The sequence below is a fragment of the Helicoverpa armigera genome, chromosome 13 (genome assembly GCF_030705265.1).
Source record: "Helicoverpa armigera isolate CAAS_96S chromosome 13, ASM3070526v1, whole genome shotgun sequence".
Lineage (NCBI taxonomy): Eukaryota > Metazoa > Arthropoda > Insecta > Lepidoptera > Noctuidae > Helicoverpa > Helicoverpa armigera.
In genome coordinates this window covers 2,929,187-3,001,275 of record NC_087132.1, presented here as the reverse complement: position 1 = coordinate 3,001,275, position 72,089 = coordinate 2,929,187, and the positions used below count along the sequence as shown (strand labels likewise).

At 34.7% G+C, this 72,089-nt stretch overlaps 1 protein-coding gene across 7 annotated transcripts; it reads left to right on the top strand.

Annotated features, from left to right (window-relative positions):
* The first annotated feature begins 36,936 nt into the window (after positions 1 to 36,936).
* Positions 36,937 to 63,837, top strand: LOC110384350 (neuroendocrine protein 7B2). Of its 7 annotated transcripts, none has more exons than XM_021345599.3 (6): positions 36,937 to 36,984; positions 59,323 to 59,413; positions 59,736 to 59,959; positions 61,403 to 61,560; positions 62,037 to 62,221; positions 63,599 to 63,837. In XM_021345599.3, the coding sequence occupies exons 2-6, from the start codon at positions 59,330 to 59,332 to the stop codon at positions 63,671 to 63,673; spliced, it is 726 nt and encodes a 241-aa protein (XP_021201274.2). In that variant the 5' UTR covers positions 36,937 to 36,984; positions 59,323 to 59,329; the 3' UTR covers positions 63,674 to 63,837. The 7 variants fall into 7 exon arrangements, with proteins under 7 accessions (XP_021201274.2, XP_021201269.2, XP_021201273.2 ...); XM_021345594.3 differs by having other exon boundaries at positions 36,974 to 37,114; XM_021345598.3 differs by lacking the exon at positions 36,937 to 36,984 and adding an exon at positions 40,131 to 40,611.
* Positions 63,838 to 72,089: the final 8,252 nt, after the last annotated feature.

The following is a 72,089-nucleotide window of genomic DNA, read 5'->3' as shown; positions in this document are numbered from 1 at the left end:
GTTCCCGCACCTAATAAGAAAACAATCTATTGATCTATTTGTGGGTATCTCCAATCTCAAAAATCTCTATTCTGTTTAAGGTTTAAAAGCATTGTTATACTCTACTACTACTCTACTCTACCTAATTATACCTCACATTGGCTTTCCAATATTGTGCAACCATAATCTCAAAATAAGTCAGCAATTTTGGAGATGAAAAAAATACTGCACTGTTGCTTTAGACAGCTAGACTAAAAGCCATGGTAAACGCGTTAAACCTAGGTTCAAAGCTTTTCCTGTAAGTGGCCTGTCAGGCCAAAAGCTAGCGAACAGGTGGAAATAAAACGTAAGTTGCTTTTTGCTAGAATCTATGGAACCTGTACCTTTAGTTTTAAACATCATTCGTTCTTTGCTTACTGTTATTAAGAACTACTATGGGATTTGATGCCAAACAACTTTAAATCTCTCTCTCTCTCTTTCCTGCTATGTATCCTACATGGTGGTGGGGTCAGCTTTCCTAATTTTTCTTCTCCACTTAGCTCTATCTATGCATTCGTATGACATACAACTTTAAATCATAATAATATAACACGGGTTGCTTTTATTTAGTTTTCTCAATGATTTTGCAGCCAAGTCGTTAAAGAAAATATTTTACGACAACTACGCACGCAGAGTTTCATTCAATTTGAATATAATAAATGACCTGTCGTCTCTACATCAGCTCGATGTTGTATTCAAAATAATCTTCAAAAGTACTCCAGCAATTTGGAAGGGCAACCACCTAAAATTACTCTCTGAATAAATTTCAATATAAAAATCTGTTTTTCTCATAGCCTTAAGCCGTGTAATCTGCACAATCTGTTGAAAATGTCACCACTTTTAGATTAATGGTCTTGTTAATTATAATAAAATGAAGTCCAACCGAGTGGCAGCAGATAAATTGTTCACTTTACTAACAATTTAATAAGGCACGATGCAGATTTAGAAGCCGTGCTGGTACAGCGCCAGGAGAAAGGAAAATACTCGTTGAAGGGGCGAGTAGGCAAGGTATATACTCCATAATATGAAGTAAAATACTAAGTAGATTAACTAGTTTTTCTATTTATGCCATTGAATGTGTAACGATAATCTTACATAACTAATAAAGGTGAAAGATTTTATGTGTATATTTCTTACTTCACGCGCAAATGGCTAAACGGATTTCAGCAATACTTGGCAGTAGCAGCTTATAACATTATCTTTTTATCCCGGGGCGAAATATAGTGCCTCAGAAACCGCTATCGAAAGCTAGTTGTAACAAATAAATAATAATTATTCTCTGTTAATAAAGTCCAACGATTTGATATCTCTAGGGAAATATCACAGATTTTAAGGTAAATTTTCAACAGGTCGCGATATGTATGAACGGAATTAGGCACTCCTCTGGGGAGGTCCGTAATAGGTAGCATGGGATTTAACACCATTGGCCCCGTCCTTTTCAACAGGTCGCTGTCAGATTGGAGTTAATTAGAAGCTGCTGTTATTATTTTATACCGAAATACTGTATTTTAGTGCTTATATCTGTTTCTATATTGGTCTCATCATCTGCCTAGTCTTTTCCCAACTACATTGGGGTTGCTAGAAGTCAACCAAATGCCAGAGTACTAGTGTTTTACATGGAATAACTGGTAACCTATCTGACCTCCGCAATCCTACTGCGTTTCGTACTCCGGATAACATAGGTACATCTACCACATTATAATAGCAATTTTCAGATATCTTCAATCAGATTTTTACATGACATACTTACTAATTTGAGGATAGGTACGCTTATTTTAATCTACCCAAAATTAACTGACATAATATTTTCACAATTCAAGAGTTACTGTTATAAATATTATCATGAATACAATTATCTCAAATAAGCCAGAAAAGTGTTAATTACTTCCCTCATTTTATTGTTGTAATATAAACCTGTTATTGTTTTCTTTCGGACAGACTGAAACGGCATGTTTACTTCGCTTTCAGTTTATTTTTCTGACATTTAAACAATTTGCATTTCGCTATTTACTTTATCGACGCTGTTGTGAAGCTGTTAAGGTTGTTTGTTTGTTGTTGTTACAGTATTTCGGTATTATAACCGTCGATAATAAATTCATAACTCAATATTATTATTGGTAATAAGGGTTCCTTCAAATTGGACGTCGCTTCCCATCGCGTTTTGTATGAAAACAATTGAACGTCCGTGCGCCGGACGACAAACGCACTGTTTCCGCACGACAGCCTCACCGACATGACACGTACAATTCGAGGATATCTTTGGATTTAGTTTCACTTTTTAAACTGCCTGATTTTTTCATCACCATCGTCAAAATATTTGTTTAGAAAGAAAGCTTGATATACTTAGACCAAGCTCCGTATTTAGTTGCATTAAGAACAAGAACAGCAATAAATAACCAATTTGCTGAATTACGCTCCATATAAAACATGATTGAACAAACCTTAAACAGCAAACAATTATTTGAGCATTGAACACATCTGTAAAACGCATTAGCAAACAAGATTCTACCGACGACACGAAACAGACTTACAAATTACTACACAAGGCTTTGTTTACAACAACATTATCTACGATGTTGGAAATTTACAGTATAACGAGAAACAAGTATTTTATGAGGGTTCCCGTTTTATTTCACATACGTGAAAGGGTTTCAGTAAATTAATTGGCGATTACTGAGAACCAAACGAGGCAAACAGACGAGGTTATCAGAAAATTCTATACCTAATTGAATACAGTAGCTATTCAAGCAAGGTCTATTAAATCGGTGTTGTAAATAATCTGTTTAGGGTGCTCGTTTTATTTTTTATTTTTGTTGAATACGTTTTCAATTTGACTGCGTGAATAGGTTTATCGTTAACTTTATAGCTGACTCGCTGTTTTGGAATAACAAAAGGATTGTGTGAGTGTAAAATATTGTTTAGAAATCTCAGTTAAATAAAATTTGACTTTTGGATTTTTGTACATGAATCACTTTAAAACGAGTCATATAAAACAAGACGAGCGAACGAAAAAGTTGAATTGTATCTATTTTATTTTCATTATTTCTTACTCGGGAGTAGTAGGTAATCATTTATTCATCAGCTACATAATACCATATAGCAACAAGATCACAAAACAACCAGCACAGCCGACAAGCCACAGGTGCAAACCAAACTCCACCACAAAACAGATAGGTACAATGTTTGATCACTCGCAGAACTCTGGCTGGATTACAGTCTGACGGGTTTAATACCTACGGCATCGAGACCTCACCGAGGCCAAATCAGACGGTTGTAAATGGACTTCGAAGGGAAAACCTCCGTCGTTTCGGATTATATTTGAAGTCGGAACTATAGTCAAACTGTTATTAAGTTGGGTCACGATTTAATGAAGACAGGTAGATTTGCAATGATAGAATTTGATTTAGAGCTCTGTTTAAAATAACTTTATGATATTGATTCTAAATATTACGATAACTTTTTCTGTCGAGAAATCATTAAATCACAGCAGCGTGAGTACTGACTAACCCTCTACACCCACACTTCCATGTGCCTACCATTTCATAAAAACTTTCGGGTATCCTGGGGTAGGTATCTCGTTCAGAGAAAATAGGTATGACATCCACGATTATTTTATTTAAATACCACATAATGCTATTTTACTTAAAGAAATCAATTTCTAAAAGTAGGTACCCAAATAAAACCAAGATATAACAAACCACATACGTCAAAGGAGCATCTTCCCTTATACCGCAACATATTTATATCTCGAAGCCTATCGTAAAAGCTGTTTATAGCCAGCCAGGCGAACGAAATTATTTTAGTTGTAGCAGATAAGGCCGAAATGCTCCCGTGTTCCGGGAAAATATTCGACGTTTGTAATGTGAGAAATATTTGGAGATTCTAGTAAATACCGACCGCCGTAAAGTGTGGTTATTTTTTTTTTACTTTTATGGATTGGCAATCTTATTTTTTTCTTTTAAATGCTGTAATACACCTGGTTTTTAGTTTCGAAGCTTTAGTTTAAATTAATGAGATGATTTTCCATTCGCATTAAGTATCCGCACACTACGGACTTTTCGACGGTCGATAGTCTGTTTGGGCTCGTAAATCAGTATGAAGATGTACTTTCTTATGTGCTTACTAAAGCACATAACTAAGATCATGTATGTGGGGCCACTTGTTGACCGACTGTTTAATCTGCAGTATTTTACTGCAGATTAGTAGTATCGTATATAAAGTTAGTCCATCCTCGAGCCTTTTTTCCAACTATGTTGGGATCGGTTTCCAGTACAGGGAGCGACTGCCCTATCTGACCTCCTCAACCCAGTTACCCGGGCAACCCAATAAACCTTAGTTAGACTGGTGTCAGACTTACTGGCTTCTGACTACCCGTAACGACTGCCAAGGATGTTCAATAACAGCCTACAGTTTAACGTGCCACCCGAAACACAGTAATTGGTGTCTAAGATATACTTAGAAAATACATACAATTAGAACAGTTTCATAAAGTAAGTATCTTCCACTAAATCAACACATGCAGCATGATTTAAATGGTAATTAAACTTTTACTGCACAATTGGAATGCAAAGCCATTCATAATTTTAGAACCTCAATAGTTTATCGTTTATAACGTATTATAAACGGAAGGTTATTAGGCTATTAGTCACACTTAATGGTTAGTAAATTCAACAAATATGTCGTTAGATCGAGAATATATATTATATAAAATATGGTTAGGACATTTTATTATTGTATTCTGTAACGTTTAAACTGAATTAGAGCTTTTAAATAGCAATGATCAACTAGCGATAGGTCGTTATTAGTATTAGATATGTATAAGCTGGTATTTTATCGATTCTACTTTAAGAAGGACAAACAGAATGACTGATGCAGGTAGATAATTATAAATATTAAGAAGTGATGTGTAGTAGAAATGTTCCCGATCTCGTTGAAGAAAATCAAAGTCACTTGTAAATTGACTGGAACTATTGTGCTTGCCTGAAAAATCTAGTTTTACGACGAATTAAGGACTTAATTATACTAAACTTTTTGCTGTCCTTTTTACTTCATTAACTGTACAGGTCCTAATTTCGTCAATAGTAATGGAGCCTAAAATAAAGTCTAGGCAACTTTCTAGGGTTCCTAACAGTAAAAAGTGAGAACCTTCTTTGTTGAAGTCGATTAAAAAGGCACTTTTATACCTATGTAAGTTAATTATAAAGAATGACGCCTTTAAGTCAAATGTCATTAAGTTAGAATTACTTCAGTTCTTCGAATTTATATGGATTTTAGGCGAAGGAAGATAAAGTAAAAAAGTAATTTAAGTTTTGCAGTCAAGTAATTTGTTTGTTTTTTCAGAAGTGCCCCTCGTTTCTGAAATCTTCATTATTGGATTGCGAGAAAAATAATTTCAGCAAATATCTTGGACTTTGGACATTCTTGAATCTTGGGATATTTCCATTAATTAAAGCATCAACATAATCAGCTTATCGCTGCCAACCAGGAGTCCACCTGTAAAATGTCATCATGATCAAGAAGTGTGACAATGCTTAGCCTTTGGCCAATGCAAAAGCCTGCCTATGGGCCACGAAAGTGTGTATGCGAACTACATCGACAAAGTTTCAAGTTTTTAGTAGGCATTGCTACAATGTATGAAGATATAATTTTATATGCATGGCCGTCTAAAACCTGCGCCCACATCCAAACTACTTTTGACTTTTACGCTATTATACTTTTAGGAGTTTCAAAACTCTAGCTGCAAGTTAAAGTAGGTACTTTGGAACGCATTTGCACATTTTTCGTACAAACGGCCGGGCTCTCCAAAATTTAAAGAAGTTTTTTTCTTCGTAACAAAATTTTATATACCATCTATACTTTAAGTTTTTCACATGAATTTAGAAAAAAAATATATATTTTTAATCTGTATCGTTCATTCAAGCATTGAACTACGCAACCTTATTATAAAAAAATGGTCATAAAAGTACCGGATTCAGTACTAGGATTGGAGTATCAATTTTGTTCGAGACGATGGTTTATACCTAGTACCGAAGCCGATACTCAGGATCAAGTTAACCAAAGCTGTACTATCAGTTTTTATTCCTTTAAGATATCGTTAATGTAATCTATGGATAGGTTGTTTACTTACATTAGGGTACTTTCAGAAAGTAGTTCTCACGAGGCGGGAGAAACAGCTACTATATGTAGTTATCGGCACGAATCTTAAGCTCTGACCTACATTTGTGCTCATACCTGCAAATGTAAAATTGGTGTACCTAATAAAGTATATCTATCTATCTATCTATCTATCTATCTATCTATTTGCGCAGAATTGATTTATTAGCAAAGAATCAATCCAGAGTGAAGGCTATGACGTGATGCACTGCGGGCCAATCACCGCTTTAGTTAGCCCGCCCCCGCGCCTCACTTCATACCACAAAAGGGACCCAATAAACTACTTCTGCGCAGGTGAAGGTCAGAGCTCAAGATTCGTGCCGATCACTATAACAAATAAGAACATGAATATTCATTCCTAGCAGTAGAAAGTATTCTCAAAACCACAGCCAAAATCAACAAACAACCTAAACTAAAATCTAATGAGAAAATCGATTTCCACCGATCGAAGCTCCATCATTACCAATCTCTGTAACAAGTCCCATTATAAGACCATCTATTAACTGGTCATGTAGTTATAATTACACTTGCCTAATGTCTGGCGCCTATTATCATATTAAGTACGGAGCCATTAACCGAGCCAAGCTTCATCGGCTTTAATTAATTAATTATTGCCTCCGAGTAACGATCTTAGTTTTGTAAACTATCGTAGGTACGATCAAGTAACATATACTGCCAAAGCTATGAACTTCTAAGGCTAGGAATCTAAGCCTACGTAAGTTTGTACCCCGTTTTACGAAGAAACTACTGAATGATTTTGTAAAACTTGCCAGTTATATTGCTATAAATATTTTTATAACCATAAGGAAACTTTTGATCTGAGTGTGGGGAAATCTTTCCTCAGAAAGCGAATAAAACTGCGGGCAAGAAAATAGCTGAGATTTTTTTTTCACAATGACATTAGTATTTAACAAAACGTCTTAGGGAACAAATCCTACTTCCTACTTATATTCCTACTTATATTATAAATGTGAAAGTTTGTGAGAATGTATGGATGTATGTTTGTTATTCAATCACGCAAAAACGGCTGGACCGATTTGATTGAAATTTGGTATGTAGATAGGTGATACTCTGGATTAACACATAGGCTACTTTTTATCAATACACCCCGCGGCGAAGCCGCGGAAGCTAGTCGTTTATATTTAGCAACGTAATTATTATGCCATAAATAAATAAAACTGACGAAAAATCATTTTATTTATCCTCTCCCTGAATCCAAATATCCACCGGAGCAGGCTGGGTTTCGGAGCGGATACGGCACCATAGACCACATCCACACAGTGCGGCAGATTATACAGAAGACCGAGGAGTATAATCAGCCCCTGTGTCTAGCATTTGTGGACTATGAGAAGGCCTTTGACTCGGTTGAAATCTGGTCTGTTCTGGAGTCCCTGCAGCGTTGTCAAGTAGATTGGCGATACATCCAAGTGATGAGATGTCTCTACAAAGCCGCTACAATGTCCGTCCAAGTACAGAATCAGCAAACAAGGCCCATACCGTTGCATCGAGGAGTGAGACAAGGGGATGTTATTTCCCCGAAACTGTTCACTAATGCAATGGAGGATATGTTCAAGACGCTGAACTGGAAAGGACGCGGCATCAACATCAATGGCGAACACATCTCTCACTTGAGATTTGCTGACGATATCGTCATCATGGCGGAAACGCTGCAGGACCTACAACAGATGCTTAACGACCTGGCTGAATCTTCTCTACGCATCGGCCTACGGATGAACTTGGACAAAACCAAGGTCATGTTCAATGAACATGTTCTACCGGAACCGATTGCGATACACGGCGCCGTTCTCGAAGTTGTTCGGAAATATGTATACCTCGGGCAGACATTGCAGTTAGGTAGAAACAACTTTGAGGACGAGGTGAATAGGAGAATTCAGTTGGGTTGGGCTGCATTTGGGAAGCTACGTCGAGTCCTAACATCGTCGATTCCACAGTGCCTAAAGACAAAAGTCTTCAATCAGTGCGTCCTACCTGTCATGACTTACGGAGCCGAAACGTGGACACTGACGGTACGGCTGGTCCACAAGTTTAAAGTCGCTCAGCGAGCTATGGAAAGAGCTATGCTCGGCGTTTCTCTGAGGGATCGCATCAGAAATGAGGTAATCCGTCAGAGAACCAAGGTCATCGACATAGCCTACCGAATCAGCAAGCTGAAGTGGCAGTGGGCTGGCCATATTAGCCGAAGAACCGATAACCGTTGGGGTAAACGAGTTCTAGAGTGGAGACCGCGCCTCGGCAAACGTAGTGTAGGACGTCCTCAGGCACGGTGGAGTGATGACTTGCGCAAGACGGCTGGCAGGAGCTGGATGCGAGAAGCCGAAAATCGATCTCAGTGGCGTGCACTTGGAGAGGCCTATGTCCAGCAGTGGACTGCGATAGGCTGATGATGATGATGATGAATCCAAATAATAATAACATGGCGAAAAGAGGTTTACAGCCAAAATACTACTTTATTTGGAAATGTACAAAAATAAAAATAATTGACGCGTAAGAATTGTGTAAAAAATATACAGACAATTTCAAGCCTTACTCGCAACAAATAATTTCGATGTACAAATTGTATTTTTTTATTTCACCAAAGAATAAAATAACGATAGAATGCAGTGAAAATTTTTGACAACGCAACAATGCCATAAAGTAACTTTTGAAACAAATGAAGCAATCACGGAGGAAGGAAATATGAGCAGAGATGCTATTAGGCAGTTAGGTCAGGCGCCTTCTTCTAGGTCAAGAACGTACAGTGGGTGGGACCGTTACGAGTAAACTAGCGAGGCGTTCGGGTTACTTGACGCATCTGTAAAAAATCAGTCTTTATTGATTTGAGGCGGGTTCCAAAGAAGGCATATGAGGTTGGAGCCAGTAACTTTCCTCGTCCCCTATGAGCACACGCTAAGTATTTTGTAAGGAGTTTTTCCATTACCACCTCTCTTCACATTTTGTTCTCCGTGTAAGCAATGCATTTTATTGTTTGGTTAAATGGCATTTCAAATGGTCCTTGTTGCATTGTTACCGCATTCAAGTATTCTCAATACATTTATTGTATTTGTATTCCACAATGTACGCGCACTTATTGCTCTACAGATTTTTGTGAAGATTACAATGTAGTAGGATAGATTTTAGAGAGCTTTCGTTCTGAGTATAAATGTTATTATTTGAAACAAAATAAGAACATAGTTTGATATTTATTATACGTTTAAGGCATAATTCTATAAAAAAGGTTTTTTTCTGATATAATCCAACTAATATTACAAACGCAAAAGTTTGGAAGAATGTATGAACGTGTGAATCCTGATGAGAAGTAGTTCTCTTATGAAATGGGTGCAACTACTAATCATTAACATACATATATGTAATTTGTATCTGTAACTACTGGCGGATTCAATAGCATATAATATGTAACTATGAGGTTTTTCCCTGAACAGAATAATTGTTTGCATTAAAGATATCCTTAAAGTGACAATATACATCAATTTATCTCCCACCATCCACAGCCATTTTCTCACAATGTTTACAAGGAAAGTGGGTAACACGCGTCGCCTCAAGCTCGGCTCAAAATTTACTCCAACGTTTATAAGGGTCATTCTACATTTGGGGTAAAAAAATAAAATAAAAAAAAAACTTCGATTTTCATATGTTTATTAGATTGAATGTGTTTAGTAACAAAAATAATCAACAAAATAATTAGTCACAGAGGTAATCTATGTTTCAATTACGACATAATTGGCATAAAATAAAAAAGGACGATGACAGATGTGACGCCATACGTAACAGAAATGATGATATTCTAAATAATTCTGGTTTACAAATAACCAAGAATTTGATATAAACGATAATTTTAAACATACATTGATATCGATTAAACCAAAATAATAATTATTCTTGAACACAACAAGAAGACACAGAAAAAAATACTTGAAATAAGATCACAGAAGTGACGTTTTTTATCGTCACCTTCTGACAAATAACTACCTAATTCGAGATCCATTAATAAATATGCAGACTTGCTTGGAATAATTACTAATCAGGTAAGTACAACTGTTAGTCAGGTACTTATACTATAAAATAAATTGAGGTAAAAATCTTTAAAAACAAGCTTTTATTTAAATGCGCTAAAAAGAAAAAAATAAACTTTTACTGTAACTTTACTGTCAACTTATAACGACATTTCAAATTTGACATATTTGACACAATTTATGTTTTAAAAGCTTGTCGCGATTTTACTAAGAAAGTAAATACGTGTACTTAAATCTCGCGACAAGCTTTTAAATGTCGCTTTTAAATTTGAAATGTCGTTATAAGTTGACAGTAAAGTTACAGTAAAAGTTTATTTTTTTCTTTTTAGCGCATTTAAAGTTTTTAAAGATTTTTTTTTTACATAATCAGACTTAGCTCTCTCAGTTCTGGATTTTAAAATATGTCTTCATCAGACGAATTAGATGCGAAAATATTAAAACGACTTGTTTTTGTGTAGTTAGAAGCCTGACTAAACACCTGATCAATTAATCGATTCTTCTTAATTTCTTCGTCTGAATTCTCTGAAGACGAAGAACCATAGACAGATTTAAAATAAAAGTTACGACTTCGTTTTGTTGGAATCGAGACCGTAACCAAATCTTCATCGTCAGTATCTACGCAGCTTGCTGGAGATTCATTTTCGATGTCTGAAAAAGGTCCCGGTGGACCGGGCTCTTTGGATATTTCTTGATCAGACTGATGGGGTGATGGGGAAATAGCAAGGATGTCCTGGCTTTGATCAGCAGAGATTTGATTGTACTCTGTATTAATCACACCCATTTCATAATGAGAACAAATTTGATCTGGACGACACTCGATGCAGCTAAGTTTTCGTGCATGCAGAAGACCGGGGCTATCTTTATTCCATGTCACTTGATGAATATTAAGAGTACCTTTAAATGCTGGTGTTAGACTTTTTGCCAATAAATTTTCTATAGTTGTAACATTGTCTTCGTCTATAGCTATAATTTGGACACCATTACAATTTTCTTCCAAACACTGAATCAGTTGTTGGAAGTTTGCGACATCCTTGCCCCTCGCTACAGATTGGTCTGCCGTTCGTTTTACTGTTGCGCCAATACCGTCCGGTGAGCCTTTGCCATGTCCAGCTTCGTTATAATGCCAGATGAAGTTCTGAACATTTAAATGTACGGCAAGAAAATTAGCCATTAGAAAAAACATGGATTTGTTACGATATTGAGAAGAAGGTCCATCACTTACAAGGTGCATTGTCTTTAAGTTTGGATGTAAGGTTTTAATAATATTTAAAATTGGAATTAAATGATTACATATGAAAACTGGATCATGTCTTAGGTTTTCAGAAATAGTACAAAACGGAGTAATTATCGATTCACACTCTCCAGAGTGGTATAATACTGCAGTATGGAGGGATATTTGAGGCTTAGATGCCCCAAAATGGACTGCTTGTACTTCTTCAGCATATTTGCAAATATAATTTTCTGCAAAATCTATGTGTAATACTGCTGTTTCTTCATCAACCCTTCTCTTTGCATGATTTATGGCTTGGTATTGATGGTAGATGTTATTTAAGTGTATCATGAATGCCGGTAGCTTGGAAAGCAAATGGTTAACTAAATCTGTTCTTGAACTCAAGACTTTTTCTTTGACGGTTTTTAGACATAACTTTTCGGCTCCTTTTATAGTCACGGGAAATTTTTTGGAAACCCATCTAAAGTACGTTATTGGATTATTGTTATTATTGGAATTGAAATCAACTTTCTTGTCTTTGCAATGGTTACATTTCCTAAGCAAACATTCTTCTTTTAATTTTCCTGTACAACATATTGTTTTCACAAGAGCTGCTGGAGTATTTTCGTTAATTACATTTGCTGTTTTTAATGCCGTAGTTAAAAGTTGAATATTAGCGTGATGAATGCATAGACAAGTATCTCTCTGTTTCGCATTTGGTGAAATTATCCAAAAAGGGCGATAACGGCAGAATAAGGAATAAGATATTTTTGGGTTTATTGTAGATTTGAATTTTGCATATAAATTGAGCAATGAATCCGTTAGTAATCGTATTTGCTTTTTAACTTTTCTTCTTGTAATGGTTTCTTTGGTTCCGGCTGTCAATCTACTACATTCATCGTTTTCTAAAAAATCTTTAATTTGTTCCTTCACCTTATTTACTCTACGGTTTTCGTTACATGTGTTGGACGTTATTTTACCCACTTTTTGTTTTTCAATAGCTCTGTTATAACGCATTTTATACTTCTTTACTCTATTTTCTAGTAGACGCAATTTTTCTTTTAGTTGATTGTTCTCCAGTTTTAGAAACCTTCTATTCTTTTGAGCTATTTTCCTACCGGATTCGGCTCTTGATCTAGATGAGGACGGAACGGGACTGCCGGGTGGGGTATCATTGTCAATAAAATTTTCAGTCTGTTGATGAATGCGTTGCAATGCTTTTTTACTGTCTCGATATCTTTTAGACCTTTCTCTCCACTGCTTTCTAATTATTTTCTGAGTACGTGGAGTGAATTGATCAATTGTTTTTACCTGTCCATCTTCTTTTTTCCGTTGATATCTCTCTCTGTCTTTCCTTCTTCTTTCTTCTAGCTGTTGTTCTGTTAACTTCTGTCGATGACGTCTCATTGCAATTTTCACTTGCTCCCTACGTTTCTGAAGTTTTTTTATCTCTGACCTGTTATCCCTCTTGGAGGGGCGTGTACGCGGAGCCATTTGTAGATATAGCTAAAATGAATAAAAAAATTGAACTTAGGTACATGCTCCAGAGTTAGTAAATCTAAGTACACATTAATTTACTATTAAAGTATCCTGTTTAATTTTGTTTATAATTTATTTATTTAGTGAATGTTATCGATTTTTAAAGAAATTAAATTACAACAAAACTAAAATTTCGTCACATCGGTGACCTTGCATCATATCTGTTATCTTTCACTTTGATTACAGATGTGATGATCACAGAAATGACGAACTTTAATATTTTCGGCCATATTTTTTTTAATGTTCAAGTTCAGATTTGCTTCTGCATTTAATCCCTATACTGACATGATAATACATAGAGGCTAGGTAGTTTTATTATTTAAATTACAAAAAAACTAATATTTCGTCACTTCGGTGATCTTACATCACCTCTGTGATCACTTTGATAACAGAAGTGATGATCACAGAAATGACGAACTTTAATATTTGCAGCCATATTTTTTTATTGTTCATGTTTAGACTTGCTTCTGCACACAAACACGATACTGGCATGATAATACATAAATGCTAAGCAATTTTATGATTTAGTTAATATGTCTTACCTTAGTACAGCTAAAACAGATGTGATGTGCGAAGTTTTACACCTCAAAAACAGCAATCAAAACTATTTTTCACAAAAAAAAACAGACGAACTGCTTCTTATTTGATGCCGGCATGCGAATGACAGTTAGTGGTGTTGCAATATTATAAAAATCAAACGTACTAAACGAATATTGTCACATACTTCTTTCTTATTTCTACTAGATAACAGAAGTGACGATAATTTTGTAACAAAAGTAGAATCAAGAGCGGTAAAAAATATACTTTATTGAATTTAATTTCCTTTACGCAACAATAATAGGACTATATTTGAAAGCCGCTAAAGGATAGCTAAGACATTTTCGTCAACTAATTGTATTTTTTTAGTACATCTTAAGTCAACGGTGTGTAAATTACACAGATAACAGAACGTGATGAAAGCCGTTGAAAATTAAGATTTTTAATATTTATTTATTATTTTATTACATATGTGATATAGTTAATTATACTAGAGATAGACTTCTATCAAAGCAGCCATGAATGAAATTTTAAATACAAATCTTATTATTAAATATACTCAGTGCACACTTTTTTGTCTGTAGAATAGAATGACCCATAAGACGCCATGTCGACGTTCATTCCAAGTTAGATGACTTCCCCGGAGTTCACTTTAAATAAAATTAAGTATTCATCCCGTGTGATTTAGCTAAAAGCGTGAAACATTAATTTATTATCTCTTCTGTTAGTAACGTAAAAGTGTTGTTGAATTGTTATCATGAATTTTGAGTGGTTATAGGTTTGTGTAATGTGTTTTGAATGTACTAACTAAATTACTAATTATTACGAGCAAATAAATCTAAATAAATATCACTGCATAGTATAAAACAAAGTCGCTTTTTCTGTCCCTATGTCCCTTTGTACACTTAAATCTTCAAAACTATGCAACCGATTTTCATGCGTTTTTTTTTTTTTTGTTGGGTAGAGTGATTAAAGAGGAAGGTTTTTATGTACAATAACATACATTAAATAGTGGGGAAATACTGTTTTTGCTAGTAGATAATAAAGTGAACCTTAACTACAATAAACTTAATTTTCGACCTAGGAGCGCCGGTATAGGATTTCTTCTAGTATAGGTACATAGCAAAGGCATGTACTTATTGTTGTTAGAACAATCGATCATGTAAGTCTTACACCGTCATCTTTTGAGTCTGTTCCATATACTGCTTAACATACCCCCCCACCCCCTCAAGAGCTCATAAAATAATGTCATTTACACATTTAATTTCCAAATCTATGCACAAAATTGCGGTTATAGCCATAATTACCATAAATAAGAACACATACTTCGGAAAACGCGCTCTAACAACAAAAGAAGCAACGTTGATAGTGTATATGGCTCATGCGTCCCCAAACAGCCATCAGTCATCGTAATGGAGCCGTTTTCTAAGTAATTATAGCACCCGAAGGGTCTCAGAGAAATCTATTGTACGATGGCATACATCTATTTTCATTATTAGGTTACGGTGCGGCAAGGAATATAAAACTTACGCAAGAAATGCTGGTGAAGAAAATAATAACGTGGGCGGAGGCTTATTTTTACACCTTCTATAGTAAATCAGCTGCATCCCACGAGAACTGCTTTAACCAAATAAAAAGTAGCATTATAAGCTGGCTAGATAAATAGGCTATGTAACACTCAAAAATCTTTAAAAAAGGCTAAGATTAGGTATAGCGTTCAAACGCAAATACTTTTTAGCTTTATGTTTATTTAGATAAAGGACAATGCCGGATTTTGTATAGACCCTGTCCCCACCCACCAACACACTTGAAACTAGTGTCATCGGAAGCGCATCCTTCGATAGATCATGATTATCAAAACGATTTACTCCAAATGTATGGGGTTTTTCAAATACACGATATTTTAGTATCCTTAATAATCAATTAACTTCAAGTTTGTTAACCAATTACTCGGAGTTGCGTGGACCGATTTTGATGACTTTTTTTTTAATGCAAAGATAATAGAATGTCGGATATTTCCAAAACCCCATACATTTGGATTAAATAGTTATGATAGTTATGATCTATCAAAGGAAGCGCTTCCGATGACACTAGTTTCAAGTCTGTTGGTGGTGGTGAAGGTGTCCTTAAGACATCCTACATTGCCTCTTCATACCGATATTTTAACCGATGATAACTCAAAAACTGCTTAAAAGATCTTGATGAAAATTAAATTAGACTAACTTTGAGATAGATTCTGTAAAATAAAAATAAAAACATCAAAATCGGTCCACCCAACTCCGAGTAATTGGTTAACAAACTTGAAGTTAATTGATTATTTACCCATACTTTTGGAATATGTCTCCATAATAAGAAACGATCTATTAAATGAGGCGCATCCAATGACACTACTTTCAAGTCTGTTGGTGGGTGGGGACGTTTTTAGGCATTGTCCTTTAGGAACTGGTTAATCCTGCAAAGTGAAAAATAAGCAAAACACACTTTGTTTTCAATCCTGATTTTATCGACGACATGTATAAGAAAAAAAATCCTTTGGTCATAAAGAAAAATGGCAAAAACAGAACAGAACAAAATATTCAAGAATCTCCCATAACCGAAAGATTCCTATGGATCAGCTATAAAATCTAAGCGATCCATTCCATACACCTGTTTCCCCATGCTTCCATTTATTTTCCCATGGCAACCTTTCTATTTTCCATAAAGCCTTCACACAGGATATTTTTGGAGATATCATGGAGCGTGATCTTCCTTTCTTGGCTGCTCATTACACAAAAAAGTATGTGCAAAATAGGCTCTTCACTTTGAGAGTTTGTTTGCTAAGTTTTTACGCAAAAATTACTGTACTGATTGATATGAAATTTTCCATGTAGAGTCATCTGCCTAGTCTTTTTCTAATTATGTTGAGGTCGGCATCCAGTCCAACCAAATGATAAAGTACCTGTGTTTTACTGCCTATGTGAGCTTCTCAACCCTGTTACCCGGAAAATATGAAGAAAATATAAACCTATATTATTTAAACCTAATGCAGGATGTAGTTCCCTCAGGACGCAGACAAATTCACGTGCGACACCTAGTTTAGTATGCAACCTCTTTGATATTGAAACACAGTTGTATTTGACCGAGTTAAAAAAAATATATATTAAGTATTCTGAACGTGATTTTTTATTATTTAAGTACACCAATTTCTACGGTTTGAACGCCTATTTCTTTTTATATTTTTCAAAAATAGAATTTGATTATCATCTGCACAAACAGACTTGTTTGAGAACGAAATCCACGTAAATAAGTGAATAAAAAATAAAACCTAAGATTTTAAACAAATATTTTTATGATGGACATTTAGGTCTAGAATTTTTATTTTTTGAAAACTCTCCAAGTTTGCAAAGTCTATTAAAATATTTCTAAATTTTTATGTAAATTAATATCATCGTAGTTAAAAGCATTATGCAATATTAAAGTCACGTTTTACACCTCCGAATCTAATGTAAAAGTTTTGGAATTCTGATCATCGTCAAAAACTTTCAAAGTCATGTTAGTACTTATTTATTTTTCCACAGATAATGTCATATTCATTGCTTTACATGTTGTGCTCATGTGAAGGTAATTTTCACATTAAAAGCTCGTGATTTTTTATGGTGTCTAATGATTTCATGGCAGACATGATCGTTTTCTAATGGCGTATTCACTTTATGTACATATGTTGATGGGGTCGTAGATGTCAGTAAGTATTCTCTTGCACGTAAATAAAAGAAAACTACCAATATATTTTTTTTCAATTCCATCCGCGATTTTTTCCGATCTTGGAAAAAGGAACAAAATCTTCCATATGGAAGAATACGCTTTAATTTCTTACAGAAGCAGCAAGGTCTATCCATTAGGTGAATAACATGATATATATGCAAAACTTAAGATTTATCTGTGAACATACAGGTATTGCTTGATATAAGATGTGCTTAGCCACAACACAGCAAACCAACACATTAAAAAAAGGCTTGGCTGTCAATGCCTCCAACGAGAAACCCGAAAATTTTCCACAACTCCCCACAAATGCGTCTTCATTTAATTTACGCGCGCATAAAAAAGAGAGGCAAGTCAATCACACGACGCTCTCTCTTCCCCATCAATTTGATTCCATTTACTCCCATATACTTGTACGAAAACCATGTAACTTGCTTCGAACTTAATCTTCCCCCTTAAGGCGCAATTTCCGATGGAATTTGGGGGGATAAACATTACTTCTGTTGATTTGAACGCTCATACCCTTGTAAAGTATTATGAATGTTAAATTAAAATATTGGCGAAGTTTCTGCTAGAATTAATGTAGGTAATTAGATTAGTTGGTTTCGAGAACTGTTCTTGTAATCAACGTGGTAATTGGAATTTATATCGTTTTGATGGTTAAGGGTCTGAGTAGACGTTAGCATTGTGTGTTTGTATAATAGTAGAAGAAATACAAAAGTTTGTGCCTTCTATTGTTTACTCTATCAAATAATAGATCACTAATAACAGTATTCTATTCCTTTTGATAAAAATAGCACTACATATACCTAATTACATAAATTAAAAAAATAAATCTGTTTATGCTAGTATAATATTAATATTTAAACTTCCTATAAAAGTTGTATTAAATATAATCATAACAGCCTCATTACATTTTTAAAAGACAGCTCCTACCATGTAAAGGTCACTTAAGTAAAGTAGCTCATTATCAGTGTTACTAACTTCTTTACAAATTAACCTTTAAACGACGTAGGTGGCCCGATAAATAATAAAGGAAGTTATTTTCTTGAACTTTAAAAGGTGAGCTTTTATATGTATAAAAAATATCAATCTTTACATATGCTCCGAATGAAAAAGCAAGACCGTCGGTTTATATGGCTTTATAAGTTATGTTTAACCGGTATAAGTAAGTTCATACAACGAGAAATCAAACAAAACATAACTCTTCTTGGCAGTTGGGTAAGAATCAATTAACGAAATCGAGTAAACTAAGTATGCATTGTAGCAATCTATGCAAATGCTCTTATTTAACAAAGTGAAGTTAACAAAGTCTCAATAACAGGTGAAAACACGAGAAAATACTAGGCAAAGATTCAAAGCCTATTCTATTCTGAAAAGTCCGCCCACTTTATCTAGAAGACACGACAGTGTTAATGTTACAACACTTTGCACTTATTCATGTTTACGTAGAGTCTCACTTGACAACCTGATATTAGTCTAATATAGCTCAGACTTTGGCCTTTTCAAGAAATAATATTCATATAAGAAAACATAAATTTATAAAATAAACCTTTCATGCTGTTTCCCGCAGTTTCACACGCGTGTCTTGGAAAATTACTTCTGCACACGAAAAAACGCTAGCAGGAGAACCAAGTCCCGATCACATAAAATAAATATTTAAACAATTATATCTATTTTAAAATTTCTTAACACTAAAACACTTTCCCAATCTCATTTGTATCACATACCTTCCCAGAAGGCACCTTCAAATTAATTATCAGCATTAATAGCAGAATTAGTCCAAAAGCGATTAAAACATTTAACATTAATTAACGTTAAATACTTTTCCAGTGATAAGTGCAACATTAACTATCAGCCGACCCGCGGAATTGCCCACAATTTATTTAAGCATTTGAAATTAAATTATGAGAGACAATTGGGGCGACGCCATTTACTTAAAAGTTTGTCACAAAAACATTCAAAATGGAGGTTAGGAGATCAAGAGGTTACAAACGACAAGAATAACGATTCCTTATGAATATGATTTTGCTTTTTAAGTATGAATTTAACGAGCAAATTAAATTTGTTTATGTTTGTGTAAGTCGAATTATGTGTTTTGAATTTTTTTATTGTAGCATAATGTGTCTACTTACAATGAAACTAGAGAAACTGGTCGCGTAAAAATTATAAAAGCTAAATTATTTGAATGGGGAACTCAACTACCAATCTGAATAGCTGCAATTATTTAATTAATCGGTGTGAGACATGATGTGTAAGAGAATTTCTTCAGTATGTAATATTATTTAATTACAATTTTAAATAGATCGCTGAAGTATGTATCCTCTAAAGACCTTCCACATGTCCACGTGTATCCCTTTACACGTGGTGATACCCTTGAAACAAACAACTAAGTGTAATATAAATGTAAGAAAGTTGAAGTGTCTGTTTATTTGTCTGATGTTATTGCTTGAATGGGATATGTCCGCGAAATTGCAACTTTTGTGCGCGAACACTTCCTTGCAAGCAGTGAACTCGCGCCGTACGTAGACCTACACGTTTGCTCGCGAACAATAACGCAAATTTGCAATATTTGTGCGTTTTAGCAGGAAAGTCAGTCCGTCGCGTTCACATGGTATGTTCGTTAACAATTCCGCAAAATTGTAACCTTTGTGCGCGAACATATACACTAGCAGTTGACTTACAACGACGCATACATATTTTGCATACATTCGCGCAACGACGCATACATTCGCGCACATTTGTTCGCGAACATTTTGGTAGAATCTCCCCCGTCTTACACGAGAGAGCAATTACAATACTACCCACCATTAACCAGTCCAGAACATTCAGAAAGACCAACATTACTAATAAATATCAGAAGGAAAAACTTGTAAGTATCACATGAATGTTCAAAGAAGGCTGAACTGTTATCGGGAACGCACTTGAACAAGTTGTAGAACAAAGTTATCTCATTAAGAGGGGAGTTCCATTAATTCAGTAGATGTATGTACTATATCCTACCTACTTACGGACGTAATAAAGTAATTGATGTCGGCTGGTGTAGGCGGATAGTTTATTTTTATATGTTAGGTTGGATACTGAGCTTTATTTACTCTAGAGATATTTTATAATTAGCTGAGTAGGTAAGGATGTGTCAATCACCAAAGTACAGCTTTTATATCAGCCAACAGCCAATCAAAATCCTGCAAATAATGATCAATAGATACGATTGAAAGTACCTATGTATTTTCAAAAAAATTGCAAAATAAAATTCTATTATATGTATTGTAAATAATTGTAGAAATTAACACAAAAATATGTAGACATAAGAGTAACATCATGTGCTTACATCCACCAATACGGTTTCAAAAAACCCAAACCGCCTAAAGGTTCAATTATAATACCAACATATTTTAACAAACAAAACTTTTCACAATCAACCTCATTAGAAGCTACTTTGATAACAACCTTTTCTACCAAAAATATCTGTACTCCAGACTCAACATAATTTAATGTACCAGCATCGCTCCCTAAAATTGTCTTCAAGCGTTCGGCCGAAGCAAAGCCGAGTAGCGTGTCACCCATACATTTCGTAAGGAAAGTGGTAATTTAGCGAAATTGACGGAACCCACATTACACAGGCTGAAACTCCAATAAATTATGTGTAAATTGTATTGTAAACACAGCCCTCGGGACCGATTTAATAGAATAAAATTTACATTCTGTTATGTAAACTCGATTTGAACGTCTCTCGCGTTTCGCGTACTCGATTGAATGTCGATGAATGGGTACGCATTATTATGTCGTGATAAGCTGAAAAAAATATAATAAATATTTAAATTACTATGGAGATTATTACTCTATTTTTATTCCTAAATATTTTTGTTTAAAACTCTACAATTCCATCTAATCTACAATTTGTAACTTTAATCTAAAAAAAGATAGATTTATCATAGTTGCAGTAAGTAAAATAAGTTAAGTATCAAAAAGTTTTTCAATTTCGATTTAAGAGCATTACCCACATGATAAACTACTATTAAGAAACAAAATTACATTCTAAATAAAGAAAACTCTTTAGTTTATTATTTTTCTTTTGAAGTTTTAGCAGTAACTTACTTTTATCAAGTTATCATAATGAAAAACTAACTGAATACAAAATCTTGTTTTAAATTATTTTGCAAACACAAGCCCTTGAATATTAAAGTTACTTAGTTGGGTTGTTGACTTTATTAAGACATAAATTCAATACAGAATATTTCTAAATTGAATATAATCAGGCGAATAAAGATATTAGTTTCTGTTGTACAAAAAATATATCTTCTATCTTATAAATCGGTTTGTTGTCGTTACGTCCACCTTTTCGACCATTGAAGGCCCTTTATCGCGTGAGTACCTATCGAGTAAGATACGGATAGATATCAAGAATTGTTGCTTTGACAGCGAACACCGCAATTATTTTCACGTTTCAGTAGTTACGCTATGTAACGTTACTGGTGACAAAATCGTACCAAGAAGATATAAAACTATCTGGTTTCACTCACAAAACATGTACCGAAATACTTACTATGACTGCAAAATCCTTCCTTTTTAAAGTCGGTCAATAAGACTCAACAAAAATGAAACCGTCTTCAATAACATAATGTGCCTAAAACCTCCTAAATCTGACAAATACTATGTGAAAACCGTTTCAAAATCAGGTCAGCCAAACATGAGATAATCGCATTTTTTAAAGTATTTTAAGAATAACGATAATGTATTCAATTCACACCAGTTTCTGAAGAAATTGAAAGGATAAGTTTCTCTCTTTACAGACTAAAATGGCTTAGAAGCAGACGTCAAAATCCCGAACATCTTAATTGGAAGGATCACTGGTATTAGAACATTATTAAAATGGCCACCAAACTTTCACTGAACCCACTTTAATAAATCCGTTTGGCAACTTTTCTCGTAAATCAACACGAGGCACAGATTATTTTTAAGTCACTTCAAAGTTTCTTAGACTTTTTTTTTAATATAACAAAGTGCTGAATTTGCTAAAAAGCTTTTCGACTGAAAGAAGAAAATTTTATGTGGACGCGTAAGTGGGTGAATGCATTAAGTTTTTGTGTAGTTTATTGCATCAAAGTAAACATAAATGGTGGCAATTTATTGTACCTATGTAAGTAAGAAAAACTTTTTTATTCAGATTTAGCGGTTTTTTTCTCAGATTAGGTTCTGCTTTTGCATACTTCGAGGCTCTTAAAAGATGACGAGACAAAATTCAATGAACATGACATAATCTATGACTACAAAAGTATACTTACCAATATAGTCTTTTGATGCCGTCCGTGATTTTCTGTTTTTACAATTTTATTGATATGAAATATATTCTACTAATAAAAACAAAACTGTACCTACAACAAGTATTGTTATCATACCAACTGACAAGATAGTTCTACATCCAGCCTAAAATAAAAGAAAGCAAAAAATAAATTCAATTGACAACGGCGACAACAGCGCAATATTGTAACTTTATATGAATATTATTCAAGAAAAAAAGGGTTTTTGGGACTTCGTGACGTACAGAATATGTTTAGACGGTAATACTAGTCCTACACAAATATGCTGGTTATGTTCTTCGCGAAGATTTATGTAAAACGCGAAGAATTCGTGTAAACGTTTTACGACTTCATTTTTGTTGAAATATTCAAGTTTTTGAAGTGGTTAAATGTTGGGGAAATTATTGTCATTTTTATCATCATAGGCTGAAAATGAAAGCACTGGTACGCAGCTACATCTGGTTAGACTGGAAGCTGACGCTACATATTGGGAAAAAGGCTCGGAGGATGATGATCATGATAGTCTGACTCAAGATATGATTGACATAATATGAGTCGTCAACCTCTTGTCTACTGGGGTTTGATAGAAGTGGGTCATCAGATGTGAAATAGTGGGTATTATTTATTTGCACGAGAACTTTAACAGTTTAAAAAAGTTTCATTTTCAAATTAACATTCAAAAGTTTTAAAATGTTCATTATTTTTCATGAACAAACTCTCGATGTAATAGGATTGATCAATGAAGTTATATTGATAATAAGCTGAAGACCAATTACCTACATACTGTCTGTCTGATACTCTCGGTCTGCGCATGTGTCAAATTATTACCTAATCTTCACACCACCGGTTAATTAACTAATTAATTCTGTCACATAGGTACGTACGTTAACAATTAATTTTTCAATTGTATTGCAAAAACTACAATGTCAGTTTCATTTTCAGAATGGCTTCATTTATCTTCAAAGTTATTCCATCATCAACATGAGCCTTTGTTACTATTCTATAAAGAATACACGCTTCATCTTTCCCATACAGCCAAGCTCGATCTTCAAATGTCTTAGTATATCGTGGTCTAACTAAAAGTAAAACATACATTTAGCTACTTAACTACATAAATCTTTTTTTCACTGCGGTAAAAGCTTACTCTCAGGAAATCCCGTTCACTATGCCACTGTAATGGCGAGACTCAAATTAGTTCGCACACATAGTATACTTGCCATCATACACTTTTTTGGTCAATGACAAATACTTGTACAAACCTGTACCCTTTCCTGACCAAACTTCCTCGCAGTGCTTTAACAATAGTGGAGTTTCCATTCGGTTTTTCCACGCGTACACGCGCGATACACACCGAGAAGCAAAAAACTGTCATGCGATTGTCAACGTCATTTTTGCACCGGCAGTTGTCAATTGTTTGTTCGTACGAACCTAGCGTTGTCACTCAGAATACCCGAGTGGAAAATCCTCCAGTGTAAAAGCGATATAAGGCTTACAAGTTACAAAAACGTGTCATAATTCACACAGTTTACCGTCACACAAGGGACTGGTTATACATAATTGTCGGGTGTTGGTTTGTAACACGTCGCGTGGAGCAAAGGAAATTACCCACATTACAGGGTAAATGTCACATGTACATGTTGTGAGGTTGTTTAAAATTGTGTTGATTTATTATCTGTTAAAGTATCAGTATTATGGTTAATATGAGCAATTTTAACTGACTTCCCTAAAATTAGGTGGTTCTAAATTTGGATGTTGTATAATTTTGGAACGTTGTATTTAAAGATTGGTATAAATGTTTGTGGTTGTCGTCACTGTGTGACATTTATCGAATTAATTTTAGCGTAGTTACTGTAACTTCAAAAAGATATGCGTGTATAGACGAGAAGCGAAACCCAATATATTTGGAAAAAAGCTAGCAGAAATATAGAGGTATATCGTCTTTTAACTCTGTATTATTCAAATATCTGGTCACTACGACCACTGTAAAAAAACAACACACAATCAAACTATTGCTTTGTTCAGCATGTAAGTAAGAGAGTCCACATGTATGTGTGCGTATCATCACAAGATAAACGTCACCGAAAGCCGTACAAGTGTGCAAACAACGAGCCCCAAGTATACCTCGTTAAACATACTTCACAAACTTTTATGACATACACAAAGTGAGGCCCTACTCCGCACAATTTTCCCCTGTATTGTGATAACGGGTTGAGAAAGGGACCGTTTGGGGCCACCTCTTAACGTGAAGAGTGAATAAAAGATTATCTGGAGACCGTTGGTAGGAGTATCACTTTTTGTCCTTATTAATTCATCTGGATATCTGCCTGTTTATTGTAGAGCGGTTTTCTGGGTCCTGCACTAAGTCTGTATGTAAGAAATTGTTGGACTTTTCCAGTGGATACTCGTTTTCAATGCAGATCTATTAACAAAGGTTCTTTCAGAACTGTAACCATACTTTCATTATATACTAGTATACTCTCGCAATAAAAAAATTACAGCATATTTTCAAAACTACGTGAACCCTTTTACTTTACACCAGACAAAGGGCGATAAATTTATCACAAAGATGCATTTTTTTTTCTTTTATAATCTCACACAGGCAATGGAACCAGCCAGTATGAAAAATGCACCCGTGGCGTAAAAATGAACTCAATCGGATGCACTTCAGAGGCCGCATCGAAGCGATGAAGGCTTAAGCATTACTTTACTAGGAGCTATTTATTCATCAAAAGCTATTTACTAAATAATTTGAGCGTAAATTAAGGAGATAGCAAATAGGGATGTAGTATATTAAAGTTAAATGACGAAATTGTGATAGAATAAATAAAAGAAATACATACATGGATACTAGGTACACAATATTATCCCAAATTGGAGTTATAATATGGGTTTCAAAAATTGATAATCTCCTAAGAAGTTATACTCAAATTCATTGTGAAGTAAACTCTTTTGAGTCTTTGATCAAGAAGTTTTATTCCTCCTAGGTATCTCTGATAAATAATAAATCGTAGCGACAAAAAACTATTAATAAAAACCTTTTGTCAACATTTGACCAACAGTTTTACACAGCAACACACACATTCACACCCTTACAAATTGTTCAAACAACCTGTAGCTATAACAATACACAATCTCAGTAGCCAAGCAAAATAATAATGTTCCTAACAAAAGCCAGCAGGTTTGATAAAGCGATACAAATATAATTCTACTAAGAAAATTTGATTACCAGCTAAATGAAATTATGAAGGAACTCAGGAATTGAGCGAGCCCACCGAGCCTTTAATGAGGTTAGAAAGATGCTGCGTGGGCCAGGTGTCAGAGTACCTCTCTTCAGCAAATAGTGCTCTTTTTGAAGGAATAATAAATAGAATTAATAAAGACTTAGGGTATTCTGAAATGGACCGATAATTAGGTTTTGGAGTTGCCAGGATTTCAGTGGAAATGTCTATAAAGTAAAAAGTATTGAGGATTTATATTTTCTCACTTCAGTGGTTTATTGGAATACTTTTAGTCTGGTAGTCCCATAGCGCGATTGCTGTGCACGGGGTCTGGGGTTGGATTCCCGGGTCAAACCGAAATCGCTTTGTAAGTTTAAAAACTTCCACCAAGGAGTCCGAAATTTTGGAGATTTGGTGGTATATTAAATGTCGGTCCTCAATGTATCTCCGGTCGTGTGAATTGCCGTCTCCGAAGAGAGCACGAGTACGCTAAGACTCGTGCACTACAATATAGGTATCCTGCGCAGCTGGCTGATCTTCTTACAGAGAACAGCCGCCGTGGCCGAAGTTTCGATTTGTTAAGAAAAAGATCAGCGGCCAGCAAAACCACACAGAAACAGCTAGTCAAGAACTAATGCTTCACGGATGAAATATTTTATTTAATACCTAAAATTGCGTAGGCAGATATTTAAATGCTACACAAATAGGGCGCGAATGTTCCAGAAAAGGTTTACGTCAATGATCTCTTTGTAGAACAAAGTTCACAAAGTATTTACCCAGAGCTGCTCAATTAAGGCGATTAGGTATCCAATCAAAGCATTGGATTCTCCATTGTTAGTTCTCCTGTAATTTACTTGGACAAAATGTCCTGCCTTTTTACTTTAAACGGCGACTAACTGAGCTTTGTTTATCCATTTATCTAACTTATGTATTCTCTGTTTGAACAAATTGATAAAACGAAGCGGATAACTGAAAATATATTTTTGCCTAACAAAAAATATGATGTTCCAAAATAAAACTGGTTATCTTTTATTCTATATTATCCATTTTAAGCTTGGTTTCAAATGTTGCGTTTTCATCAATGACTTTTTACAGTCAACGCATTTTTATATTTTTAAAATTGCTTTGTAACATAAAATGATTTGTCATTTTCAGCACGTTGCGTTTTGTGATGACGTGATATAGGTTAATGTTGAGTAGGTACTAGGTACTTTTTATCGTGTAAAATATCGGTTTAAAAAAACCTCAGAATTTTCTCTTCATTTGGATAGCAGGGTTTGCTTTGAAAACAAATTCTTTGCGAAACTCTTTCCAATTTTATTAGACATTCGTGGGCAGCGCTGAGTACAAAGTTAGTTCCTGTAACTTTTACAAAATGTCGTTAATTTGTGCCAGTTTTAAAACTACGGACAGAGTAATTAGTTGGCGTGTAATCAATGTGTTTTTAACGTTTTTAAACTTGGTTGGAACTTTTCTAATTTATTGCCGGTACCAATTATGAATTATCTACTAACTACCACATTTTCAGTCCAAGTATTCTACTAGTATCTATACTATTTCAAAGACGTAACTTCCTAGAATAATGGCAAGGAAATGATAAATATTAACAGTTTTAATACTCACTCGTATTAAAATGATTGACATCAACATTCAGATAAAATACCAATAAAAAACATGGATATACATATGTATTCTTGACACCGTGTACTAAAATTATATAGTTTATGGTAATGAATAAAACAGGTGTGACACACGTACGCCCCGCGGAGGTGGCCCAAAACTTTGGACCCCATCATAACCCCGAACAAAACAAAATAACTTCATTTAACTTTCGCTTGCCCCTTCCGTGTCCACATAAAATAGAAAGAAAATACTCCCGCTGACTGATTGCCTCATCAACCCAAAAGCAAGGGAACACGAATACCGAGAATTATTTTCTTATTTTAAACCAAAAAGTTTCCTATGTTCTTTATGGTCGAGGAAAATTGGCCGTAACTTCCACAGCGACCTTTAAGGCAGATCTAGTTAATATTCGAAGTTATTTACATGAAGTTACAGGGAAAATCAACAATTCGTTACACAGCAACAATGTTTAGTATTCGTGTAGGAACTCTAGTTTAATAGAAACATAATAATATAAAGCGAAGGGTTAAAATAACGTCATTAACATAAGGGAGGGCAGTTTGGTCTGTGGGCGAGAGATAACTTTTGATAGATAGTCGGGGAGTCAGTGATCCGTGCGCGGGAGAATAGGCCGAGAGCCGGCCGGGCGTGACTCGTGCCGAGAACGCGATCCTTCATAAGCACTTGTCTATACAAAGGGACATTTCCACGTTATTGCTAGTTTGGACTTCCAGTCTTTCACTTCAAGTCAAGTTTGTTTACATAATTCCTTTTTGTTGTTTTGTTTTGGTTTTGTCGTTAAAATGAGGAAAGAGGGAAAAAGATTTCGATTACGTATTGAGTGCGACTCAAATATTTAACACGTCCTATAAGTACAGAATGGCAGCATTTACCAATAATTGCTTCGTATTTTAAAGAATCGAATCGAAATGTCATGCCAGTAACTCAGTATAAAATGAAAGGTGCGTTAGGTAATTCAAAATCCTAGTCCTACGTACAAGAAGTTACAGGCTTAAAATAATATCCCTCATTCTTTAAACTTTGACATCAAAAACCGGGCTTACCAAAAGCACAACACAAGACCTTAAAAAGTAAACTCACAATTCCGAATCCTAAATACACTGGCCGAAAAAAAAGAAAATAAAGAGGAGAAAAAAGCAAGTTTCATCAGCTACAACATCACAAAGGAATCGCGAATGATGTCAGCACTCGACTCACAAAATTCACCAAACGAAGTTTCAAACTCAATTTGCATTTGGAATAGAAATAAAAAATGACAATTGTGCTCGAGAAAAAAAACGTGGAAATCAAATAAAGGCCGAGAATACGAGATAGCATATTTATTAATCGCATTTTAAAATTTATTGCGACAACTCAGTGCCGTCGGAGCGAGAAATCAAAAAATTACGAAACATAAAGGATAGAATTGACGTAGAAATAGCTTATTAGGAATGAATAAAGAGGACTCACGGGGTACTCGGTCCCTTTGGTTTGCTAAGCCAATTGTAATGACAAAGGTAAATAAATCAATTTTAGATGGGAAAGAAATTTCTTTGTGCTATATTACAATAGAACGGTACCTACCTGGAAACACGGATATCTGAGCGTGGGTGTTCAATAGGAAATATTGAGATCGCTCCTGAAATTACATGAATATATTTCTATTAATTTTGTATGAAAACTCAGAGGTATTTTGTTAATATCCTCGAACATATCTTTTGATGCAGGAGGTTTTAGGTCATACCTAGGGTTATACGATGTGAAAGAATACGAACAATCATCTAAAAAACTTACCCCTCAACTCCACCCGAATCCCTAGATGGGAATCACTTAGCACACCCGGTTTAAAATAGCCTACGTCTTTTCCCAATTCCTAATGAAACGCGTTTCCAGTACCGGTTGAAAAGTAGCCTTTTCTCAGGCTTTGGACTATCTGTATACCAAATTTCACCTTAACTCGTTCAGTAATTTTAGCATGAAAACACGACAGATAGAGTTGCTTTAGCATTTATAACATTAAGTAAAGAGAAAGTCTTCATACAACATACGATTGACATAAAGATCCCAAACAGTTGATCAGAGGGTTGTCCTCGTGTCGTATGAGCTCGGCTAAGTATTCGTAAATGAATAGTTACGTGGCGACAATAGAGCGCTTCTCTCGCAAATGAAAAACACGCCTGCAAAGTGAAAGGCACTGTTTGTGTGTGAGGCGAAGTCTTGGTATCAGCGATTTGAAAGTACTTCTTTTTTTATAGCAAAAAATATGAATCACCCATCAGGAGATTGAAATCTTAATGCGATTTTTTTTGTTTAACTTAAGTCGAAATAAAAGACCACGCAAAGTTATTAAATAAATAGTAGGAGATACATTTTTTTTATTATTTGTGAAGATGATGCCTAATTGGCTACTTTTATACAGGGGGACGAACAAATCCTACAGCAGTTTAAATCGAGGTAAACAGCAATTTAATGTTATCTGAATACTAAAATGTGAACAAAATGATACACTCATATTTCCGCCAGCAAAACGAGATAAAATCCAAAGTTTCCCCGCTTACAACGAGACCTGGATCAACCCCCGCACATAGATAACTCCTGGAGCTTTGTACCAAATGACAATACTAGCACTTACAATAACTACGCACTGCGTTTGTGCACGTGTTTGCGGAAATTACGTATTCAAAATCCAACACAAAACTCGAGGAACTTGTATGTAAGACTTCAATAGAGGAAGTGTTTGAAACAACCACTTCACATTTTAGCTAGAGGTATATTACTTTCGAACAAAACAAACATACGAAGCTTCGCGTATTATTTATGCAAATTTTCTTCTAAAAATAAACACACCAGCAGTTATGCAAAAATAAAAGGGTTACATAGGTCTCCCCATGAACTTTGAAACCGTTATTGCTGCAAAACAAAAGTGCCCGGTTAATGATCCTTACATTATCCGCATTTTATGGTAAACAAAAGAGGTTAGACATAAAAAAAGAATGGTATTTCAAAAGTGCCACAGAGTAAACAAAACGGTGGGAAGTTAGACAATATCAGTTAAGGCACCTTGAAGTTCGGATCACAGTTATTGGTCAAAGTTCGACAGTAAAACGGAACGGATTAGCATTTTATTTATTTTGAATCCGAGGGTGTGGCGTGAGGTCGGAGGGACTTTACGACCTCATTTAACATTCAGCCAGCGGTCCGCGGACGAGTTACAACATTCGTGAACTTTGTAGTAATCAAGATGTCTGTCTATCTAACTCTGTACTGTATGTTCCTGTGGCAGTTTTTAAAGGAGTTTATTTAAGAAGAAATAGATTTTAAAAGTATATTAATTTCTTCTTTTTCTTCTGTAAAATATCTGCCCACAATAAATCTTTATTTTAATCTAACAGTATGATATGCAATTTGGACTGTATTGAATTCACAGACCATATTCAATCACACTAGTGAGTTTACATAGGTAAATCAAGGCACTAGATATTGATATACCTAAGGGCGAGATACCACTATCATTGTTCGTGCACATTTGCTCGCGAACGTAAAATGTGAACACAACGATGCGATGTCACTGCTTTCATGTACATATGTATTTGTCTACAAAGGTTGCAGTTTCGCTCAAGACCGGTTACACTGTTTTTTGTGACGCATCTCACTGCTGCACAACGATTAAATTACAGCTTTTTTTAAAAAGGGAAATCATCAAATGGCAGAATGAATCCCGCTGTGGGTAAGCAGCGGGAGAGAGTGTCAGACTCTTACTGACTAAAACCCATAGAGTTCCGTCGTAGACCTTTTATGTACCAGGTCCGCGACAACTCTTTCGAACAATCCTGCAGTCAATGGAATCACACCTTAAGATATATTTGATCTTGATTCATATCTAGATCTTGGCATAGCTAATAGTGGGTATTATAACCACCCGCAGAATAGGGCATTGTTGTGAATAGATTAAATGCACGTTACAGTTATCACTTAGATAGGTTTCTCAATAATATTCATAGCCGCATAAATTGAGCCTTTGTGGTGTAACTAAATTAACTTGGTACAGTTACAGATAGTCTTGAACATTTCAATTAGGTATATCAATATTAACTAAATCCTACAGTTTCACTCACTCCCCGAAGGAACTACTTCCCATACTCACTGACACCAGGTGATTGGAAATGACATTAATTGGCTTTTAAAACTTTTCCCTCAAGGTTTTATTAGATCATTCGAAATTATTACAGTGCTAGAGATACGAGTGGATATTAGTCCTGTGAGGTTAAAGCATTCAACATTTGGGTACCTTGATTAAAAATCATCCAGTATATAACCTTCTATATCAATAAGACATCTTCTACGGCCTATAGCTACCTACCTATTATAGCTAATCTAAGTTATCTTATCGGTAATCTTGAAAATTAGTGTAATGGCGGCCAGTGTCGTGCCATTACATTAATTACTCGATATCGATACCGTCGCAGCTACAGCCTTAATGGACATTATTTTCTAAGGTGTAATAAGTTTCACGTGAAATTAACTAATTAACAGAATTACCTGTAGGTCTATTTTTTTAAGAATATTGGTACGGATTTCTTGACTTCCAATATATTTTTGATTATTTACCTTGCTAGTATTGGATTTCCATAAATTTTCTTCTTATTAATACAATACAGGTGACTGAAAAAAATATGTTGCTACAAGCAGATAAAAACTAGCTAATTAGTGCTGCCACCATATTTTCGGGATTATTATATAAACTACAGGGCTATAATCCAAACAGGCCTAAAATCAGAATTTTCTTCAAATCTGCCTCAAAACATACTAACCCGATATAATTATTCAAATCTCAGCTACCCCAATCATTCACTGGGCCTTAATACAAGTTACACAAACTTAGACAATAGGATGCTAACAACTATCCCACACAGTTCAAGACTTATCTATTACTGCCTGTTTCCTGTGGTTTCACTCGCGCTGCGAAGTTTTCTTATCGTCATCAACCTTTTTTTGTCCCACTGCTGTATGCACGCCTTTTCTCATGTGAAGAAAGAGTTTAGCGTCAATTAGCAAACTTGTTCAATGAGCCTATCCCGCGGGCGCTTACAAAGTAGAAATTAACGATAAAACCAAAAATAAACAATTTCATTTTGACCACATAGACTTTACTTATTAGTGTTATAGTGATCACATATGTACTTATATATTTAAAATTCCATCTTGAACTTCCGATCAAGTCTTAAATGTTTATCAATAGCTGTTACATTGATCGAACAGAAAGACCCGAGGGTAGGAACGTTTATAAAAGGGCTCTTAAAGCACCCACTTCCAGTCTACATTCATGGGAGCTTCAATACATCGTTGTTAATTGTATCCTCTGTATTGGGTAAAGATAATTATATGGTAATCAAAGGAGTCAGTACTAATACCAAGAATTGAAAATGAAGAATTTGTGTAGTTATTAATCTTAGGGGTTATAGTGGTAGCTCCGACCAGTGGCTCCGATTTGAAAAATTTCTTTTAGATTTGCAAAGTGTTAGATAGTCCATTCATCTGAAACTAGGAAAAGTAGCCTGTCTGCATCCTGCATCTCAATACTCAATTCTTTATGAACCCGTAGACCAAACGATTCATAGACAAAACAGCTGACAGAAGCTAGTACAAATTACCTGCCTAATTGAATGCCTAGTTTTCTCACACCTCAATTTACCTCACAGCGTAGTTTCCACCACAATAAAGTGATTATTTACGAGTAACTGAAGGCAACAATGTCCGGCATAGACACGCGGACAAAGGTCCGTCTATCGCCATTTATCATCTGTATTGATAGCCGACGTCTATACCCGGGCCGAGCATGAATTTGTCTGTTTATTCAATTCGCTGTTGTTACCGAACGGAGCAAATGGAGGCAAAGGAGATTGCTGAACGAACTTGTTACATCATTGCCGATTATCGTGAAGGTTTGCCGTTTTGAAGGTTTTGTGTTAATTTTCAAGGCGATCTTTGTTTATAGTAAGTTTTTCACATGATATCTTAACAACAGTTCTATCTTTTTTCTTATTTAAGCAAGTAATTCACCAACAGTATTATGTTATGTGATATGTTTTGGGAGATTAGGCTGCACCTTTACCTATAGATATCATTGACTAAGTTTATAACATTAGGTAGTCAATTAGCTCTTTCTTCGAACCTTACTCCTCATTCATTGTTTCGTCGCCAACAACTGCTGATAACATCTCCCAAATTGCAGTCGATTGCACTACGTCAAATTACCTCCTTTTCAAATTAAAAGCAATATTGAAAACAACACTTTTTATTGACATCAATAGCTGCTACATACGCCATCAAAAACCAAAATCTAGTTCACAATCAGTGTATATGACAGCGCATGGAACAGACAAGCTAGTTCAGTGAGCAGACTAAACTAATGACTGGCGGAGCGCACGATTTGTCACTGGCGTATGTAAACTGGCACGAGATGACGCCTTCTCGTATGACGGTGGCTCGTGTAGGGGTGGAGAGGAAAATTGTGGCTCTTGGGGTTAAGTATTCTTTCTCATACCTGTGCTATGAAGGAGTATCAGGTTGCCCAGGTAACAGATAGGCAATTGTTATAAAACGTTACTCAGCTGCATCAGCTGAGACTGGAAGCCGATTTCAGCTCTGTTGGGAAAAGTCTAGGGTCTGCCCAAACTAATTTCAAAAAAAACGCGAACTCCTTTTTGCCAGCGATGTACTTGGTTATCCTCTGGTATTCTGTGTCCATGGATAATGATAATCGCTTACCATTAGAGGATGCAACTGCCCACTGTAGGTACCATAACAGAAGCCTCAAAGGTCTGTCCGTCTATTCGTTTTTTCTCATATTCTATACCTACAGATTTCGAAAAAGATTTAAATAATGAACTATAGCCACTGCACGTTAGGCCCTGTCACTAATTTTCGTATCACCCAAAATATTCTGACGTAATTACTATAGTCCTAAAATGCATCAGCGAAAGCAATATAATTTCAGACCGACCACACAAAAAGCTAATAACATTCTGACCGCAGGATATCATAAATTCATATCCCAGTGCATATGTCCGACAATTTACTTGTACAGCAATTTATTATCACATGAACTGTTGTGTTGTAATATGCAGCGCTAGAGAACGTAATTTATGTACAAAGCTGAGACTTGAGACGTTGTAAGTGAAAACTTTACTTTAAGAAACGGTTTATTTAAACTTTATTATAAAGCACGTTTAGCCAGAGATCGAGTTTTGGGAGACATCGGTGCAGGTGGAAAAAAATATATTAACTTCTGACATGGGAAATAAATACCTATGAAATATTGTACCTATAATACATAAAAAAATTAGTTATCTCTAGTCTGTAGAAGTTTGTTCAAAGCTCAAAAGCGAAATGAGTATTTACATAATCCTACTAATATTATAAACGCGAAAGTTTGTATGTATGGATGTATGGATGTATGGATGTTTGTTACTCTTTCACGCAAAAACTACTGAATGGATTTTAATGAAACTTTACAATAATATAGCTTATACATCAGAATAACACATAGGCTACAATTTGTAAACATATTGTTCGAAATACTAAACCTGCGCAGACGAAGTCGCGGGCACCAGCTAGTGTGTAATATTATTATCTATCTTTTAATTTGCGATTTAATTCTGAAAAACGGGTAATTTATACGGTGCAACTGTTAAAATTCAATCACACGGATATATCATTTATAGAATTTTACTGAAAATACAAAGGTAGCTTCTGTAAGTTGTGGAAAGATGCGACATTGCCTTTTATTGCTCATTTACTTAAGTTCCTATGTTCTCAAAATTCAACATTTAATGCACGCCACCTATATTAAAAGGTATGAAACTTATTCCAGAGTCTGGAATAAGTTTCATTAGATAGGTCTGGAATCCAGACCTATCTACTGAAACTAACACACGGTGTTAAGAAATTAGACCAAATCTAGACCGAAAGGCAGAGCTTACAATTTCAATCGATTGCGGACTAGTGTCGCCATCTTCTCACTTTGATTGTAACTATAAAGTGGAGCAAGGTTTGGCTGTTCAATTCAGTGCAGGCATTGGTATACAGATGTCGCTTAGTAGATACAGTTTTAGCTGTTATTATACGTTCGTTTTCATATTTGACGAGAAAGTGCAGAATTGAAATAGAATAAAAATTTAAATATTTTACATTTAATTACAACTGTTAACGATACATCTATGCGAAAAAGCAAGCATTTTTATGAGATGCAACTTACATTTCCTGTGTCAGGCGATCGTAGTACCGTTTTCTGTAAAATCTTACCTATACATGGTATTTAACTTTCCTTCATGTACCCACAGTGGGACGGGAGTTAGAAAAAAGTCCTAACGTGATTGGTTTAGTACCTACGTTCACAATTCATTAAAGAGATAAAAAAATACTTTTTACGGTTTACACTTTATTGCAAAAACATATCTGCTCTTCTTTTTATTCCCTTTATAGGGAAAATAGACAAGTATTTCCTCACCAGTCACGTTGTTTTCCTAGAAAGGGTTCCAACCCCGTGGTTCCAACCCACACTGTCTGGTACGGGAGTAGGTATCACGTGTTATCCAAACGTGGAGTTACGAAGAAATTCTTTATTGTAGGTTTCCTCGTGCCGAATAAAATAACTTCATGCCCAGAAGTTAGAAATAAAGTAATATTTTGGAAGTTTGTTTATTTTTAAGCAGACGTTTGCCCGGTTAGTACTTTCACTCACGTCCTGTGGTAACTACTGCCCGTATCGGGATAAAATATGCCCTATGTTATTCGGTGTGTGGCTTTCCAAAGTAAAATATTATTTCTAATCGGTTCAGTAGTTTCGGAACCTTTAGGGTACAGAGAAACAAACAAACAAAAATTTGTTTTTTCTTTATTATGATGATGTCCTCCTAGCCGATTATCGGCTACGGCGGCTGTTCTCATGTAAGGAGATTAGCCAACTGCGCAGGGCATTATTTTAGTAAAAGACATACCTACATAGATAGACAAGCAGTTCATTTTCTTGATGGTCTTGTGAAGCCGCTCTCATAGTACCTATCTAAGCTAAACTACAAAATCATGTAATTCTCGATACCTTATCAAACAACATCGTCCTAGATCACAAAATGTACCATTTACGCAATCACAGTACGAAAGTGGTGAATTACCTACCTATATAGTTTGACCTTTAAAATTTCCCCCAAACAGATCACGTGGCGAGAAGCCTCTGAAACATTGAACGGAAAATTGTTTGACGCACTCGCAATTTTTAAAACTTATAAGGCAACACTCTCATTTTGAATAATTAAAAAAAAAAAAAACATTTTTCATAATTTATTTACATGATACACACATTTACAAATATTCACCAAAAAAAACTATATTAGTAAAAAAACTAAAACTAAAAAGTTTCATTTTTTTTTAAGTTTATTTTCTTGTCACTTCATTTTTTTTCTTTTTTTGACGGAACAAGATAAATTTCCTCACCCTAATCATATACTTAGTACAGTCACACTCAAAATCACCTGCGTAGTTGACGAGAGCGCGTGCGCGACTCAATCGATCCATGACAACAGAGAGTTAGGCTCATTCGCCCGGTATCTACCAAATTGGTGAGTACGCAACAAATTTACCCGTGTACGGACTATGTGAACGAATTCCATTAAAAAGACGCTTAAAAAGGAGTGCATGTATCTTGCGGTGGCGTTAATTATAATAATTGCAAGTTTGGTCAGATTACATGTAAGTTCATTTTGAATATTAACCTGAGGCTTCGTCCGCTTATACTTTCTGTTAATGTCCCTTTCACTGAAGTTCGAGGCACGCAAATCTTGTATCAAAGAGTTAGTTATTGATTTCTGCTTATCATTTGCAAAATGTCAAGCCACGTAATCCACTGCAAGTTTTGTTTATACGTCATACTGTTTCAAACACCAGATAAGACAGTATGTCACATTCAGATATATGCCTGTGACTAAAAGTGCCTTATCGCAAATATTTGCAAACTTTTTCATATTAGTTATTAAGCAATATTGAAGATAATTTATCTAGCTACAAGTTATGACAAAAATAATATAAAATTAATTGATTTATACCTAGTGTACTCTCACAACCACATGTTGCACGCCATCCGTCGCCACGTTGACAAGCATGCGCGTTGCGTCTTGCAATCTTAAGACACATTTTGATACTGACTGTACCTATTTACATAAACTAACTGCAATTTTAAATCGAAACTATGACCACAAATACATGTTTTAATAGTATGTTAATCCTGAATACGGAATTACGTCACCGATTACAGTGACAGATGTTTTTGAGGCGGTTTTCAGGCTTCTATCCAATAAATTGGCAAACAAATTAATGCTCTATTTGTACATTAATAGAAGTCAGTTTAGTCTGTGATATTAGAATGCGTGTTGGTGAATAATCTGCGATTTTATCGCTCGTGAAAAGCTTTAACAACCACGTCACAATCTTTCAGTCGTTCGGTTTTATCAAAGGTTTTTCTTTCGAATATTAGCTACTAGCTATTCGTTTTGCTTGGACCCGCATTATGAGGGAACTGCTTTTCGAACTTGGATTAAAAGTAATTTATGTTTTTTCTTTTGTATAAGCTGCATTACTTAAAAGGTTCAAAAATTCCGTACGGTAGCTTTTGCGTGAAAAAATAACAAACATGAATTCATAAAACACTGTTGTAGTGACCATCATAATTCAATTTATGACTCATTTTTATAAAAATCTTAAATGCAGAATCTCCTACCTCCCTAAACAAAATATATTAACCCAGTCCTTCATTTTGGGGAAGGAAAGTATCTCAAGGTCGCGTCTGCGCCCACGGAGCTGAAAATTGTACATTCAATTTTGAACTCTATTACACCAACATTAAAACCAATTTAGAGTGGTATTAATCATTTGATTATCTATTGGATTTAACCATTGACGTCACCACATGCACCCTTTAGAGGTGGCCATGAAAATGATGCTATTTAAAATGATTTTTTCGTTATATGTATTATATAGCTATTTTTATAACATTGACATTGCTAAAATTTTGTCCGGGTTCAAAGCTTTTCTGAAGTGGGCTTTAGTGAGCACTTTCGTGTGAACACACAAAAAAGAGAGGAAGAATGTCACATACATTATTTTATTACCGCTAAAGACAATACGCTGGATGCAGATCGCCTCCAACAGGTATCTGTGGAGATCTAAGGGGGAGGCCTATGTTCAGCAGTGGACGTCCTATGGCTGAGATGATGATGATGATGATGAAAGACAATAACGTATTCGGTTGGTTAAACGAAAACTTTTTTAAATACTATTTTTGCGAATTTTCGTGATTATTTTTCCGAGCCAAATATCGACCAATAGAATTGCACCATTCGACGTCACGTGGTACAACCTACATGGTATTATACTGATAATTTTTTGAATATTTTCTCTGGTCGTTGCTATGTCAAACTGACAGGTTGTGGCCGACATTTGGGACGGAAAAATAATCCCCCGAATACCACACGAGCTTCAAAATTCTCTGGCATTTCCCTCAAGGTTCCCTGCAAACAAATAAAGTCGTCAAGTTTTCCAGGAAAAATCACTCGCGCTTCGCGCTCGTGATTTTTTAACCTGAAAAACTTGACTCCTTCATTTGTTTGCAACGAACCTATCGGGAAATACCCGATAATTTTGAAGCTCTTGTGGTATTATAAGTGAAAATTCTTTTCGAATCTACCAAATATTTTACGATAAAAAGCCATTATTTGGCATAAGTATAGGATGGGAGAGTATCTATATATTTATTTACAACTATTTTTGAAATGTTACCTTATTGCTGATATTGCCTTGATTTTAATGTTTACTTACCAGTATCATTCGATAAAAATATTATAAAACATTGCATGATTTCACCTCGCGTAGCGACGTAGCGCTACGACAAGTAATGTGCTACGAGTGAGTCAATGTTTCAGACGCGAAATGAAATTGATTACTACGATATTTCAGGAAAGACTTGTGATATTTTATTAACATCAAAAATTGCTTAGCGTGCACCTAATTAATTTTTACTAATAGTGATCTAGTTGACTTTTTATATCGTTACCAATAACAGTCATTGCTGGATACAGGTATCAGTGTTCCGTGCCTTCTTATGAGTACAACTGTCTGAACAGTTTCTTTAGATCTGAAGCGTTTTTGATAGATACCTAAATTGCTATTTTGTCGTGACAGTACCAATGGGTAGAATTAGATTATCAAACTTTTTAAACTAATACTAAACTTGGTTTAATCAAAATTAATTTGTGTACGGAAATTATTGTTCTATTTTTAAAATTAATTGCTTGCGATTGTTGAGCTCTGGATTCAAAAACAGACAATCGAGTAGACCCTTTTTGAGTTATTTATTACCAGCCCAAATATAGTCTTTCCTGGTTCCGATAATGGCAACAAGAGCCCCAAGAACCAATATTAACCTGAGCTAAATTTTGACATACACCATAAATGCCATAGGTTAGTGTAGATATTAAAGTCACCTCTGTCCTGTCTAGGACATCTGTGTAATAACCATAAAGTACTTATCTCCTGCACAATCACGCGCGTGCGCTCTTCCCTCAAGCCTCTAACACAGTTTCGTGCAACACTAACATTTATGTAGAGGCAATAAAGTCCAAATTCGAACGTCAACTTTAAATGCATCCCTGTTTTCGTGCCCTCGAATTGAGCCGGGCTCTTCCGTGCAACAGTTCGTCGCGTTCCCTCGATCCGTGCGGACTCCGTGTTATACAACCTTAATTGAACCTTAACAGTCAAGATTTAAAGCTCAAATTCCTTTATTCTTTTCTTTTAAACGTGCGTTTAATTTGTCGCGAATGGAGCTAGTACCTACTTACTTTTTTAACAGCTTAAACGAAGCTACGGGAACGATAAATGAAATTACCGAGTTCGTAACTGAATTTTGTAACGTAAACCCTTGTTCGGACTTTTTTACTCTTGATTATTGGAAAAATCTTATTTTTAATAGCGATTTGTTTAACTTGCAATTATGGAAACAATTCTTTTACAACATGGAGTTCGTGAATACTGATTTTTGGCGACATTTTTTTCACGCTGTAGCTACAAATTCTAATTTATTATTTCTTCTGATTTCTACGTGCGTGTATCTTTTCATTCACGATATTGTTGTTATGTTTTGTACGCGATTTCAAAGAGTATTCCTGTATTAGTTCGTCGTCGTTAGTTTTAAGGTAAGTACCTAGAATACCATATTACAAACTTCCTTATCACACTACTGAATTTTGACGTACATACTGAAAATGTAAACAATAGCAGTTTCAAGTCTCCCCTCCGTTCATTCACGAAGTAAGTTGACCTTCGATAACAGCAGTGAGAACCTACCCCAACATTCATTGTCTTGAGCAACTCTATACAATGACATCTTAAACTTAACTTAGCGTAGGCTTTAGTAAAAACATAAGTATTTTTAAATTTATTTTTGCATATTTTTTGATGCAACTAACATTTTAGAGGCACATAAAAATTATTAAATTACAGATCATTAACAAATAAAATATATAAAGAAGCTATTTACGACTCAAAACTGAACATTCTAGAATGTTATTGATTAATATTACTATCTAGACCCCAGATAGAGCTATAATTAGGTATCAATCACAAAGTACCTCGCGACTGCGCACTGCACATAGGCATCTAACATTCACGCATACAATATTCAACCCTATTCCTTACCATCTAAAGTCTAAAGTCCCAATAGACTGGTTGATGCGTTTCAAGCCTTGTTTTTGAAATCTGTGCAACAAACGACACGTAAACATGATACAGTTCCGCGTCGACTCCTGAAATGTGAAGTCGTTATAAAATGCACTTTAATTGACCAGTAATACGGTTTCTAATTGCTTATACTCTTCTTATAGTACGTACCCCTTACGCATACGCATACCATACGGGAGTCATAATAATTCATGAATATTTTCTTATTTTATTTTTTCCTTTGAATAAGTCATCCATGTATTTAGCGCTTTGCCTCATCATTATCATAGCAAGTTTGCTACGGATACATGTAAGTTTTTTATCTTATTCTTCAGCATCTGAAATTGTTTATTTTTTATAAGAAAAACTTAAAATAATTGAATTTAACCATATTTTTAATGAAATTAAGTCTAAATTAAACTATTTCATGAAAATAGAGTACTCCATCTTAATTTCTGAAAGAAGCCTGTTGCGTTTTAAAATAATACCGCGAAGCTTAAGTTTGCAATGCACTCAGATTTCAATAATTAAAAACTTTAAAATAGACCAAGTACGCAATTTCAAAAATTATGTATTACGCAACTTCCATCAAGTACACAATAAATCAATATTTCCCTCAGGTACAAGTCCCTAGATAAAGCTCTATATTACTTCATACATATATCCTGAAGTGCACGCCTGCGCGTTGCACAAACGCCTATAACATTGTTGCCACAGAACTTTCGACTTTATACCCAGTGAATAAGGTTCAGTTTGATATGTCAGTGGTAACTGCGTTTCTGGGTTTGTGTAAGGACTGCCAAGATGACCTTCAGTCACGGTCACCTCTAACACTTTCTTCGCATTTTAATTTTTCTTTTGTTTACAAAACAGTACCTAGATTGCGTATTCTTAAAACTCACTGAGCTTTTGACTGTTTCATATTCTGGTGTTGACGTATTATTAAATGTATGTTTGCAAATAGGTCCATCAAAAGAATTACATCTTAAGCTTTTAATAAGCATTAGATATCTAGGTGTTCGATAGATACGCTAGTATAACGTTACCGAACATTTTAATTACATCTCAAAATACATATAGGTTACAAGGTACATATTTACATTAAAAACATATATATCGTTTATTCCCGAAGACAAAAAGGGACAAAATCTTTAAGAGTATTTTGTAAGACACTGTAAAACAACATGAAATTGACGCGGAAACTTTTGATTGCCATTTTGATAAAATTAAAGCTTCCTTAAAACAGTATGCAGAAGCTTTAAATTACAAAATTCTTACATAACGCATACACACATTTCAGTCGATCAATAAAGCTATCAGGTAGCTCTCAAGTCCCCAGACAGAGCTATATATTATTAAGCATCAATCAATTGCAATACCACGCTTGCGCGTTGCACAAAAGCTAACATTACGCTCTAACATTACTGCAAACAAAACTCGACTTTATATCAGCGACACTAAGGTTGAAAATTCAACAGTAAAGGTTGGTTTGGGGACTAGTAACAGCTGCAAACAAAACTCGACTTTATGTCACAGCTGCTTAGGTTGAAAATTTAACAGTAAAGCTTGGTTTGTGCACTGGTAACAGCGGCGGACATGATAACGCACTAGTTTCACGGTCACTTTCCAGTTATGAGGTCGTATTATTTCAGTAAATAGGTTTTTGTTTATTTTTTCAGTTTTTTCAGTTTTTCTTCTTTTGTTTAGAAATTGAAAGTTAAAGTATTGGCTGTTTGTCTTTTTTTTGTTAATAGTGAGTTTCCTGATCGAGACACATGTAAGTTATTTTGAATCTATGTATATTATTAGCTAAATGTAAAGTTCAGCGATTAAATCACTGAAGTACTTTGACTAGTAATTAATTAATTTCAACAAATATTCCAAATAAATGTGTTCTAGAACTAACGAATATTTTTAAAATATTTGTTGACTCTAGACTGTTACAATAATGGGCTCTGCACAAAAACATTTATATCTTAAATCTGTGCTTTTACTGTCGATTTTGTAGATTTTTCTGGTACTTAATTCATGTTTCTGGTTGTCGTCCGTGTCGTCGATTTTTATGTAAATCATTCATTGTCGTTTAACGTGGAAACGATAATAGATTTTGGTCTCCTTAACATCATTCGAAACTTGAATTTTCGACACCAATTCAATTAAGCCGAACAAAGACATACAGGGTGATGTATAACGTACATACAGCCATCAAGCTTCAATCAATATTCACTTCAGATAGGTACTTAGGCCCCTGGACAGAGCTCTAAATTAGGCATCAACTCGATGCAGCGAGCGCCTGCGCGTTGCACAGAAGCCTCTAACAACTTGCCACGCAATATACTGCTTTATGTACTAGCAAATAAGGTCGAAAGTAGCACGCGATCAATACCTGCGTTTCCCAGCCCCTGCTTCGTAGTTGTGCACCGAGCAACGCGTCACTTTGTGCAACAATTCCGCGTTGACTAGTTTATTGCGCTGTTGCATTCAAATAAAGACTTTATTTAACAGCTAATAAATATCAATTTGGCTTGTTGTTCAACTACTTACGTTGCAGTGAAAAATAACGCGTCATAAATTTTCAATCGCCATTTTGAAATTTTAATTTTGAGTGAAAGTTTGTTTTCGAATTAAAGCTGTGGTCTAAAACGGGTTCATGTATTTTGCAATTTGCCTCATCGTTATAATAGCGAGTCTGCTAAGGATACATGTGAGTTTTTCATTTATTACTTTTTTTTATTCAAACAATTTTATTTTTTAAATATTTTGATATACCTATTTATTAACTTCTGTTGGACAGGAGCTCTACAAACATAAAAGAGGTTCATAACTTTAAATGCAACAGCTTTTTTCTCGAGTTTGCTGCGCGCCTACAGAAAACATTATAGCCACCATTTTGATTTGGGTCTTACACAATATTTTATTTCCAATATTTTAATAAAAAGCAACAGATAGTAAGATATCTTTAGTATTACTTCAAGAGGGATTGATGTTGAGTTACATTTTAGATATTTTATATCGGTTCTGATTTTCCGACCATAGTTATATTTTCAGGTAGATGAATACCTGAAAATCTGCGTTTCATGTACGCATATCCTAGATACAGCTATTAATTAGGCTTCAATCGAATGCAGCCTCCCGCGCCTGCGCGTTGCCCAAAAGCCTCTTACACGGTACCACGCAACAGGAAACTCTATACAACGGTAATAAAGTTCAATTTAGTACGCAACTGACAGATGTGATCCTTTGTTCCTGAAACCGGGCTTGCATTAAGAGAGTTGCAGGTCATCATTCACAGTTAATACTCGACTGAATAAAGTTATCCGGGTGGTGAAAATTATATGTTTAAATATGGTGTTTAATCGGACTAATAATTTGTTATGAAATTAATCTGAAGAAGTTAGTGATAATGTACTTTGCAGTGGCTGTTATAATAATTGTAGCGAGTTTAGTCCGAGTGCGCGTAAGTTATCAAAAGTATTAACTCTTTTATTAATATTGTCTAGAAACAATTAAAACTTTCTAATGAAAAATCTTCATTTTTCTTGTTTTCTAAACAGATTTTTTATATTATTTAAATCATATTAACTACCGCGAAATAACAGAATGACAAAGTAATGAAAAATTTAATTAAGTACGCCTCACAGACCTTTGATACGGAATCATCTCGAAATATCTCGCGCCTGCGCGTTGCACAGAGGCTTCTATCACGGCCACGAACGATATAGCACTCTATCACATAGCAATAGAGTTTAATATTGCTCGCGATCAATAGTCGGAAAAGCTCGGGGCCGATGAAAGAGCCTGAAAGATTCGCCGCGTCTTGAACGCAACAAGTCGGCTCGCTCGAAACAAGTTTTATGTGTTACAAACATAGATAACATAGTTCATAAACCAAACAACGAACAATTACTAAAGGTATGTTAATACATCCATATCAATTCACCTAATTGAGCCATTATCAATTCAATATTTGATTTATATGACTAGCACGTCAAAAATAATATGAAAATATGCCACATTGTTGAATAATTAATAATCTGGCCGCATTAAACAATGTTTATAAAGTCCCTTTTATCAAGCCTTAGTCAAACAGGATTGCTTAATTACTGCAATTTCGTAATTTCAAAGTACCTTGCGAACATACTGAGTTTAATTGCTTAATCGTCAGAGGAATAATGTCAATTTTATGTGCCTGTTGGGGCCTAACATGGATCAAAAGACCATGGTCCAGTTTAGTTTTATTTTTATTATATTGGCATTGCGTACACTGATATTTTTTTGTTAAGTTTTTTCTTCTTTTTTTTAGACGCCATTATAATACATCACGCCACACAATCAAAATTGTAAAATTTAATTAAACTTATAAAGTATAGACCAACTCTATCATTTATGTCCAAAAGAGACATAAATTTTGGCGACCGTGACAGGACAGAGCGTGTAAACACGGATATCCAGCCATTGCAGCCTACAAATACCTGGTTGAAACACACGTGAAGAACACCAAATTCACCGTCACCAGCCCGGCCAATGCAGCTAAGTTTCCTCCTAAATTCCCCACAATCCTTAACCTTGTGTATTTCTAACAATAATAAGAATGGACAAAGACGAGAAAATGCAAAGTTTACAAGAACTATTTGTTAAACGTAGCTCTATAAAGGGTCAAATTACCAAATTTAAAAATTATTTAACCAATTTAACATCAAAAACCACAATTACAAACACCGAAATAGCTGAGTTGGTACTTAGACTCAGTCGATTTGAGTCCCTATCATTAAAATTTGACGACTTGCAGAATCAGATAGAAGTGTTAAATTCAAGAAATTTACAAGAGGAGATTGACGAACGCGACAATATTGAACAATCATTTATCTCCAGCATTTCAAGTGCTAAAGGCATCATTCAAAAGCACCAGTCAAATAAAACCCATGTGTCATCTGATCCCATTGTAACTAATAATCTCATTGCAGGTTTCAAGTTGCCGCGGTTAGAAATTGCTAAATTTAATGGTACATACTTCCGTTGGCTTGAGTTCCGTGACACTTTCAAGTCTGTCATACATGATAATGGGCATATTGCACCTATAAATAAATTTCATTATCTTTTATCATACCTGGAGGGAGAAGCATCTAGAATAGTGAGCAACTTAGAGGTATCTGATTCTAATTATAATATTGCTTGGAAACTACTTTGTGACCGTTATGACAATAAGCGTCAATTAATTAGTCATCATTTCACTTCACTGTTAAACATAAATAATATGACTCGTGAGTCGGACAAATCCCTTCGTTACATGGTGGACCACGTCACCAAGAATCTGAGAGCTTTGTCTGGGCTAGGTCTACAGACTGATAATTGGGACCCTTTATTAATACATATACTTAGTTCTAAGCTTGATAATCGTACTCTCACTAAATGGGAGGAGTGGCGTGGCTCTATGGAAGATGTGGTACCCAATCTCCAGCAGTTCAACAAATTTCTAACTGATCGTGCAGATGTTCTTGTATCTTTAAATAATTCATCGAATAGCAATAACAGCAACAAGGCTTCAGGTTCAACTCCATTTAAGAACAACAATAATAAATCTGATCGGCCACATAATAAATCCTTTACATGTAACTCTGCTTGTCAGAATAATTCTTCAACTGCCTCATGTTGTGTTGTTTGTCAAGGCCAACATAGAATTTATGATTGTCCTATTTTTAAAGCCAAGAGTGTAGAAGAACGTATAGCTGAAGTACATAAATTAAACCTTTGTGCAAATTGTTTAAGGTCAGGACACATAACACGGAACTGTTACCTCCGGCCTTGCCGGGAGTGTAAGAAAAAACACAATGCACTCCTACACATCCCGTTAGTGACAGAAACACCTGATGAAACTACCACAAATTCTTGTGGAACTATAGCTAACTGTACAACACAGGGTTCAAAGTATATTTTACTATCTACAGCGATGGTTGAGGTATCCAATCCAACAACTAATAAAACAGAAAGGGCACGAGCATTATTGGACTGCGGGAGTCAATCCTCATTCATGACACAATCTCTAAAGGATAAATTATGTCTATCAGGTAAATCTTTAAATAATGATTATATAAACATTGTTGGAATTGGCAATCAGGTTCATAGTAAAGTAAAGGAAAGCTGTGTGGCACAATTAAATTCTTTAATCAAGCCATTCCATGTCACAACTTCATTCTTAATTCTACCTGAACTAACTAGTAAAATTCCTACATACACACTAAACACTCAGCAACTGAAAATACCTCCAGAGGTACACCTTGCTGACCCTAATTTTAATCAATCCTCTGATGTTGATTTGCTCATCGGAGCAGATTTATTTTGGGACATTCTTGGCTGCCACCAACAGTCATTAGGCCCTAATAATCCTACATTAAGAAGTTCTGAATTTGGTTGGATTGTTTCAGGTCCAATTGAATTAAATAATTTAAACAACATAGTCAATATCCAATGTCATCATTCTTTGTCTTCATCAGACATAGTGGAAAAAGATTTTAATCAGCAACTTTCCAGATTCTGGGACCTTGAAGAAATACCATTAAAATCAACATTAAGTCATGAGGAACGGCTATGTGAAAAACACTTTATAACTCACACTGAACGATTAACTACTGGCAGATTTTCTGTTAGATTACCCCTTAAAGATTCACCCAATTGTTTAGGAGAATCATACACACTAGCAAAGAAACGATTTCATCTTTTAGAAAAAAGATTTAGAAAGCACCCACAGCTTAAATTAGAGTATGTTAAGTTTATAAAGGAATATGAACAGCTGGGTCATCTCTCACAATCTGACATATTACGCCCTGATCTTTCATATTTTTTATGCCACCATGCTGTATTCAAAGAAAATAGCGAATCAACCAAAATTCGGGTTGTGTTTGATGGCTCAGCTGCTACTTCATCTGGGCTGTCAATAAATGACATTCTCATGGTAGGTCAAAATTTGCAGGATTCTCTTTTCTCCATTTTAGTACGGGCTAGACAGCATAAATATCTTTTAACCGGAGATGTAGAAAAAATGTATCGCATGGTGGAACTCAATGATAAAGACAGAAATTTACAGCTTATACTATGGAGAGACGATGAATCTTTACCTATCAAGACAATGAAACTTAATACTGTCACCTATGGTATGGCAAGTTCCAGCTATTTGAGCACTCGTTGTCTTTGGCAGCTCGGTGAAGACTATCCAGATGTTATAATTAAAAATGTTATTCAACATGATTTTTATGTAGACGATATGATCACTTCAAGTGATAGCGAGCAAGAGCTAAAGCATATTCTTAATGGAGTTACTGCGGCATTAAGGTTAGGTTGTTTTAATTTAAGAAAACTTAAAAGTAATTTAAAAACTCTGTTTGATTCTTCTTCAATAAATACTGATGATAAATTAACTCTCAGTGAGTCTTCTAGTACATTAGGTTTGGGTTGGGACCCGTCAACTGACACACTTCATTTTCCTATACATTCATCATTGTTATCAAAGAACAATAACCCAACTAAACGTTCAATACTGTCAAACTTGTTTAAAATTTTGATCCACTGGGTTTGCTCAGTCCATGTGTTGTTCAAACAAAATCATCTTGCAACAACTTTGGTTGGAGAAGTTAGGCTGGGATGATCATATTCCAGAAGAAATTTCCAAAGCATGGGACAAGTTTTCTGAATCTCTTTCTGCCCTTATGGCTATAAAAATTCCTAGACATGTACTCTGCGATGAACCAACATCTATAGAGCTTCACTCATTTTGTGACGCCTCACAAAGCGCTTATGGGGCATGTGTATACGCACGATCAATAAATTCTGGCAATATTGTCACTGTGAGGTTGCTATGTGCCAAGTCCAAGATAGCACCTACTAAGCCCACTACCATTCCACGCTTGGAGCTATGTGCCGCACTCCTAGCTTCCAGGCTGTGCAAGGCGGTCAGAGATGCTCTACGAAACATACAAATAAATAGTGAGGTTCATTGGTGCGATTCCAGTATTGTACTAGCATGGCTTCATACTAGTTTTAAAAATCTTAAAACTTTTGTCGCAAATAGAATTTCGGAGATTTGTGAACTCACCGACGTAAACTCGTGGCGTCATGTTCCAACGTCATTAAATCCAGCTGATCTTATATCTAGAGGAGTGAGTCCAAATCAAATCGGAGATAATATGTTATGGTGGTCGGGACCACAATACTTGTTACAAGCTGAGGATTCCTGGCCAGTTTTAAGTAAGATTGACACTAAAGAAATAAACAATTTGCCAGAAATTAAGCAAAATTTCACTACTATTAATTCAGAGCCATTAAAGGAAAATCTTATCAATTTTGAAAAATATCAGGATTATGTTCATTTACAGCGTTCATTTGCATATGTTATTCGATATATTACGAATTTAAAACTAAAATCATGCAAGCAACCCTTAGTAAAAGGAATATTAAAATTGAGTGAATTAAACAATTCCCATATCATTTTATGTCGTTTAGCACAGCAACAATCATACCCACAGGAATATAAAACTCTCGTTGCAGGCAAGCAATTAAATTTAAAATCCAAGCTTCTATCATTATCTCCATTTTATTGCCCTAAGGATAAAGTAATTCGAGTGGGAGGTCGTATCGATTCATCAAACTATCCATATGATAAAAAACATCCCGTATTACTCGACGCCTCTCATCATCTAACAAAACTAATATTTAGACGTGAACACCTTCGTAATCTTCATGCTGGGCCTCAGTTGCTGTTAGGTGTTATTAGAGACTACGTTTGGCCGATTAATGGTAGACGTCTTGCTCGACAAACTGTTCGTAGTTGCTTCAAGTGTAGGCGATTTCAAGCCAAATCTTTGGAGCCTATGATGGGCAATTTGCCTTCTCAAAGGGTCACGCCAACCTTTCCATTTACTACCGTGGGTATAGATTTCGCCGGTCCATTTTTTATGTTGAACAGAAAAGGACGCGGTGCTAAATTAATAAAGGGTTATCTTTGTCTTTTTGTGTGTCTAACTTATAAATGCTTACATCTGGAAGCAGTGACTGATTTGAGTAAAGATGCTTTCATTATGACATTCAGACGCTTTGTGGCGCGACGTGGTAGGCCAACGGAAGTATTCTGCGACAATGGTCGCAATTTTGTAGCTGGTGCTAAAGAATTAAATAATTTCCTTAATATGAACGCAGATGCTTTATCTGATTTTGCAAGTGGGGAGGGAATTAAATTCATTTTTTCTCCTTCTTACGCTCCTCATTTTGGCGGCATCTGGGAGGCCGGCGTAAAATCGGCTAAGTATCACCTAAAACGGGTAATGGGTAATTCTCATTTAACATTTGAAGAGTTATCTACTCTCTTTGCGCAAGTAGAGTCCATCCTTAATAGTCGTCCTCTTTATCCAATGTCCTCAACCCCCGATGACCTCCTTTGCCTTACCCTGGTCATTTTCTGATTGGCCGGGCTCTCACCGCTATTCCGTCGCCTTCGCTTGAAGACCACAACATCGACAACCTACGACGGTACCAGCGGATACAACACCTCCATCAACATTTTTGGCGTCGATGGCAGCGTGAATACATCGCTGAGCTACAGCAACGCTGCAAGTGGAAGGTTGACAATACCAGTCTCAACATTGGAGACCTGGTTCTTCTAAAAGAGGATAACTCTCCTCCCTTATGCTGGAGACTAGGACGAGTGACAAGATTATTTCCTGGCTCGGATGGGATTTCCCGAGTTGCAGATGTGAAGACTCAGCGTGGCGTCGTGCGGCGACCACTAGTTCGGCTGTGTCCTCTACCTTCGGCTGATAAACTGGATATGTAGTTGAACTCCGAAGATTTCAACGGCGGGAGGATGTTGGGGCCTAACATGGATCAAAAGACCATGGTCCAGTTTAGTTTTATTTTTATTATATTGGCATTGCGTACACTGATATTTTTTTGTTAAGTTTTTTCTTCTTTTTTTTAGACGCCATTATAATACATCACGCCACACAATCAAAATTGTAAAATTTAATTAAACTTATAAAGTATAGACCAACTCTATCATTTATGTCCAAAAGAGACAGTGCCAATTATGTAGGAACAACCTATCATTACTTCTGTACCTATAGAGATATAAATGATATATATAAATGGGTGTCTATTTAAATCAATACAGGTGAGGTGCCTAGATTTTATTGATTCGGTCTAGACCTGCGCAGTTCCGGTTTCGTTTAGTGCGCAGATGAAAATCCAGCTTTCATAGGGTTCCTAGGAACTACCCCGTCCCCCGCCTCCCCTTCGTTCGGCGTCTACCCACCCTCCACCGCCCACTGGGCTGCTATCATTGGTGGATCTATTTAAGTCCTATCTGTATGCATATTTCATTGTTTTCCGGTCGATATGTCTCCCATTATACGCTATATCAAGAACAATTATATAAATTTTAGATAACGTGGCTTTAAAGTAGCTTAGAACTTTAAGGGTACTTTTGAATAGCAATCAGAAAGCTTACGGTATCTTATCAAGGAATTATGACACTTTCTACGATGCATATAAAGTTTACATTGCGTTATCACTCCTGGTAATCCAATGACGTCATTGAACTTGAAAATGCTGATAGCATTTTATTTGATTTTCTATTTTCCAAGTGTAAATAAATGTCAACAAGTTGAATTGTGTAGATAGTTTTATATTTATTTTAAGTATCTATAAATTAATTCATTAATTATTTGCCTAGCCTTTTTCTTGATTCGTAAATAAAGCAATTAAACTATTAAGTTACAAATCATAGCAACAGTAACACAGCAAATAAACGTCAATCAAAATTATTTCCTATTCACATTCCTGTGAGCTGTGACTTGGTTGACATTAATTAACGGCGCTTAGAAATAGTACAATGGACTGTAAAGTGTTTATAAATCTCAATTAAACGGCTAGATTGTCCCGCCCTTTAATTTCATGCAACGGCAGAGGCATTTGTGTCACAAGTAATTAGCGTTTACAGGACGTAACGGTTTTAGATATCATTGTTGTTGATTATAGAAAAATAACAATTTATAAGGTTAGCTGAAGGAAAACTTTGCTTTAAGTTATCTCGGTCTATTTGTTAAAAAATTATAAGCATTTCTTGACGTGGTTTCTTGAATTTTTGGTGAATATTAGTAAATATATTTGGATTAAACCTCTGGCTTGAAGGAACATTAGACATTAAATCAATGATTGGAATCAAATCAAAAATTCTTGTTGTTTACAAACATATATTTGTTTTTAAATCTTGTATGTTATCTCCTCGAATTTTAACTTACTTATATAAAAAAAAATATAATTACGTATTCATAACAGCTTTCGTCACGTACCATCTCAGTATTCTCCCAATCTGTTATCTATCATCTTCATTGTACAAAGAGTTAAAGTTTAGCACATTATTTGTCATCGATGTGTATCAGTTGACGGATCTAATCATTATTCAGGCTGCGAACTACGCTCGTTCAGCTCCGGGATCCGGGATCAATTGTTTAACTTAATCTGTCACTTCTATTTTTACTTGAGCTATGTATATTGTGTTGCGGTAATTTATTTGGTATTGGTCTTGGTGTTAAACCGAATTATGTAAATAAAATTGTTTAAGTTATTTAATAAACTCCAGTTTCGGGTCAGGCCGACATTAAATAGGGAGATAATTGAATTTACAAATTAATAACAATGATTATCAAGATTAAGGTAAACGCGGGTGAAGTCGTCATGCCCCAATAGTCGTCAATTAATCTTAAAACTTTTATTATTATTTTCTACTGAACTTAAAATGGGCCGGTTTATATATCAACATATTCTTGGTAATATATTGCACAATTGAAATAACAATACGGGGTTTTAACAGTCACGGCTTCTAAGATATGTTATTTGAAACGTGTGTGCCCTAACAAAATCGTTTTTTCGTGAAGTTCAGCTGTCAAAAGTGAAACTCAGCACGTGGTTTTGTGTTTTGATTTACATAACTCCAGTGGGGTCTGTGGTATGTTTCTTTGTTTAATTAGATAGTTAAGTTTATTTTCTAGCGATGTAATATGCAATTTGGAATACTTTTAACATAGAAGATATATTTTTTTAATGTGACATCTATTGGTACTTCAAAACTCCCATTTGACCCAAAACCCGTCAATTTTACAATTATTATGACGACTACTGGGACATGCTCAAAAGTTGCACCTAAACTCGTCATAATGAGGATATTTTGTGTTTTACAGTACAAAATGCGAATAAATAGCTAATATCGGGACTTTTACAAAATAAATAACTGTCTAGAACAAACATATTTTAGGTTTAGACTACATTTGTTCATAAAACTGCGTTTCTTTTAAGCTTTTTCTTAGGGGTAAATTTTACTCTGCTGGTTCTAGATGCACGTACACAGTCATGTTAAATCCCCTGTTTTCTATAAGTATGTCATTCAACTAGTTTTGACGCAAAAAATATTAAAATCAGTTTTAAAACTAAGATGACATAGCTTCCATCGCTGTCACTTCTTTGCTTGTCGTATTCGATATTGATGGGTAAAGAGTAATCTTAAGTAAGATTTTTTTATTTAAAATTGTCTGTATTTAGTGATTGCATGATCGTAATTTTAATAGCATATCATGACTGAAAGAAACTACAAGCAAGAGGGCCTTTTAAAAGTCATAAAAGCTGTAAATCAAGGGCCCACACACAACATCAGATGCAGCAAAAAAAATTAAAACGCCCTTTTGAGACAACTAATGAGATGGTGACACAAAACCGACGATTATCACTGTATACACTATAGAAATGAACCCAAGGACAATCTCCGGTTCTGTGCTAAAGTATTGCTAACTATGGAGGAAAACTACTTGGGCTATTGCGTTGGGATGTTAGTGGATTAGGATATAGGAAACTATAGGAACTATGGCACCCGGAAAAAAAGTCGTGGTGGCCTGGTGGGCCAAGAATCAACCTCTCAAGTATGAGGGCGCGGGTTCGATTCCAGGTCAGGCAAGTACCAACGCAACTTTTCTAAGTTTGTATGTACTTTCTAAGTATATCCTGCAATGACACCAATTACTGTGTTTCGGATGGCACGTTAACCTGTAGGTCCCGGCTATCCTTGAACATCCTTGGCAGTCGTTACGGGTAGTCAAAAGCCAGTAAGTCTCACACCAGTCTAACCAAGGGGATTGGGTTGCCTGGGTAACTGGGTTGAGGAGTTCAGATAGGCAGTCGCTTCTTGTAAAGTACTGGTACTCAGCTGAATCCGGTTAGACTGGAAGCCGACCCCAACATAGTTGGGAAAAAAGGCTCGGAGGATGATGATGATGAGGAACTATGGCACCTGCCGATGACTCGCCACCTCACTTACTGGGCCCCCGGGAATCAGTCGCTAAAACGCAACAAGAGGGCAACAGGTACATGAGCGGCTGAAGAGTGAGGATACCTCGGCGGACTTTAAACGCAGATCACGCGCTCCCTGTGGGTCCAGCATCACCGGCCCACTCGCCACTTACCACGAGGCACCTACCCTCCGAGCAGGGCTGCTAACCCTGCTCTAGCGACTCCACTCTGGTCAGCCAATGAAGGCAAGCCAAGAGGCGGGAGACCTTCACTCCGGCAGGCCGGAGATGGGAGACAGTATACTCTCCCCGGAGCACTCGGATATATAGCCCCGCAGGGTCGCTACTCCCCGTCATCCGCCTCAGATGCCCTGTGGGGCTTATTAGATATTATTATTATTGGGTTTGAACGGAAACGGGGAACGGTACCTAATCATATTTTATTTTTTGATTGATGCCTTTAAGACAGTAGACAGTTTGACAGTTTAAACTGTCTATAGAGATTTTTGGAAATGGTACTTAGCATGCTCTAAGCAGTTCAGAAGTTTTGATGAATGACAACCTTACCTACATATCTATGAATGTTAGTAATTATTTCGCGAAAAGCTATATAAATGAATGTGCCTTTTATTTTTTGTGACTACTAATTATTTTATTTTACTATTGAAATATTTTAAAAGTAATTATTTTACTCGTGCTACATATGCACATGACTGCATCGTTATTAAGAAATATAACATACTAGCTTCTGCCAGCGGTTTCACCCGCATCCCGTGGGAACTACTTCCCGTACTTGGATAAAAAGTAGCCTATAGCCTTCCTCGATAAATGGGCTATCTAACATTGAAAGAAATTTTCAAATTGGACCAGTAGTTCCTGAGATTAGCGCGTTCAAACAAACAAACTCTTCAGCTTTATAATATTAGTATAGATATTTTATAGACTGGTTTTGTGATTCCAAGCGTTTGATAGATAGGAATATAAATTAAAATGCAACCATGTATCTGTTTTATTGAATACCTGCTCTTCTAACAGATTATGACCTGCTATTCTAAATAGGAATTTGGTTTTTTATCTATCTACATACCTAATGTTTCAAAAGCACAAGTATGCTTAACAAATTCAAGCACAAAAAAAATGTACATAACTTGAACCTTATGTTCAAGAGCAGAGAGTTTACATTAGCATTAAAAGTTGACGAGTACTGGGAATATTTGACGAGTATCCGTACAAATCAGACGACTATTGGTACAAATCGCCCTTTTTTTACTTTTGCCTTAATAAGTATATAAACCCATCAAAATGATTAAAAAAACATTAGTTACTTAGGATAATGAATAAATACTCTATCACGTCATGCAAAAATTTTTATTTTCTATTGAATATTTAACACACAGTAGCGCTTCAAAGTCAGTGATTTCTGAAATCCGACGACTATTGGTACGTTTACCTTATTTAATAACTAAGGAAAATTAGAAAAGGAATGTTACGCATTTTTTTTTTGTGGTGTGTGTCATGTCTTTTGTTGAACTTATATTTTATATTGTATTTCAGATTTCTACTTTCTTACCTAAGTCGTAAGTTTCCGTGGTTTGATAGTAGAACGCTAGACATTTTTTAATTTATTGTGTGATTCCAAAATTCCTAATAAGTGCTAGATAGACCTACATACTAGGCCCTGTATAACGCTCCTTACACATACCCAAACAAAATAACGACGAATTTAAATGTTCACATTGGTTCTTAAAAACACTAACATTAGTATTTCACATACCTAGAAGTTTTGCAATTCGTGAAACATCACCAACATTCATCAAGTGTTACCCCGCATTGCTATCTCTAATTCGATCTAGAAATGGAAGCTCCAATCGATTAAACGGTTTGACATTGTTCGTTGAGTTTATCGACCCAGTTTCAAACTGAACAGTGTAATACTCTGGTTTTGTGGATTTTTGGAGTTTTCAACAGACCAGCATATCACAGTTCAGTTGAAATTGTATAGCTATACTTGTAATTGTAGCTTCAAAATTATGTCGTTTAAAAACTAAAACCTCCTTCTTTTCGCTGATGTTATAAAAGCTCAAGAAGCTACCTGGCTACAAAACTTCACCTTATAAATATAGGGTTATCGTGAAATAAAAAAATCTGATATCAATTTTTATATGATTTTAGTTTTTGTTATAATAAGCTCAATACGTACGCCGCTCACACTCATTACCCAAGTCCCAGGTCCAAGCAAATTTTTGTAGCTTTATGTACATTTTATAGCTTATTGATTTTGATCAGTATCTTTTAATATTAAATTTAAAAAAGGGTAAATATGCACCTATTTAGTTTTTATGCTGCGATAAGACCCCAGATACTTTTGGATTTATTATTCTTTTTAGTTTCAATTCTAAACGAAATATGAGCACTTTACTTAGGTATTACAATGTTTTTGTTGTTTTGCTATACCATTCTTATGTTGTATTATGCAAGTAGGTAAGCAGTAGATAAGCTAGTGATACATTATTTCAGCAGGGTCAACCTCCATACTTAGAACAAAATATGTTTTCCTCTACACAAAAAAAAAACGCATAAAAACTTATCCTTAATTAATTAATTCCTTACTTTTCTCAAAATAAATTAAAATTCTTTAGTGAAAATAAATCGTGATCGGTGCATCGTCCGTGTTACTGAATGTAAAACAAAATGCAAGTATACGTTGACAATGATAAAGGTGTAAACAATAGACAAGGTATCTCAGAAGGTTAACTGCAAATTAATAGGAAATTAATTAGCTTAATAAAAAATATTAGTTTTTTATTTCATCCGTTTTTATGAGCTAATAGATAGGGTTTTCAAAAAAGAAGGTTGTATTAAGGAAAAACATTAATTGGTCGTCCAATAAAATTAAGAAGATAATTTATATTTTTGCAGAAACATATTTTTATTACTTTTTAAAAATTACATGTTGAAAAATTAAATTACATTAAATTTACATATTACATGATACATGGAATATTAGATATATTACGCAAGCACACACACTATATCCGAAATTAATTCCAATTTATCACAATATTTTCGCCAAAGGGCTTTAATTAATTGATTAGCTTCCTGAGCCTTTTTCTCATAAATCTTGCTTGTGGCCCGCGGGCGGTGGACGCGTGGACGCGGCGACTGATCGTCCGCCCACGAGCGGCGCCCGCGCAGGTGCGCCCCGCCCCCCTACATCCCGCAAAGACCATAGAATAAATAATGTAGATTATTTTTGGAAGTAGTTGCAACTTTTAAAATTAATTAACGATTATTTAAAAAATACTGATAAATTAAATTAGTTAGGTAGAAGAAATAATTGATTTTTTTTTAACAAATTGAATTACTACATTATAATATCTGACCACTAGTTATGACACTAATTGATCAACTAATAAAGTTAGTTAATATTGACCAAAATTGACATAAACTTACCTTTTTGGAGTAATGATTGAAAAAAGGTTTTCATATCATTGCATAAGGTAAGAGGTAAGTCAAGTTGTAGGCAAGTAATCTGGCCTGTCGCTTCTGCACTACTACTCTTTGCCAGTAGAAAGCTTGAATGAACACTAGTGAATGGACATCGTACAGGCCTGATTCGAGCCTAGGCCATGTCCGCCATGTTCGTCGGCTGGCCCAGACCGGTACTTTATCTGCGCTTAGGCCATATGCATTGCTATTATATTATTATTACCACGCTTTCTTGCAGTTTTGGTGCAATTCGAAAAACGATTTTGTTTTCCTATTGGATTCGTGATATAATTTCCGGAGTTTCATTTGCGTTTCATATTCATAATTTTTTAGTTGAGATATCACAGTCATGATTGGTTAACTTAACTATTATTTGATTTAATGCAAAAAAAATATTTTATGTTAATTTCTAAAATATAACTAACGCGCTATAAAAATAAGTAACACCGACATACATCTTCAAATGAATACATAACGAATAATAAATGGATCTAACAACAATAATTGACTAGACTGACGGTGGGAAGACAAAACCTGAATCTGAATGAATCAAGTGAACAGGTCGATTCAACGAGAACTTAGCATTATATACGTTAATATTATGTTACAAGATACACAACATTATGATTGGAGATGCAAATAGGTTTTACATGTGGTGTCAATGTTTTGACAAAAACTTTTTGTTGTGATTGTTTTTTTTTCGCGCTCCAGGGTAATCCTTATCTGTCTAGTGTTTTCCCAGATGATGATTTCCTTCTAGGCCCTCTTTTGCTAGAGGTGAATGATGAGGATAAATTATGTCTTAGGATGTGGAATTGTGGATACTCACTACACTGTTCTAGCTAAAGAGTGCAGTTTCAGCAACATATCAGTTAGTCTTCCGAATTTTGTTTTTGAATTGCTACTTCTCCATTGTTAAAAAGACAAAACATTTATATACCAAAGTATGCACATAGAAATCCTACATTAAAAAAATATCATTCAACATTAGAAGCACGTGCACAAAATTCTAATTAAAACATAATTAAATCAATTACGTATTTGACGCTAAGCGGATCAAAGGACGCCGGTATAAACATTTTGATAGCATCTTAATCTGCCGCCCACGCAGCCTCACACAATGGACCAACTCGTTTTTTATTTACGAAATCACTAAACAATAATATTATGTCATGTATCGTTTGATTGATATGAATTGTACTTCAAAATCATTAATAAAAACCTTCTTAATTTACATTTTAAAGATGACTAATTGCTAATACTGATGGATTATGAATGTTTTTAGACGATTTCCGAAACATTTGAAAGTCATCGCTGGGTTTATGAGAACATGATTAATGTTAATGTTTTTGCTTGATGTGTTTTCCTTCTTTGCAGATTCGCAATGGACCGGCAAGGAGTGTTAATTATGGCGATAAGCATCGTAGGGGCCATGGGCTTTATCCCCCATGGTTCTATTGGGGAAAAGGTTTGTTAGCCATCAATTATTATGAATAATCAATTTATTACCTATCATCATTCGTCAATTAATCTATTAACAAAAGCGAATGGTAGACCTTCATTTGTTTAACAATTCTAAACGCTTATTTGCAAATGTTTGACAACCATAAATGACTACTAATTTGAACATAGAATTAACTAATCACGCATTAACATAGACATAGGTGCTCTCTGTATTCCTTTACTCACATAGCCCAATGGAACTTCAATCCGACTCGACCTTTCATAGGACTCCATACCAACCTTCATTCTAAAACTGCCAATACTAACCCCCATCTCCATCCACCCAGGATCATATGCTAACGGAGGCTTTGCTTCGTGAAGTGGTGGAACGCATGGGCAAGGAGTTCAACGATGCCGCTTCCAGCTACCTGGAGTATCCAGCCAGTGAGCGCCATCTAGCGCTCATGGCCCGCGCCAGCAAAGACCTGGAGAATGAGCAGTTGGACTATGATTCGCTTATCGATGGGAACCCGAATCCAAGCCTTCGTGATCAGGAGTATTTGCAGCACAGGTTTGTAGAATGTTTTAAAACCACATGGTCCAGATGTTTGATACCATACTTTTATGTGTTTTATGTGTTCACATTGTTTTTGTATGACCCGGCGAATCGTCTACTTCTAAGCTTTTCTGAACTTACGATCTTAAGTTAGAGGAACTAACAGTCAGGCAGGGTTGTTTTTATGACACAGTCACATATCCCATTTCGTCTTTCCAAGATGGGATACGGGTAAGGGCTATCATTTAATGCAAGAATTCAAGCTTCAAGCTGGTTTTCTCTTGATTATAACCTTCTTAATCTTTTCTCTCCATCGCACAGCTTACCTTTTAACTTTTAGTGGTTCAATTGTTTTGTATTTCAAACCATCTTGAAGAACAATTGAAAACTAACAAACTATTAACGTGCAAACACTCAATAACAATACAACTGGTCCATTATCTAAAGTCGTCCTAATTTAAAAAGACAAATCAAGTCTAGACGAAGAAATTAGAACGAATTAACAACATTAAGATTGACGGATAACACGATTAGACAATCCCATTGAGGTACGGTAATACCGCAAGCTAAGCTATTTATAGCTTACGAGTATCGACATTTATTTCTCCGCTTTGGCAGCGGGTTCATCATTCACATTAGACTTTATCGCGTATGCCAGTCGAGATATCGCGAAAGAGGTCGGAATAAAGTAGTCGAAATGTCTGCATTTGATGAATCGAGAAATCGTCTAACCATCACTTGGTTTAAACATAGCAATTGGAAAAGAAAATTTCTATTGACACTGGACAAAGACCTTTAGCTCTGACCATAAACTTAACTGTGCTAAGACCCTATTAAATATAGCTAGTAAATAGAACAATCGTTTAAACAATTGTTTATATCTTTAGGTAAAATGTTTAACCTCAATTACTCATAGTTTATACGACGTTTCATAGTACAATGTCATTCTTCTTTATTTATCTCTTTATGTAGGCACTAAAAGACATTTTATAAGGTTGTAGTAAAAACAAGCCAGCTTAATAATAGCCTAACTAGGCATGCCTTACTTTGGTATAATCTATTTTTTTTTAAGTTTTAAACCTCGTATAATACAAACAAACAAGATTTCCATAACCCCTTCAGTGTATTGAAAATTCATAATAAAAATATTTTATTAATTCTCGTAAACCATGCAGTACTTTAGATTTTAGAATTAAAAGTTACTCTATCAAGAATTTTCTCCTAGGCTTTTCCGAGCCACACCGCACGGTTCTTAGGACTAACAATTGAAAACTACCAGTACAAAAATTACTTTACCACCCAGCGACGGATATATCCCTCTCGGAATTTGTCGTGCATTGCATATACATAATGTACTCTCGGTTTTGCTACGCGAGAAAAACTGAGCGGAAACTCCATCTGTATCAAAGCGTTGTCAATCTCCCGATCACCACAATCACCGTCTCCATACTTGTGCAGTTCGTTGTGGGGCCATCAGTACGTGACCGGTGGTGCTGGCGAGGGTGAGCAGCGTCTTCAACCCTCAGGAGTGGTGGCCAACCGGCAGCGCGTGAAGACTGATGCAGTCCTGCCAGCCTACTGCAACCCGCCTAACCCTTGCCCTGTTGGATATTCTGGTAGGTCACTCGTACAGTCTTCTGGCATGGTTATTGGATTGTCAGGTTACTGCCTGTCAGGTTACTGGTGATGACCTACTGTTATCCACTCTACCCTTGACCTAACTTTCATATATTTAGGTAACAAAAGGTCTTTTACACCCTGGAGCCTGAGAGGTTGGTAACGGTATCGTGATGATGGTTGTAAAACACTGGTACTCGGCTGTATCCGGTGAGACTGGATCAATGGATGGTCAATACAAACATAGTTGGGAAAAGACTCGGGAGCTGAAGGATGAACCCTCGTCTAACACTTTCAATTTCGCATATACCTCTATGGGCCTCTTATTTTAACTTCGTCTTTGATATTGACATACATATAATGTTGTACTTAAGCTTATATACTAAACTTACGTTTTCAAGTTCATATCAAGCCGCAAAATGGTGCAGTAATTAACAAAACTCATTATTTTTTGCTCATCACCTTTTTCTACCAGAAGACCAAGGCTGCATCAGCGAGTTCGAGAACACCGCCGCATTCAGTCGGGAGTACCAACTGGCGCAGCGATGCATGTGTGACGAGGAACACATGTTCAGCTGCCCTCCCGACTCCGGCGCAGACCTCGATCTCCCCTTCCCGAAGCACCACAAGAGTGTCGCCGCGAAGAAGTATAAGCCTGCTGTGAGTGTAACTTGATTATTAGAATAATTTTGCGAGGAATCTTGTGAAATTGACAGTTTTGTTTTTGGGGTTATCACCATAGACTTACAAAAGGAGTAGACTTCAGATATTATTTCAGTAAAAAAAAAATAAGAATGTTAATCGTGTTTACTTTTTATGGGCACACCTAAATGGAAATGACACAGAATAATTTTCACAGCCTTTTTACCCACGACGGAACGGAGCAGGTATATGCGTTTAGGGTGAGAGATGTGCGTTTGTGTGTGCGTTTGTGCAAAGTAATGTTCCCACATATCTTCTAAAGTAATCATCTGATTTTGATGCGGTTTTCAATAAAGCGTTTGTGTTCGATCAGTTCATGTTCTTAGACAGGTGTCATGGCTGTAACTCACTAGGGGGCGCCACAATATTAGTCCAAACAGCAAAGTAATGTTCCCACGTACCTTCTAAGCTAATGATCCGATTTTGATGCAGTTTTCAATAACGTTTTTGTGTTAAATGAGTTCATGCTCTTAGATAGGTGTCGTGCCTGTAACTCACTAGGGGGCGCCACAATATTAGTGCAAAAGAGCAAAGTAATGTTCCCATCTACCTTCTAAACGAATGATCCGATTTTGATGCGGTTTTCAATAACGGTTTTGTGTTCGATGACTTCATGTTCTTATATAGGTGTCATGGCTATTACTCACTAGGGGGCGCCACAATATTAGTGCCAAACAATGTTGCAATATAATCAAAACGTCCGATTACAATTCTGTTTTCATCAGCAATGTACGTGCTTAATGCATGTTCCCAAATAATAAAAATTACGCCTGTAACTCACTAGAGGGCGCTACAATATCGGTGCAAAATAATATTGCAATAACATATTATATAGACTATAATTCGTATATGCTCTCTAAAAAGTCCGAAATAAAATTAAGCAAAATTAAAAATTTTGAAAAAACCCCCGACGGTAAAAATCTTATTGAAAAATAATAAAATAACTCAAAACCCCCGACTTAACCCAATTATATAGGAATAACCGTCGGGGGCTGCCTTTTCTATATGAAATTTCAACAATTAATTGCGTGTATTTTATGTCATCGTTAAACATCTACAATTCTTTAATAATTGTATTCACTACACTAGAAATCCTTTAGCTGGGTTAATGGCAGCCCCCGACGGATATTCCTATATAATTGGGTTAACTCGGGGGTTTTGAGTTATTTTATCATTTTTCAATAAGATTTTTACCGTCGGGGGTTTTTTCAAAATTTTTAATTTTGCTTAATTTTTATTTCGTGGGTCTTGAGAAATATATTATCATTAGCTGTAGGTACCTATTTGTGTGTGTTATGTGGCTTCGTTGTTCTAATATTCTTTTTCTATTTCCAGGAAGAAAATCCTTATCTGACGGGCGAACGTTTACCGATCGCAGCTAAAAAAGGTTTTGATGTCAATGTGTACTAAGTCTCTAGTCTTAAATAGATGTATACTATATTAGTTAGTATTTACCTTTTGGGAATGTGGGCGTAGTATCACCTTTAGCCCACTCTTTTTGGCATAATTATTGTCTTTATATTAATAGTAAGTTCTGTTACAACCTCATTTAGAACGGACGTGTGTCGTTGAAACATCTTTACAGACACACAAATGGATAGACATGACATGAGAAAGGAAATGGTATTGGTAAAAAAAAAAGATTGATATATAAAATTATATTTTTGTAATCCCAATATAAACTGTCTCCAAAATTTCTATTTTCGCTTCTTTGATTTCTTGGAGGTAAAATCCTTCAAGCGGTATTAAAATGAAATAAATAATTTGAATAAATTCTTGTGATTCGTGAAAATCGTCATAATAAGTATAAACGTTGAAGCTGTGAATTTCGTTAGTTGTACATACGTCATTTTACTCTTTACTAAGCTGTATTATAATATTAATTTCAAGCCACAATTATATTTTATTTTTATTACACGGTAAATAAAATATATCTTTATTTATATTATTTAATCCTGATTTTTTAATGACACCAATAGAATTTCGATTAAGTAGCATTTCATTTTTGTGCTATTATATTTTTAATTTAATTAAGGGCAAATTCGTGTATATACATATAATTATTACATATGGATTCCAAGAGCACTTATTACTTTAGTATCTTAAGTCAAATTAGTATATTATGTACAAAAATGTACCACATTTATTAGCTCTTGTAAAAAGAGGTATTTACTTGGAACCAGCACTATGTAAATCGTCTTCGTGTCAGCTGAAAGACTTCCACTGCATGATAAAGGCCTCCGTCAAGGATTGCCACTTTGCTCGATCATCAGCAATCCGCATCCACTGCTTTCTACAGCAAGAAGTAGTTTGAAATTAAAAGAAAACCTGGTAACACAAAAATATTGTAAATGTAGTAATACATTTTGGAATGTCACATAATATACACTTGAATTTGGGGTTTTAATGTGGGACAAAATTGCCTACAAGAGCTAATAACGAGGCATTTGATGGATTTTCTTTCCCATACAGCGCCAACATTAGGTTACTTAAAATATAATAAATAATACCCAAACATGGAAATTGATATAATTTAAAAATTATTGATGTAAAAAGTATATACATTTTTGCATGTAATATATGATTCTACCTTATATGATTCTACCTTAGCAATTTAATTGCATTATTTAAAAATACTTAATGTAATCAATCTGGCGCGCAATTCATAAGTAGCTGCTGATTTTTTTTTAAATCACAGAAATAAAATAATTTAATATCTATTTCCAGTGTAAGCTGTGATGAGATTTTGAATTCTTAATTTCAAATTAAAATGTATCAGACGATATGAAAATTTAAAATTATATAAAAAGCAAATAGGTATATAACTTATTTTTCATATTGAGCGCGTCAGCTAGAGTTCATATATAGTTACATACTATCGAAAACCGTAGTTTAGATTTAATAATTAGAATATAATATTATTTAAAAAATGAAATTCCGATGATCACAAAACAATAATCAATATTATATATCTCAAGAAATATAAGGAAAATTTCGTCATAACGGTCAAAAATAACTACTTATAGGTATAATTCCAATAAATGTCTTCCTTAGTATTTATATATTGTAAAGAAATTATTTCAAAAATATATATGTAATATATATATATATATAATCGTTTATATCCTTAGTCGTATGGACACTCATTATAATTATTATTTTTCATATATTGATTTGCAATAGTTTTGTTGAAGTGTCCTACGTAGAATGTCCTTACGGATGTACAAGGATTGCACTTAGATATAAACATAAGCTTAAAATAAACTACTTAAAGTTATTAAAACTTAAGTTTATTTATAGATTAGGATTAATTTGTAAAAAAAATCTTTCATCGCAACCGGTTCTCGAAAACAAAGTATGCTGTTAATACGTTAATAGGTGCTCCCTAGTTAACCAACTTCAGAAAAAAATGGAGATTGTATTATAAACAAATACTATTCATTTATTACTAAAATACAACTATAAAAAGATTTTCAAACCAAATTTTTCATAAAGAGAAAAAAGAAGAATTTTGTTTCACAACACATAGTATATTATTTTCTAATAAAAAGTCATTTCAAAATATCAGAACCTAGGGAGTTTTGGCACTAACTATATTACTAATATGTAAGCTTAGCTATAATTTACTTTGGTAAGCATGAAAATGGCTAATATCCAACAAAAAAGCATCATTGAGCGTTAACATAGATTTCTAAGACAAAGCGAAAGGCATGTACATACAGGCGCCTTTCTATAGATATAAGTATTTATAACTTAAAAATAATAATAATTTAATTCGAATATAAAACAGTTATTAAATGTTATTTATAATTATTTGAAAAGAATACATATTTATTTATTATATTTCAAAGATATAAAATTAATTTTAGGAATCTTTTCTAGTCGGAAGAGTGATGATTATAATTTGATGGCTCCAAAATCAATAGATTGCATTTTATTTTGAACCAAATAACTGAGATTTTTTGCAAAATTTAAATATCGGACGTTTAAAAATACTATCGAGTAAATATATTATAGTAAAATAAACAGCTGACATATATATTATATATAGGTTATAGCATATAGGTTTAGAATTGAATCGGTACTTCAGATTGGTACCAAGTTTCAGTAGCATGTATATAGAAATGTTAGTAATAAGTAGTTATATATTTATGTGTACTTTATCATAATCCAAAAAGAGTCGCCTCGAAGACGCAAAAAGCACGGCTTTCATGTTCTGAACCTTAGAAGGCTTGCGCGCAAAGCATAATTACGGATAACATCGGGAAATCCGTAACTTCAGAATAATAAAAATCTAGTCAAAAAATATTAAACAAACGAATAAAATAAATATACAATTTATTTATCGCATTTATAAATTAAAGTATTAAACTCGAATAAAAAAATCTATAATTTATTTATCTGAAACTATCGCATTTATTAATTAAAGTATCAACAAGATTATTTAAAAGAAGACTTTGAGAAAAATAAACACATTTTATGCAAATAAATAAAATTATTATGGTATATATTAGTTACAGAAATAACAAAAAAATCAAGTAAAAATCAGAGACAAAATTATTTATCAAAAATATTGGAAATTATAAAGAAAATACAAATTATTTATTATAATATTTTAAATTTATAATTTAGAATCAAAAGGCGCATATTACCAATCACCTCTCTTGCATAGATACGACGCACACAGCTTAGAATATATTAATAGAAATAACTATAAAATAAATTAAGTATATCGACATAAATACAGTTTTACTTCAGTAGTTCTAGTTTTTAAGATGCGAGCCTCAAGGCCAAATCCTCGGAGTATCTCTAGTCATTGATATAGCGTGTATTTATAGGGAATAAAATCGAGAAATAATAGCTTAATGCGAGTAGGAATATTCACTATGAAAATAACAATGAAAAGTCTATGTCAACCTCTTTCGGAGAACTCGTTTCGAGTACCTACTACAGAATATAAGAACTTTACATGTTATTTTCAAGTAAATAAATAGTTTAAATATAATCTTAGGTATAAGTTGACAGAAATATATTTTTGTAAAAAAGCCAGAAAAGCAAATAAACACAAGAAAGGATTATATTTTTATAAACAAATAGATATATTTTTCCATACGCCTGTCTTTCTATGCGTTGAGGTGTAACTTTCATCTTGTAAATTAGGTCAATATAATGTAAATACCTTTCGAAAGAACGGTATATATCCCGACTGGCATTATTCAGAGTCACCTAGTTCCTAGTTATATCTCAACTGACTACAGTTTCAAGTATAAAAATATATATATAAAATCTCTTATCTACATAATATAAAAAATGTAAAATGAATGTAAAAAATCATGTACCCAGCTGGAACTTCTTCGTACTAAAGAGTATTTAAAAAGTAATAATTTGTAGAGTTATAAATTTTCTTATTATATTTTAATTATAAATATCGGTTCGCGTGCAATAATATTATTTATAATACTAATAACTTTGATGGCGCTAAGAGTTAATAATTACAAGTGCAATAATTCGTGGTTTAATATTAATTTATTGCGTGGCAACACATAGGTGTCAAAAAAAATAACAGAAAAAATTGTATTGATTAAAATAAATTTTATCCTTATAAAAAAAAAAGAATAAAGTATCCCAATATGAAATTGAATGAATTACAAGTGCAATAGTTCATAGTTTAATATTAATTTATTGCGTGGGAGCACATAGTTTTCACTGAAAAAGATTAGGTAACAGAAAAAAATATTCATTCAAATTTTTTACCCTAAAAAAATAGAATAAAGTATCCCAATTTGAAAGATAAGATTGCAAAAATAATTGCTTATTTATCGATGTGAAAATGTCAAATATGTGCAATAGTAGTCAAAATAAAAAGGATGTCCGACACGAGACGCAGTCTACAATATGTTTGTCGTGGTTCTTAGTTTACTTATAGTGTTGCCAGACACATTTTTTACCCATCAGGACTGGGACTTTAAAATAAGGTCTGAGAGAAATTGGAAAGTAAAAGAGGAGAATAAGAGATATGTTACATGAACTGAAGGTAAGACGTTCTGAAAAAATACGCCTGGCAACCCTAACTGATCTCAAATTCTACCTCAAAACTTCTACAGTAGGTAACAGATTGGTCTCATAATGCCCATACTAGATTAACTTATTTAAACAAAAAATGTCGTGATAGCTAAAATATGTAAGTTTCAAGCAGATAAGAGACAATAGCAATTTTAACGGGTAATAATATAGCATTTAATAATACAATAAATTTTCGATATAAACAGTTTTATTAATAGAACCTCGATACCTCTCAAACAGTTTAAAACGCAAGGTTTAACATTATTTATATAAGTTTTGTCAATTATTTATTCATTCAGTTTTATAATATTATTTTTTAAATTATGATATAATTATTGTGGTGTATTTAAAAGATATCGGTATTTTTAGTTAAACATATTCTAGTCAGTATATTTTTTATGGTCAACTGTAAGTACAGTTTTATATGTTTTTAACACCTTAAATTATTTTTTTAATGCTTTAATTTCAAATACAAGCTAAGAAAATTTAGGAATATTTTGTCCGTTTATTGAATTTTAGTACAAACACACACACACATTATATGAGTTTAGTTATAAAAATATTGCAATAGTCAAAGAAAAAAGAAAGTTTATAAGTTTCATAAATAAGTCAGCGATTTCTCAAGCACCTATAGGTAGTATGTATCATATAATTAAGCCTACTTGTAGTTAGAAATAATGAAAAAAAAGGAAAACAAAGAAAAAACATAAAAAAATAAAAAATAAAATATAGACAAAAAAAATGTAGCATAGGTAGAATAATAGATGTAGTTATTAAGTTTAGCTGGGCGAAGATCTAATAGGAAGTAAAAATAGTCATTTAATGTTCTAGTCCTAGGAATAATCTAGTCATAGAAAAAATACTATTAAGTCGGTCGAATATAGGTAGTCCATATGGATTATAAGTTAGTAATAAAAATTAGTTAAGTTACTAATTAGGACTCATAAACGGATGAGCAGTTGTTACATTTCTATTAACGGTGTATTTCTACTACATAACATTTTAATAAAAATCTCAAGTTTACAAAACCAAAAAGCACCCGACATTATACATATACATAGTAAAAACAGCATTTTGTTACATCAGAAATATAAACAGTCTTACAAAAGTAGAGCTTTGTCAACAGACAGACACGGGATTTCGAGCCCATAGAAGCATACATTATCCTCCACGGAAAAAAATAGCTAGCAAAGATGTCATAAAAAAAATCTCCAAGTACAAGGACAAAAATAAATCAACAAAATTAAACATTGTGTTCCCAAAGTCAGGACTCAGCTACACTAACAATCCTGAATTACATAGGACGACTATATGCGCTGACGCAGTTAATTCAAATCCAACAGAAATCTCTTCTAATTGGTACGAGCATCAATTGGCAAACATTAAAAAAAAAACACGCCGAATGACTTTTAAGAAACCTGTGCAAGCGCTGTATGGACTCCTAAAGTCGAGACTCCATGTCTGGAAGGTCCTCGAAGGCAGTACACCACAGAATTGTTGAGTCGCAAGCCGAGATGCCAAGATTTTTACTATTGCAGAGTTGGACAGGCTTGGTCGTTGAGGCACTGTATTGTGGCTCTAACAAGTGGTACTTACTGGCCAGTGACGTCACAGGACGACTCGCACAGCGCTCAAATGGCTGCAAGATGCGATGTCAAAGTGACAAAGCCGAGGCCTCCCTTAAACGTGATGTTTTAATTTCTCAATTGTAGAAATATCGATTCTCGAATTGTTTTCGAAATCGATTTTACCACCGGAAAATTCGACACAATGTTTAATTGTCAATAGATTTGAAATGGCATAAAAATGTTCCAAGATTTACGATGTACGTTTACTTTATCAGTACTGTGATACCCCCTCATAGCATAAAAAGTATATTTTGAAAGATTATGCGACTTATTATAATCAAGTATTCGTAAACGTAAATATTTATCGTAAAAAATGAAAGATTTTGTGCAATTTTCTACCAACATCTTAACATCCAAGAAAAAATGCACTATGACCAAAATAGTTTTGTCGAACTCACACAAATAAACAAAAAAAAAAAAAACGAAAATCTACTTACATAACTTACCTTGCGACTAATTACAAGTATGAAGATTACTTTTATTCATTCATAATAATCAATATTAATCTATAATAGGGAAATATTAAAACTAGGTATCAAAATATTCATCCGCATCGCTGTCAGCTGGGATCGTGCCCAAAAGGCTGGCTGCATTGCCACGCTATACCTAAAAATGCAATAAACGATTTTGCAGTCATTTTTTTGAAAAAAACATTACCCATTTTTTTCGACAAAAATAATCTCGCCAACTAAGGGTGCAGCGAATGGTAATGTTAGACTGTTACGGGACTAAAACCAATCCGTGTTAATAAAAATAGTTCAGCAGAACAGAATAGACATACCTTAATAAAATGTAACACACTGTGTACCGTATTAAAAAAATAACAAACAGCATGATCCAAAGATAGTTAATAAGCATAATGTGGCGAATAAGATACTGTACATATGTCGCGGAATAAAATAATAAAACATTTAGTAGCAGACACTGAATTAGGATTATACGCCATCGCTGATGAGGTCGCGAGCCGTATATAATAAATAGCCTAGAAAGTCTAAAAGACATTAAGCTTAAGTTAGATAATAATATATATTCAGACAAAAGTACAGTTAAACCAAAGATAACTTTTATTTGCGAGGGTTGAACGAACGAAAGTATGTCTCTTATGATGTGATTTCGACTTGCATTGAGAATTTAACGATTTAATTGTTTAACCATTTTTAACCTCGTCGTTGAAAAATACCTGAATTTGATGAAAGTACCTAAACAGCCAAAGAAATTGCAGAATCCGTATAATTTGAAGATCAAGAAGAAGAAAAAATTCAAAATTGTAATAAAATCAACAAAGTAAAATAACAAGATATCGCTAGTCAACTGCCAGTATCGGGATTCTAAAGTCAAATAAGAAAATTGTAAACAAAAGAACAACAAAAGATTTGTATCAACCTACAGAACGATTAGTTGATTTGATAGGTGCTAACAAGCACACCAGTGGGCGCAAATTGTCAGGATTTTTCCTCAAGCCTTGTAAAACAATTGATAGCACCATTACTGGGCTGAAACACCACAATTGAACCATCAGTCATTTAATTAAAAACACTTGGTTTATATCCTATACGTAGTGTGGTAGGTATTATTTAAGCTGTGTATATAATTTCCAGGTTTGAAGGACGAAAGTATTGCAATAATGTAAGAATGAGTGGATGGTTTTTGTGAAATATTTTCTTTTGGATCAGGGGCAGAGCACTCCGCTAGTAAGAAACTAGGGATTCATAGCTCGCTCTGATTCCTTTCGTATATTTATTTACTTTGTCTCTTGCGTTAACTTCCTAAGTTGAATGAGTGGATAGTTTTTGTGAAATATTTTCTTTTGAATCAGGGGCAGAGCACTCCGCTAGAAAGAAACTACGGATTTATAGCTCGCCTTGATTCCTTTTGTATATTCATTTACTTAAGCGTCGTTTGCGTTACTTTCCTAAGATGTATTGATATCAAATTGATGGGAATTTATGAGAAGTCAATTAAGAACAACATACAAGAAATACATGACTTACCACAGTCCAAAATCATATACCCATAGTCGAGCAAAAAAAAAGCCCCATAAAAAAATACTGAACACCTTTCGAAGTATAGCATCCTTACCATCGGACAATCTAGCTTCTTGTTGCTTATCATATAAAAAAAATCTTCTTCATGCA

What these genes read in the sequence shown, in the direction of transcription:
- LOC110384350 (XM_021345599.3), top strand. Translation starts at nt 59,330, where the DNA reads ATGGACCGGCAAGGAGTGTTAATTATGGCGATAAGCATCGTAGGGGCC. An exon ending in CAGGAGTATTTGCAGCACAG is followed by an intron (nt 59,960 to 61,402) that starts GTTTGTAGAATG and finishes ATACTTGTGCAG; the next exon opens with TTCGTTGTGGGGCCATCAGT. An exon ending in TTGCCCTGTTGGATATTCTG is followed by an intron (nt 61,561 to 62,036) that starts GTAGGTCACTCG and finishes TTTTTCTACCAG; the next exon opens with AAGACCAAGGCTGCATCAGC.